Here is a 72,089-nt window from a genome sequence, read left to right as displayed (position 1 = left end):
TAAGTCCTTTGTTGACCTTTTATGTGCACAAGATTTAGATCTGTCACACGTTGAAAATTTTCACACGAGAAAATTTTGAGAAAGGAATAATGCTTCCCTCTAATAATTTTATGGTGCATACATGCCACTGCAGATATTACATACAACAGTATGTGCATCAGTGCATACAATTTCTCACATTTATTTGAACAACTTGCAGCTTTTTATGCAGTGATCATTACTAACTACATTTTAGGTAATATAGTAATCACTGATCTGCATGATTTTTTTAAATTTTCTTTTATTCATATACTTTATATGAAATATAATCAAAATTTTTCATTTCAGGTTGTGTAAGGTGCTACTTTCAGAATGACCATCTATAATATGTACATGTTTGACCGCAATGGAACATTGCTTCATTATGCTGAGTGGCACCGCAATAAAGAAGCTGGAATGTCACGCACGGAGGTCAGTACTATTATTATTCAGTGTTTAGATGACAAGAAAGATTTATTTTCATTGAAGAATGTGTATTGAAGGTATCAATGTGTATATCTTAATTATATTTTACATGCAGCTTCACTTTATGTCTCACATTGTTACTTTGATTTGTTGATTTTTTCATTGATGAGATCATTATTTTATATTGAATTCTAAAGTTTAGTAGGTTTGTTTTAAATTTTTGTCTTGTGGATTTTGAGCTTTGCAGTACATTTTATCTGTAAGTGTTACATTTGAGATTTACTTGTGTGAGTTAGATTGAATTTTGACCAATTTCAAGATTGAAACCCTATGAGTAATTATGATTGCCAAGTGATTTATCAATCTGTATAATTTAGCAAATTGCCAAATTGAAAGAATGGGATGAAAAAGCCCATGTTTTCTAAGACTTGATACTACCTCAACCTTTTAGCAGGCAAGTTACTTGATATGCCATGTGTTTGATGCTATATTATCATTTCTCTGCCTATCTCAAAACATGTGCCCATCCCATCACTCCCTGCCATGCCCAGGAATTAAAAGATGTACATATAAATGAAAGTTTTGATATGGGGAGTGAAATTGACACTCTTTCCACATTTTTTGAAAAGTCAGAAGAGGCAATATCAATTTAATTGATTTAAAGTAGCTTCAGAAAATCAAATTAAATTGCAGCTTGGTAGTTTCCCTTTGAATATGAATTGATAAAAAATGTTAACTTCATTTAGCGTGGTGACCGCTTCTTATAGAACTTCAGCTGCAATTTACTTCAATATCATGCAAAATTTTGAAAAGCCACTATGAGTATATTAATTTATAATTCTCAATACTTTCTTGTAGTGGCTCTAGAAATTCAAATATAGTAGTACTACTGTCATTTTCAAAATCCAATTTCAAGTCTTGTAAAACCATCACCAGCTTGATAATGAAAATTGTATTTTCGAAACGTTGCAATATATTAAAATGTCATTTGGAAACCTGCTTTTTGATCTCCTGGCGCCAGCAAGAAATTTGGTTTGACTCGTTGAAAAAACAAACAAGAAGATTATTAATAAAAAGCATGCTCTGGTCTTCAATCAAACTTGCATAAAAGAAAATATTCAGCTGAACTACACCAAAATTTAAATATCTGCATATTTCTATGCTTCCTTGTGAAAGGGTTTTAACATTGTATTCATCCTAGAATGAGAATTTAATAATGGAATTCATGAGTACTATAATTTTATTTAGGTACATATTTTTTTTTTACAGGAGGCCAAGCTCATGTACGGCATGATTTTTTCCCTCAAGTCATTCGTGTCTAAGGTCAGTATGTTTCTTATATGATTTTTCTGTATTTAGAACATACAAGAGAAGAATAGTCAACATATGCCTGAACTTTTCTTGTTAAATTTAAAAGTCAAATCTGTAATATTAGATATTCACTGGGAGGCAGAATGATAGCCTGCAGTGGGTTTTTGTTAAAAGATTCATTTTCAATATAAATATGAATTTGGATTTCTCCCTCTTGAATATTCACATATCTATAGGTACCAATTTTTGGTTTCTGTATTATGTATCATATAACAGTGAAACTCTGTACAATTTATTTCTATAATTTCCATGTACAGGCAACTCATTCTATCATAGTTTTTACATTTTGCTCAAGTTTACAACATTTCACAGGTTTCTCCCCTTGACATCAAGGATGGTTATCTGCACTACAGCACCAACAAGTACAGATTGCACTTGTATGAGACACCATCCAGGTTACGAATTGTGCTAAACACTGACCTGCTAGTACAGAATGTCAAAGAACTTCTGCACCTCATATTCTCTCAGGTTAGTAGCTCCAGAATATAAAAATATATCTCAGTACTCACTGCAGTGAGTGACAGAGAGCGCATTTTCTCGTCGACGAAAACGTAAAGTCACGGACGGACAGACAGATTTGGGTTTTTCTTTATGCTGATATGTTGAAGCATAACCGCCATAGTACGAGTTCAAACTTTCTCTGTAAAATTTTCAGTCATCTCTTTGTTTATTCCAGTTTTTAAGTGATCTTCTTCACCAGGTGTACGTGGAGTACGTAGTGCACAACCCTGAGTGTGCCCTGGGGCAGCCCATACAAAGTCAGCTGTTTGCAACGCGCCTAGACGAGATCGTGAAGCAACATCCTGGATTTGCAGTGCGCAGTGTGTAAAGTTGCAGTGCGCCGTGTGTAAAGTTGCAGTGTATACTGTATAGTCATCACAGCAATCGGATTCGACAGTTTTGGCAAGTATTCATACTTTTTCATTGTACTCTTTGATGAGCAAATTGTTCAGACATGATCTTTAAAGAATTCCTTGGTAAGTACCTTCATCTGACGTAAATATTTGGAAACTAATATGGTCGAACATTTAATTATGACACTGAAATTGGAATAGTCTGAATATAGTGTTGGAATAGTGAATATAGTGTATAGTGACTGAATAGTGTCTGAATATGACACTATTATTCTTTAATATCTATTGTCAACTTTTCTTCTGTCAAACATCGCATGAGTTCAACATTTTCTGGGATTATTACTTAATTCTTTTAGTTAATCAGTAGATCTATCGTTCCGTTTCTTAGCCTTATTTATTTATTCTTTCTCCCAGCCTTTATTGGTCAGGGTTAATTTCTACACGGCTTTGAATTTACCCGATCATAATCTGCTGTGGAATGCTCCTTTAGTACGGGAATACAAATAATGTCAGCTAGTTTAATGAGTGAATAGCGACAAAACAAAGGCTGTTTTACCTACTTTGTGTTGGTATGCGGACCACTGCGCATGCTCGTGCCGATCTCATTGCTTGATAGGATGTAATGTTATCTTCCATGAGGTCACCACAGCTTAGCTACGTATCATTTCTTCTTATGTTCTGATTGGCCGTTTTTCTTTGATACGAGGTACTATTCCAGAGTTAAACATGCGAACTGGTACTCATATATAAATATGGAATTTATTTATAAGTGATGTGCGTGAATCCTTTATTGTTAGAACATGATGATTACTGACTAGCTAGAGAAGACGTCGGATGTTTTTTGCTTCGAATCGACCAAGTAATAGTTGCCAACCTGTAAAAATTTGTCACCCAATTCAACAACACTTCAACACTCCTTGGATATCACCCATTCCATTTGTTTTATGCTCTATTGAATATATGAAGCTTTTGCATGGTGATTCACTCCTTATTGTATATTCCATAGTATTATCAATAGAACAATAGATACTGTACGTGGTATTTCAAATGACTTGCATGTGCACTCTAAATCTGCCTTAAATTACAGTTCTTTAGTATCATAGGACTGACATTGTAAAGGGTTCTTTTGTTTGTCGTAGTCCTAATTGATATTTCATGTAACGAGTTGTTTGTTTTTGTACAGTTTCTACTGGGAATTGTTTCTTTAACAGTTAAGTTGACATATTGCGAACAAAAACTACATGGAAGGCTACGCTGCTCGTGTTTTAATTGAGAAACCTATTGCCTATTGACAACGTATTGTATTTTATTAACTAGAAAACGTGTTGATAAGTATTTATTATACATTGTTAAGTTTTGTTTACAATTTAATATTTTTGTAATTCATATTTGTTTGATTAACCTATCGTGGGCTGCTAGTTTTCCAATGGTCGTTTTTTTTACTAAATTCAAAATATAATAGAAAACCATATGATTATTGTTCAGTATTCCTCGATGAATGAATTCTCACACGTATTAATGCTAATGAATATATTGCGACTATGCAAAGATTCCGTGTTGGCAGACAGCTATGGTTGAAAAAGATTTGGTTTTGTATATGAATTTGTTATTTGTGTACTGTTACTCAGAAAGCGCTGTACAATTCGGGCAGTTTTTACTAAAAATTTTTTATCCACCCTCAAGGTTTCATTTGATAATGTCGATTTTCTGACGTCATACTGCTCAAGTAACTCGCCCTAAAATTCTGCGTTATGGAAGGAAGATAATGGTTAGCATTATTGCCGAGATTCAAGGGTTATGACAATTAACATGGTTCACCCTAAATATTTTCTGTGATTTGTTTCAGTAGAAAACTTAGCTGAGAAACGCAAATTATATGTCTAGTTTGTTGCGCTGTTGCTTAGGATTGTCGATCCCTACACTACACACAATTTGAGATTCCCGTCATCTCAAATCCTTACATAATACTTACTAAACTGATAGAAAATTGATTGTAGAAAGATCAGTTCAACTCATTCATAATTCTGAACTACCTCAGGGCTCAGTCCCTTTCAGCTTCTGTTTCGAAATTTGACAAAAGATGTTAGCTTGTACAGGGTCCGCCATATTTATGGCAACGCATGTTTTTTTGTTATTTCTCAATGAAACAATCAGGTGTATTGTTTTTTTTTTTATTGGATGAGCTAGTAGCCAATAATCACCTAAACAATTCTCAGACATATTTAATCAATATGACCACCCTTATTTGAAAAAAAATAAATTAATTAATCAATTCTAAATTCTAATTAAAGACATATAATAGTTAATGACGGCCTCCAATCTACGCGGGAAAGCTTCGCAGGAGACACGCAGCATTGCTTGAGGGATCAAGTCCCATTCTCGTGTCAATTTAGACTTCAAACTATCCAAAGAACCATGAGGTGTTCTGCAGACCCTATTCCCTAAAATCGCCCACACAGTAAAGTCGGGAGGATTAAAATCAGGGCTTCTCGAGGGCCATTCATTTTTGCTAGTGAACGCTGGGATGTGACCCTGAATCCAGTTTTGGGTCATGTTTGAGCCATTTTGGATATAACCGCTTCGTATATTCTTTACATTGTTATTCTCTATGTAACACAAGAACTTTTCTGCTGTAAAATATATGCTAGACCCCCACTCTGGCTTCATTAGATTTTCTCCTTGTGAATAAATTTCTTTATTCTAGGGAAGCTCGTTAAGTTTCACTGACTAAGTAGCATCAGTAATGGATTAAAATTAACACTTTTATTAATTTTTTTGGATTAGGTTTTATACAGAAGTGCACATTGGCAATAAATCACTACCTCACGTTGAGTTGATAACAGCCAAAGATGTTTATAAAGTAATTTTTCATATTGAATGTAAAACAGAGATTCATATTAAGAATGAAAAACAGATGTCCGACAGGCAATGAATACGTGTGTGTAACGTCTTTAATTCCTTACATGTGGCATGTATACATCAACACTGATTACTAACATCTCTACATTCCATTGCCAGGTTTTCCGGGCGGAACTATGCACATCTAAACCGATCTTGACCTCATTGAAACGACGTTATTAATTGACATAACCTTCCTGCGAGCGCTTCAGGAATTTTTTCTGTTTAAATTTTATTCATCGAGTTAAAGGCTGATCGATTCGGTGATTTTAGCATCTGTTAACACGCTTAACCTTATCGAATCGAAACCGATCTTCATCTAATTAACAACGAAGATATATATTCTCAATTCATTCTTGCGAACGGATAAAAAATCCAATAACCATCGCAATACCGTATTGTAAATAAATAGCTTCGTTATTAATTACGTGAAGATCGTTTTTTTTACCAAGTTTTGCCTGTAAAACCTGCTATGAGAATTCGCCCCACAGGGATGCGAGCGGTATTAGTGACAAGGATGTTTGGAGTCATAAGTCGAAATCGGCCATTCTTCACCAGACAATACGTAAAATTCGAATTATATTCTTGATGGTAATTGTTAATTCTATGTTGTATGGAAAATGCAATTTTTATTCTGGATGGCAATTGTTAATTCTATGTTGTATGGAAAATGTAAATTTTATTCTGGATGGTAAATGTTCTATGCTGTATGGTAAATGCTGCTGCCACAATGCAGCTTGGCCTATGCAATGGTATATCGCTTTTTATCATGGTTCTTTATTTACAGAGTGAATATCTCAACATCATGCTTTTGCTTCTTTTGAATGGTAATTTGATGATGATTAAATTGGTGATGCATAAAGGATGCAAGATTTTTTGAAGAGTGCATTTGTTACAGTGAATTTTTTTCAACAGGTACGTACGCGGGACCTTGTCAATGATGAATTCATCGGATGAGAATTGTTTCCACGTTACAATCGTAACTTTTCTGACATGTGATGATGACGCATGCTGGTGCCATATAATGTGACGCATGCTGTTTCTATGATGTTCTTGATATCCACTTCTACAATACGTGGTGGCCTAATGAGTAAGATCAGCGATATTCTAGCAGTTAGTTGCGGTATCGAAACCTGCAGCTAGCTGTTAGAATTCTTCGGTGTCTGGAAACTGCGACAGGCAAAGCATAGCTCAATCTTTAATGCTGAGACCACTGTGCTATATTATTTAACGCTGTGGAGCATATGTTAGTGCTAAACTCTAATTTCAAGGCTGTCCTTATGCATAGACAATGCAATAGCCTAGCTGTACCAATTCGCCAATTGCGCCATTGACTTGCTGGCCTAATGACAGCCCACTCTTGTTAAAATATTGTTCTTACAAATTTGTATATTTTTAGTTTTTCTGGTGAAATTTAAGCTAGAAGGTGTTTATTTTGATAAATTTTATTGATCATTCTTTGTTCCAAGTTCAAAATCAATCAGCTGCTTAGTTGCTGTTTGTATTGAAAGATTCTGAAATTGCCCAATGCATTTTGCAATATCGGTAAAAATTGGAAAATTTTTACTTAACTTTTCTCGCAAGTGATGCTTCTTGATTTAATTGGACGATATTAATAAGGCTGCAATGGCTTCCCAGAACATGTCCGGTACGGCTTCGGCTCAAATATGCGCGACTAATTTGCTAACTTGGAAAGGTAATCCATTGACGCAGAACTTCGCCGAAAATCCTACATTTTTCAAGTAACTTCGCCTCGGATTTGATTTAATGGCTATCTCGTAGGAGTCTTCTCATATGAATCCTTTCGCGTTTTCAGGGGAAATTTTCCTGAGTTCCTCACCACAAAGTTCGCGTTTTCTCACTGCAGTCTCTGTTCTGGAGTTGAAATGTCGTGTAGGCAGTATTCTTTGATCTTCTCCTTCTTTCCGACTCGTGCGAGCTACCGACTTACCGACTTAGTTTAGCAACATATAGTATAGGAGTTCAAGTTCTGTTGCAGTTCATCGTCTCCAAAAGATGTTAACGTCAACTCTTTGTCGTCATTTGAGACCTGCCGCCTCTCGATGCTGTTGATTATTTTTTTTTAAACTGGTCGACTGATAAACTAAAACGTACTTTGTGTTATGATAGGGAACTTCAACTTAGTTTGTCGATGAATAATTATAATCATTTTCCTTAGGTTCAAGATAGGTTTATGATTGAATGTTATTTGTTAACGTTGAATCATCACACTTCTACCATTGCCAACTCCCATAGCGCCTACATCGTCATTTAAAAAAATGTTTTGGCTCTCTTGTACAGTTTGATTTCCTCAGCCATAGGTGTCGTGTCAAGATTTATTAAACCAATTTTACACTGTAAAGATGCTGGAACCTTCCGATATGTGCAAATGTTTACATGCTTCTTCAAGAAATATCTAAAATTTCAATTGAGAATCTGAAGAAATACATATACTGTACGCGGCATTTCACTTGCATGTGCACTTTAATCTGTTCTAAATTAAAGTTCTCGAGTACCGGTACGTAGGTGCAAAGGACTGACATTGTAAAGAGTTCTTTTGTTTGTCGTAGTATTAATTGATATTAACTAACATTAATATTGAGAGGTATCGGGAAACGTAATTTGATTGCATGTCTTCGTTTTTATTCGACCAATATTAGCCAACATGTATTCTTTTCTACTATTCTTAGCAATTGGTGATTTATCAGCTATTTAACTTTTAGGCCTCATCCTTATTTTCATCCCACTTCTATTCTATTACATGTTTTGGTCATAATGACATAATGAGAGGCTTACGTTTAATTCATTCTAATGAGATGCCTCAAAGTATTTTTTTTTTCTACAAACGGAGCCTTATGCGAGGTAACATCTGTTAGAGAATTAACCAGTTAGATAGCCAATTAATTAAAATTTGTCTAAGGTCTCGGGTTTGGCCATTTAAAGATACACTTTCATTAGCACTCACTGCGAGCTGGTGACGTTACTTACGTGCAGGTGAAGTCTTCGAACTCAGACTGTTATCAAATGTTATTCAAAATCTGGCCCATTTATTCAATGTGGCTGAACTCAGTCCTCGAGTCAGCACTTCCGACTCATAATTGAAATTTGTAGAAAGTTATAATGGATTTCATGCGATACCAACGAGACGACTAGCGTGGCGCCGCAGCTTTTGTCGGGCGATCTGTGCCAGGGAACGTTGATGTGCGTCAGATTAATTTAATTTAAACCCTAGCTTGTATTTATTTCCAGTGTTCCAGCTATGATAGATGTTCTATTTGTGATGCTGTCACTTTGAAATTGATAATGTAACACTTGCGTGCAAACTCTTGACGCGCACATTCACTCGCAAACGCTGGTCTCATTAATTGATTCGCAAACGCATTTTTCATTCGAATGCACACGCTGGACTCGTTCGGTCGCACATGCAAATTTTTTACGACACAAATACTCATTTATTTAAAAAATATTCTTATGTATTTCTAGAGCATATTCTGTATTATTGATGTTACGCAATTACCAGCTTTATTTGCCACTCTGAAAATAATATTACATTGAATATTTATTTGCGAGTTTATTCCTTATCACCAAACTGGAGATCCCAGAATTTTTTTATACTGGTGAGGTGATTCGTCTTCCATGTCATTAATATCACATAATTTAATATGGTGAAATTTCGAAGGTCTTCGTCCACGGTCCTGATGATGCGCCACCTTCATTAATTAATCGTGGTCCCCAAGCCGTGGTCAGGCAGGTTGTCTCCGTTGCCGTAGGTCAAGGCTAAGTATATCGTGTAGGTATATCAGTTGGGCAAGCTTATACATGATGCTGTTGATGTCTTGCTGCTAAAAGTGCAAAGGAGACTGACGTTTGAGGATTGTACTCAGTAACAAGTATATACGTCTTCCAAAGGTCTTAAGATTACACTTCGCGTCTCAGCTCTATCGGCACGGAATTGAAAATCCTCACTCCCGCTACGGAAAGGTACATCCAGCCGAACCGAACTCTAACTTCAGCTCAGTTGTTTGGTGCAGGTATGCTGCGCCGCCTACTTCTCGTCTCACTATGGTCTGTCACTATTCTCGCCTACTTCTCGTCTCACTATTGTCAGTCACTATTCTGAAGGCCTCGGTTCTTAAGTTATGGCCTAATCCGGCTATCACTTACCACGCGCGCCGGATGACATGCCTCAATCTTAGTCCTTGGTTTTCTTAGTATTTGTTTGGGACATAGCAGTCCCAGGCCACGATGGATCGCCGCCTCTGATTATCGTTCATCCGCCCTCATTTGGGCCACCTGATGCACGATGCTGTTGCTTGCTTCTCGCCGCTGGTTGTGTTGCAGGGGAGGTCGATCAGTGATTGTGCCCAGGATCCTTCGCCTCTCCAAGGAGTCGTCAGTCACAGGTGTCTATTTTAGCCTATACAAAGTAACTTATAACGCATCACGCTGATTCTCAACGTGAACTCTGAAGCTTCAAGCTTATGCTTCAACGTGAACTCTGAAGCTTAATTCATTGCAATTGAAACTGCATGTTTGCTGACAAGTCCCAGATAAATCTATGATATTTGTTATGGATGCTAGGTAAATTTGTAATTGACTACAGCGTTATGATATGATGTTTAGAGTTGACTGAATGGGAGTAATTGCGTATAAAACACATCAAAATTGCTGTTCTAGATTAGGCTCCGCAGTCGGGGAAGTCATCTTATTCATAATAAGATGACCTCAGTTTAACCACTGTTTTTCAATTTGAGCTTGAATTCATTTTTGATGCCCTAGTTCATCGAATCGAAATTTCGGCGGACTTGAACACACAAATGCTTTCGGACTCGTGGCCTACACGGTTGCTGTGAAGTTTCCAAAAGTTTTATATGGTGTGTCCAACTGTCCATATTTCTTCGTCTGGTTGGGCTTACCGTTTGTTCTCAACAGTTTAGGTCGCTGCTCCTGCGATCGATTTGTTTGTTCACGAGTGACTAACTTAGTCGTGGACAAATGGTTGCGGTCTCTATTAGTCAGGAACATGGCTGCGAGCAAGACAATAAATGTTGGCGTTCACCGGCCAAAAGTATCAATTGTAAACTCAGTCTGTGGCTTCGAAAAAGCTCTTCATTCTACGACGTTATGCCAAGTCAAGTTCGGGCATTCAATTTACTGAAAAAGTGAGAACTTCCAATTTAGATTATCCTAAAATGGGTTAAACATATTGAAATTGATAAACGTAGCCCCCATTTAGTACGGGTCTCGTTGCCACTTGCCAGTGCCATTACGGAGAGATAAATATTCGTTTTACTGTTTTTGAATCTACGACTGTCTCAATTTTGTTAGTTTCTAATAATGACTTGTGTTTTCTTGTATTGTTTCCGCACGAAATACTTCCTATCTATGAGCGTCATTCGTTCACGCATAAGTTGAGCGCATGTTAAAACCTAAATTGTTCAAAGAAAAATAAAGCTCTGAATAGAGTTTGTGGTCGAAAATCTCGTAAGAATTTAGTGGGCTTCAGAAAGTCTAGACGCTTTTATAGTACCGGCTTACCGACTTGTTCGTTCCTCCAAGATATCGTTGCTGAAAAATCGCTTATTACCTGGCACTGCCTTCTGCTACTCTGAGAAACATCTTAACTGATGACTCAGGTTTCCGGTGCTAGACAAAAAATCTCCTCTTGCCCCTGAAGTTCTCTCGATCTGGCCAATAGGATTCGCCCGAGTCGCTTATTCGAAACAAAGTTGGATGCCAGGCTCGGCGAGAGTCTCCCAAAGTTGTGCGCACGACTCTCCTCAATCGAAACTTTTTGCATTTGGCAACTTGTGCGCCATCACAAATAAGTGGTCGTCCGAGAAATTTCATTCCCATTGTTCCTATTCTCTATCTTGTTGACGTCTTGTATAATAAGATACCGACGTTAGCAGTTGCTCGGTCGAGTCATTACTAGTAATTTTAGTAATACTCTTCCATTATATGCAATTTAGTTAGTAAGTGATGATATGTATTAACTAATTAGCTACATTTTAAGTACAGTAGAAGTATTTTATTTCTAATTTGTCCTTTGTATTTGTTATACTATATTTCAGGAGACCTAAAATGACTTTTGGAGACGATTTAATTTATATCATAAACCGATTTAGAACGAAAACATTTTTCAATTATAGGACTTGGCACGTTTAGGTCGAAATGCAACTCATAACTGCACTTATAATTCCGTTGTTTTTGTTATTGTATTTTTGCGGTTAATGATGAAGACAATCGACGCACAATAATTTATTTGATATTAATTTGGCGGTACCTAGAGGGGCATATTATACTACACACATGTATCACAGTTTACATACAAAATGTTACAAAAGAGAGTATCATTAATAAACGAAATGGCTGAATAAGAGGACGCGCATTTCATCTCACTTCAAATTAATGCATATTTACAATGGCCATTCTAATATTAACTAAGCATCTTGGTTCCCGATTACGTCACGGAGTTTTATTTAGTTCCTCCTCCTGACCGATCGATTACTACATTCTTCTTCAGTATATAATTCCAGGGAGATATAAAACGTTTTACTAATTGATAGTATTAGATAAATTTTAGTTTTTTTCCATAAACATGCAATTTATAATAGAATTCACACATGCAGCTATTAAATAGTTGTCTCGTCAGTTTTTTGCGGATTTGAATTTTTCACCTGTCAAAAAGTCAACTTTATCCACCACAGAGAAGTAATAAAAATTATGAAGATGCAAGTCATTTCACTGTACCGGCACTTCCATTTATAGATTTACGTTCCTCATTTTGGATTACAAAAGACTATAATTGAAAGTGAGTTTTTGAGAGAATGAAATGTTTTCACGCCTCAAGAAAACTTTTATGGCAAGCGGGAAAGTCCCAATATTGACCTACGATATATCCTTTCAGATTTTAGAAATATTCAGGTTAAGAAAGTTGAGGAACAGAGAGAATTTCAGAGGAAATTTCAGCAGTTTCCAGAACATCAATTAATCGTACAACCAAAAGGGTTTACAGAGCAGATCATGGACGTGTCTCGAAAGTTCTAGAAGATTCCACTACATTCTAGAACGGGTTCGAAAAATTGTTCCAGAACATTCTAGAAGCTTCGATTCGTCCCACGATGACCGAAATGTTGAAAGGACTCCGCGTTTTGGTTATCGAGTTCAAAAAATTACCCATACATTATTGTGGATAATTCCAGAACATTTCCTTGAATTCGCATTTTATTTATCCTGCAAAATTTCGACGACATTGGAGAGAAGACTTCGCAGCAGAACTTAACGCCAATTTTACCTTGTGGCAACGTGTGACCATTCATATCTCATGTGTCGGTAACGAGAGTTCGGAGGAAGGTTAGTCCAGATAGCAAAGGCATGCAATTCTGTTTAATAATCAGCAGCAGTCATCAAAATCGTTGACCTGCTAAAGCATAAAAAAATTTGAAAAATCGTAATTGACAGAAAGAGAAACTTAACAGAAATTGTTAAAGAATTAGCGCTCAGTCGCTAAAATTCATTACCGTCATCGATATTATTGCAGCGCATAAACTAAGCATGATTTATTTACACTACATATACAAACACGTAGATATATATGAATCTCTCTGTACATATTCTATGTACATGAATAAGATGACATAAATGAGTTGGCGCCGTCTCACAATACACATTGTGGCTCGCACGCCTGCGTTGATGAGTTAGGAAAGACGTTTCACGGCTTTCTCAAACAATCGTTTTACATCGAACTACAGATAAACGTCAAGAAAATGCAATATTTTATGCTAAGAAACACGAATAACATCCATAAATGTCAAAAGGACATTAAACACTTGTGAAAACGAAGATAATTCAAAGAGAATAACTAAAATGGATCGAGTGTCATTGTGTCATTTCAAAAACTGGAATCAATCACTTCTACACAATTAGGTTCAAACCCTTGCTTTTGGGGATGTCAGATAGTTACGTAAAATCACGAGAACCAATAATGACAAAAAATTCAAATACAAAGAACGGAAACAATTACAAGGGAAGTACTGAGGAATTTCAAAGCAACACTTAATAAGGCAATAAGTTAATAAACATGTGGTTAAAGAAACAAAAATTTAATTGTGAACAGAGCTTTGGATGCGATCAGACACGAAACGTGGAACCATGGATTAACCGTCAAATAAATCATTTGAAGTTCCAAAATATCGGCTCATTTGAAAAAGCTTTGAATTAATTTTTTGATCACAATAAGCAGAGACAAGTCCTGGTCACAACCACAACTTTCATGACGCCAATTGTTCGTTGCCATAAAACGTGGCTTTACGAGTCGTTTAGTAAAAAATTTGTGAAAACCATATTACACAGAGTATATTGGACATCTTGCGGTATCTTTGAAACACGCGAATGATTAGGCAGTCAAAAAGATATAATGTACATGGACTTAGGCTGGAAGCTTTATATATATAATATATATATATGAGTTAGCTATTCATGATTGAAGTGTAGCAGTCCTCTACATTAATATTCATCGCTAATATATGCGTGACAGTCAATAAAGTTGGGACGAGGTTGGTGTCGAAGATGTGATAAAATATATGATGGCATGCATGCCTCTTACTAAAATTGTAAATGGATTTTCAACAAGTCAATACGTCGAAGAACTTACTGCAGATTATCAAGTATGAACACACGCCTGGACGATCTATAAAAAATAAGTATATTGACAGCTCCATTCTCAAGGCTAAGTTGCTAATTAAGGGAAAAAAGATCGATCATAAAAAATAGGATGCCTTGAAAGGCATCCATGACTAGCAATTATCGATCTGTAATTAATCAAAGTGATTTTGATCCCCTCTATTAGACTAATCATTGCAAAACATATAACGTTCACTTAACACTGTGACTTCTAAAACACAAACGATCTCGAATTGGACGAGTGCCATCAACAGTGAGAATACGTAAGTGATGTTACTGGATGTTTGTGTTGATGATTTGGCTTTTCCTCAGGGCTCGGCTGACAGCCTTGTGAAGTCGGCTGGCGTTCTTCCTCGGAACTTTGTTGGGCCTGCAAGTGGTTTAGTGTTTGGTGAACATTATCGAGGGAAGTTTGAGGCGAAGAACCTTGGTGGGTAGTCTCCTGTATTGGCGCTAACGGCGACTTGAGTTTGCATACGACCTGTTCGCCGTTGAGCACAGCAACAGTCATTTCCCCCAAATGCTGCTGCAACTGAGCCATGTCCCGCCGATGCTGTACAGCCTCCCAGTTACGCAGGTTAGGCTCGCTCAGAGGCTGCACCACCGACGGCATGGGGCTCAAAGTTTCAAGGCACTGATGGGGGCTACGAGGGCTGAGTGCCGCGCTCACGGCGACAGATTCAGCAACATTCAGAATCTCGGGTCTGGTGCGAGTTTCGTAGGCGTTGATTGGATGTGCAGTCGCAATCATTGGCGTCGGATGATGATGGCGGTGATGGTGATGATGATGGTGCTGCTGCTGCTGTTGTTGTAACTGCTGTTGCAGTTGCTGCTCTTGCTGCAATTGTTGTTGAATTTGCTGTTGTTGAAGTTGATGCTGCTGCTGCATATGTATTTGTTGGATATGGTTCTGATGCAGTTGATGTTGGTGCAACTGATGTTGGATGTGGTGGAAATGTTGATGAGGAATATGCTGCAGCGATGCATGTAAATGATCAGGTAGAGTGTAAGGCAATAGAGGTCTGTGGTCTCCATAAGACCGAGATGACTGACGTGACACATCAGAAGACATTCGGCGTCCATCTTCGTCGCTCATGTCGCTCACCTGGAGCTCGGCGACAAGCCGCCCCTCTCTCTCTATTTCCTCGTACACTGGATCCGTGGGCAAGCGGCTGCTGATGCTCTTGCCCCCTTCGGATATCTCGGTGTATGTGTGGTTATAAGGACTCTGATTTCTGATTCCAGGATGTTGGGGTAACCGCAAACCATCGTTAGCCAGACGGTAGTCTGGCAACAATGCTTCAGGACTCGGCATTTCAGTGTGAGGTTGGGTGAAGGAATTTACAAGACGGTCAGCGGGCTGGTGAGGAGCTACGTTGTTGTTCAGTCGCAGGGAGGTCAGTTTGCCGGCAGTGCCAGTGCGGGGAGATTCGTCCTGCTCACTACCTCCGTGGCCAGAATCTCGGCCACATGATTTGAACGAGTATTTCTGTTGAGTTGAGAAACACAGAGTGAGACCCAACGTAAAATCAATAGGGCTTCTAGATGGCATGGAAATGACTCACCAAGAAAATGCACAGTGTTTATATTATAACTATTCTACTGTATTACGTAATTACAGTACTTTTCAATCTTATTATTCAGAGATCAACTTGTAACAATTTTAAATATAATAAAAGTATTCAATATTAGGAAAATCTTAATGGGTATTATTTGATGTGCAAAAAGTTGAGCTCATTGGCGCGTGATATCAGAGAAGATCAACGTTAGGGTTTTAACGAGTTCTTGGAAAATAACTCAGGCAACAAAAAGTCACTAGAAACATTTTTAAAAACTATTTAACAACGTAGTGCACATGAGGGAGGGATTAATAATAAAAGAACATGTGATGTTACTGATGTAATTTGGAAGTGTAATTGAGCGAGTCAATTTGCTGAACTACACTTGTGGTTGGAGGTCGTGTTTTATGTGGTAAAATTTAGATACACTGCGCGTAATTTTTCAAACTGAAGTATAATAACTTGCAAGAAAAGAATGAAAAGATGTAAGTCTTGCTATCATGAATTAATTGAGAATAATATTGGAAAAATTTCATTAGAAGCATCAAGAGAATGAGGATTATTTAGGTCATAGGTAATTACAAAAAGCAGTAATAATTTTGATGGCAACTTATCATCCAGAAACCATAAATAAAACGCTGGCTTCTACCAAGTGAGACATTTGAATATTTATCTTATTCAGATAAATATTCAACAGTGGATAAAAACCCTCATGCACCCATGAATGCCTAAATAAAAGTTCAACGCATGCTTCCATGGAAAGATAAATTGGAAATTCACCAACGGTTTCATGCAGGGTTGTTTATATGAGGATTAGACACATTAATACCATTATCATTCAAGTAAATGCAGAACCAAAGGGTGCGCCCAAAAAGCGTCGCTAATCGCGAAAAATACACTTGAAAAGCTCTCCAATTACCGGTGGGGATAAGCTCTGGATGCTCTCTCAGCGACTGAAGCATCGGGGCCGAAGGGTAGAAATTATGAATGTAATACTTGGTGTACGGGAAAATTTGTAATGAATGAACATTCAAATACTAATACTATTTGTGCCTAAAGTCACGTTTCCTAACACATCAAAACTTCACCGTCGCTAATGGGAGGGATGAATTTAGATGAAGAATTTTGGGATTGATTTAAGTACCTAAGTTTTGGACTATTCCGTTCGGCCACTTGATGGTTTTGAATAACTCTACTCGTGTTGGAATGAGGGATAGCCTGCATGTTCCTAATTTGACGAGGTTGCACCTTTGGATGTGATTTGCTTCGATTAGAGGAATTGGTTTCCTCATCTTGTGGAGATGCTGGCACAGAATGAGATACGTTTGGAGCATTAACATAACTACTGCAAGCCCCTGAAGATGTCGCCGAGCGATGAACGCCGTTAGAATTGAGGGAAGGCAAAGTTTTCATGGCTGCTGCACTATGAGTCTCTTGCAACGACCGTTGATTGTGCGATGGATGTCTCGTAGGATACGGTTGGGTTTGCATGTAAACATGAGGTGACTCCGGCCTTCCGCAAGCTTGGTAAATATTATATCGAGGGTCCATACTAAGGTTAGAAGAATCTACGTCACAATTAATGGGAGCCATACAAGGTCCAGCAGTATCGTATAGTTGGGACATTGGTGTACCCGGGGGACTTGCATAAATCTGAGCCGCATTAAGTTGCTGTGCCCGAAAAGCTAAAAAGTTCTGATAACTCGCCAAGTCCGGCTGAACGCCTCCGAATGATGTGTTCAGTTCGCTTGCAGACGACGAAGTCTGAGAAGATAGAGAGGGGGAGGTCGGAATACTAAAATTATTTGGCCTTTCAATCAAAATCTGTTCCGAATACGAAGAGTTAGAGCTACGAGGAAGCTTCGGGAAAAGGTGGTGGTGGTGTGTGTGTTGATGACCAATGTGGTTCGTGAGATGGTTATGAGCTACATTAGCAACATGTGCGTGATGCAGAGGGGAAGAGTTTGCTGAGGTGACGTGCGTGTCAGTGACTAATGTGGCATTCGTGTGATGTAGGTAGTGCGGTTGTTGACTTGCAGGTGAAGGTCCACTAACGTTGGTTGGTGGGTTGTTCGGGTGCTGTGGGTGAATGTAGGGAGTGTTACCCACAGATGTTGCCCCTTGGGCAGCGGATGAAGATGACGCTAACACAGCAGAGGGTGACAGGGATGGGTGACGCCGTAGGCTGTTGCCCCGAGTGTCGGGTTTGGTCACCACGCTGGACGTGGGTGTGTGAAGGCCGTGAGTGTCACAGAGACAAGCTCGCAGCCACGAGTGACGGCGGCATGCCCCACGCATCTCCTTCTTCACCTAACAAAACAGTCATCCATGTTGCCGGGCTCGCAAATATCAATCACATACAATTGCCCCAAATTCAGTTCCCGTAATTATCTATACTTTTCACCAGCAGATCCGGCCAACAGTGTGAAAGCCAAATTATAAAATATTCTTCAACTTTCAAAAAATTTACACTTGAATACTTTGCGTGTTCAACCAATATTTAATACAGATAAAACAATAAATAGCCACAATACGTCTTGAATAATTATTGAAAATGTCCAGTAAATAATCAACTAAATTAAATGTAGAAATGTGAAACTAAGAATAAACAACTTTATGGTCCCGACACGAGATTCCGAAAGTATTAATTGAGATTTAAATATATTTTTCTTCATGTTACCTTAACCGTAAGTTAGGAAGAGCGATGTGACAAGATACTCACGCTTGCTCTATGATATTAGTCACAAAACTACACCATCCCATTAGTCGAATGCATAAAACAAGTTCAAAGTTACCCCGAACTAACATGCTCACTTAAACTTCCCCTAAGAGAGAAAGTTTGGCCTCAAAAACCACATAGAGAAACATCACCAAGGAGAGACGTAACGTTTCTTTGAATAGTATTAAGAATAAACATTAACGTTATAATTTCATTAATTTTAATCACTTTATCTTCATGCTACTGTAAATATTTAGTTATTTGATGAGAAATCATTGAAACGTAACGAAAACGCATCAACGAATTAGTAATGAACCGCAATGAATACGAACACATCACTCTCTGCCTTGTATTTCCAGATATCCTCCTGGCAGCATTGCAGTCCACGTCAGTTATTCCATTCAATCAAATACTAAGCATTACTAAGTTAAAAGGAAAAAAATAACAGGAGCTATCGTACAGACAGAAAATTAGCACGAAAATTAGCAACGCAGACATACCTTATCATTTTGGACGCAGTGAAAGATGAAAATAAACAGTCCTTGGAGTGCATTGAGTACGGTGAAGACGTAAGCCATGACGACCGTCTGTTGGTTGAGATAAAGCAATCCAAACGTCCAGGTCAGTCCCAGAAGAAAGACCAGAACAAATGCTCCACGAAGCCATGTCCTGCGGCGAACAGGAAATAATTAAAGACTGTTCGGAATAACAAATTTTCTTGTATGAATTGAATGATGTGAGAAAAATAATGGTGTTATTCTTTCGTAAATTGCTGTAGCGGAAAAAATGTAACTTTAAATTACTCAAATCGCAAAAAATTCTTAAAATAATTAAATTTACTTACATCTATAAGAAATAAGCCAGAAAATGCATGAATTTTCTTCTAAGGACAAGAAACCTTTTTGATGGAGCTGGTCTACAAAACGGTTACCATGAATATATGATGAATTTGCTTGGCGTTTTTTTGTCGATGAAGATTTGATGAATTTACTTGCCGCTTTTTTATAGTTAAAGATATGATGAATTTACTTAGCGTTTTTGATCAATGAAAATATGATCAATTTAATTAGTCTTTTTCACTCTTAATTTCTTGGTGAACTTGCGATTTAAGCCAATTAATGATATAAGTAAAGATTAAACATGACGATTTGAATAGAAGAAAATAACAATAAAAATAACTAAACTAAAATAATGTTAGTGAGTTATCAAACCATGTATGATGTAATAACTAATAAATGACTGTCATTGTTACCTGACAGAGGCGAGCTTAGTGTGCTCCTTGTTCTTGAGGGAAGCAGATGCGGACGCGTGTCTGCAGAGCACCACTAGAGACAAGATCAGGAACACAGCATTTGCCTGCAACGTACAGAAAACCTAATTATTCTCATGCGAGTGTTTGATCTTGTAAGATTTTCAGACCAAAGTATTAGTAGAACAAAGGTTAGAATTAACGAAAGTCATGAGATGTCAAAGAAATACAATTAAATCCATGTCATGAGCAAACCTATGATTGTGACTGTTTGGTTGTTTGACAATATCCAATTAGTTAAGAATATCCAATCTCAGATAATAAATAAATTTCAAACGACCCTCGAATCATGAAGAAATCAACCTCGGAGTCTCAAATTTTGCACACATTTGTTTGCACATCCACAATTTTTCCGCAGTATTGTGAAACCGAACTCCGGAAAGTTGGAAAAACCGCTCCCACCTAATGTCGATACAGCAAGATATAAATTTCACCTATTTTGGCAGACGGAATATTGCCACTGCATACAATAGAAGATATTCTGCTTAGTGCAGAAAGTTAAATTTGCAAAAATGTGCACAGAGAATGCATGAACCGTTTATTAATCATTATTCGTTACTTAAATTTTTATTCATCACTTGAATCTTTATTCATCATTTACGAGCAATTAATGCTTCTATCGATTAAAATTTTTATTGTGCCATAAAATGCGATTAAATTAAAAGATGTGTTGTGATAATAGTACATAAAGATCGTTGAAGGAGATTACACTAAAATAAATAAAAACTTTGTCGAAAACACAAGTAATAACCGTCAAAAATAAGTGGAGGGCTTATATATGTAATATATAATAGGTTTATATAAGTTTTTGTGTTATACGTAGTAATTGAACAATAATTAATCGAAGCCAGTAAGGAATATAGGCCCGCATCCTACAGGAGTCGACCGGTAGTCGTCGTAATTGGATGACATTAACATGAGCTGCTCAAGGATCTGAGTCCTATGCTGCACAGGAAGGGAATAGCAGCCTATTACATGCCAATCATCGAAGCCTGTCGGCAGAGAAGCAAAAGACACCATAGCAACGGCCAACAATGGGAGTTCATCAAAGACCTGCAAACCAGGAGTCGGGAATGGGAGGGGGGAGGGGAAATAAGTAGGGGAGATCGCGTTTTTAAAACGCAACACTCAGAAAAATAAGTGACTTTGCCCAAATAAGGACGCACTGTCGATCCTTGTGGGTCTCTATTTGGACAATATGGCCTGTTGATTTTTCTGAGTGCACAAACGAGACAAGAGGCCATGAGAAGACTGAGCCATCATTATGGACAATTAATTGACGTAATTATGGACTTCTTCAGTCAGCAGCGGGACAGAAATACAAAGATAACTGATATAAAATGACTTACGAGCGGAATAAGAAAGAGACTCAGGGTGAATATAATCACATGGACTGATGAATAAGACGTTCTGCCAGAGCGGTCGAGATTTTGACTCGCACTCAAGAATATTGTCGAACGATAATTTGCCGTTATACAAAATTATTAGAATTAAAGAATTACGCAATTTTAGTGTACAAGGGTATTAACATGAATATATGAAGAGAAAATCAAAATATTATTGTTAAAAAATTTGCAAAGAATTTAAAAAGTTAAATAAAATGTTTTCGAAATTACAGCTCTGAACGGCAGCAAAAATCCCTTTTACCAAATACTAATACCTGTAAAAAAAATCTGGCAAAGTTCTAAGCAAATCAACGTCGAGGAAAGGGTCTCGGGGTTAACACGAGGTCTGTCAATTTAATCAGTAATAATCGTTTGATATTGAACGAAATCAATAGTAAAGTATGTACTCTCAGCCAGGTGAAGTTGATAAGAAAGCGTAATGCGTAATCGATGCAAAACGTACTGATGATAAGTTCGCAAGTGCAAGCGATATATTTCAAGGTGAATAATACATACTAATCTGTTAGATATGAGTTCACAACAAATGTTACTCACCAAAAGAACGACTGCGACAGGTCCGATGAAGGCGAAGATGAAGTTGTTATCAGTGCGTAGCCAGCAGACCTGTGGAGTTCCGTAGCTCAGAGGGTCGATGCCGAGGGATACCAACACCACAATTGCCGGGGCGCCGTAGGAAGCCAGGCAATACCACTTGAGTCGTGACCGCTCGGCTTCAAACACCTCGACTAGCATCAGGTACAGTTGTAAACCTGTTCAAAGATATTACGTTTGAGAATAAATGACTTAAAATTACTGACATTAGAGCATAATAATGAAAGGAGGTGAAAAGGTAGACTTCAGGATTTGTTCAAAACAACTTTCAACACGCAAAGGGCCAAAAAATCAAACCACGAACCCGACGGCGACGACATTTTATAGATACTAAAAATTATATGACTTCAAAATATATGTTCTATCATTCGTTTAAGCAATTCATTAACCGCAAAATCAGTATGCGCCCGGAGTATACGATTGCCTCCAGTATATGGACGCTCACCTTCCATGAACATCCAAGCAAAAGCCGACAGGAAAAAGTAGTGCAGTAGCCCCGCGATGACACCACAAGCGATGCGGTTGCCCGTTTGGTTGATGCCGCCCAGAAAGATGATCTCGGCGACCAGCAGGCAACCGCATAGGTTCTTGTGGATGCTGGTGCGATCACTCTGAAATATATAAATTATCGTATGGTAACATTTCAAATCTATTAAAAAATATTTGGTGACAAAATCATATACTAATGAAAAAGTGATGAAATCATTTCAAGAAAATGTTTGAAGAAACAATATTTCCTGCTGATTTCAGCCTCATATTTCAAAACGAATTGATTAATTGATACAATAGCGAGAATAAATATAGTGATCATTCATAGAGAATAGCATGCCAAATTTCAACATCAAAATTTATGCCGACGAAAATTTAGAAAGGACCCGATAACTTGACTGATGGAATTTCAAGATTACCAGTTTTGTTTCAAAGGGAGGCCACTATAGATGGTCAAGACAACAACTCACCTGAAGGCCTTTGAAGACGTGGAACACGACGATGGCCAGAAGAAGACAAACGATAGACACGACGCAACCAACGTATGTGATGACGGCGAGAGCGAAAGTGTGTTCAGACGACAGCGGCGTCGCGTGGAAATCCATAAGCACCGCAAAGTTGGTGAGGTGATCACACTGGCACGTCACGTGGGTTGTGTTGGAACCCATCACGCGGCACCCTTCCTCTGACCATAAGCTGTGAGAGAGAATAGAAATATGGTAAAACTTCATAGATTAGCGAATTTAAAGACTAAATGAGTCATTAACATATGCCAATTAAAGGGCACGTCACGTGTGTCGTGTTGGAACCCACCACGCGGCACCTTTCCTCTGACCATAAGCTGTGATAGAGAATATATGGTAAAGCTTCATAGATTCGCGAATTAAAGACTAAATGAATCATTGACATATGCCAATTAAAGGGCGATGTAATCAAAATTAAATTTGCCAATAAATATGAAAATGCCAACTGAGGCAAACCAGTTACAGCATGTAATCTGAAAGAAAATCGTCTGTGATTGAAGAAGAATGCGTTTACGTACGATAATTTGCTGTTTATAGAGGAAAAGTGTGCTGAAAATAATCAATATTACTTTAAAAGTGCCGAGCGAACATATGTCAATAAAACCGGTCTCATTTGTTGAATAACTTAAGTAGTGTATCAAACAAATTTGAGCATACATGAAAAATTTAGGATGACTGACTACTTAAACGCACGAATTTGAATAATTACTGAACAGATAAGGTAAGCAACAATGAGATGAAAAGAAATTACTTCTAATGTTAAAACACTTCAGCGTGTGGCTTATATTGAATTTTTAGCATATCCTAGGGCCATACTTTCAAAACTCGCTAAGTGAACGTAAGTATTTATGCTCTATTTTCTTGTCTATGATTGGTGGATTTTGCTTGAAAGGCCGCCAATGATTGGCTGATGATTTTACGATCTCTTAACTTTTTTTGAAAGTACAGGCCCAGGCTGATAAAGCAGACATCCTGACCTTGCATATATGTCAGCTTATGTTCAACCGTCAACGCATCACAAATTGCATAGATTAAGAATTACTCGAACGTCAAAAATATAAATTTATAAATATAATGGCTGTCAATTCAATGCTCCTATCGTGAACGCAAAGTAGACATAATTATCAAACAGAAGCAGGAGCATGCACGATGCACGGCTTAGAGAATATTTGTTGAAAATCTACGGGTTGCGCATCGAAGATTTGAATTACTTTAAACGAAAATATATCTAAAAATTCATATAAAAAATACTTCACCCGTTCCTTGCTAGCGGTACCAAATGTACCCACATAATTCACTCGCAAATAAAAATTTCCCAAATGCAAAGGACTGAGTGGAAACTAGTTTACCATCCCTTCAAGCTTTCTATCAAGTCCATGCTCCACTGTTGCCAACTTTCAAGATCAGTACTAACATAGCGATGTTGCAGTGGCCAAAAAAATATAACTCAGTACTCACTGCGGTGAGTGACAGAGAGCGCATTTGCTCGTCGACGAAAACGTGAAGTTACGGACGGTCAGACAGACGGACAAACAGACAGACGGACGGACATGGCGAGCACAGTAGTGTATTTTTTCCATAAATGAGAAAATGAGCAAAAAAGGCTCTGTCCCAATATTGCACGACTTGAGAAGCGAGCTATAATTAGATTCAAATTAAAAATTTCAGATTTTGGGGGACAAAATGTAAAGTAGTGGATTGTAAGTAAAGTTAGATGCAACGAACTGAGATCATTCACAAGAATCTCACACGCTATGTTGAAATTTGAGTTGTGCTATGTACAGTTGTACCGTGTGGTACCGCTTGGGGTATTAGAGTACAAATATCTTCAAGTTTGTTATTGTTAGTAGGCTAATTGCAACATAAAAAATAACACCTCAAAAATACAAAAAAGTTGAAAAAATCAAAAAAATCAAATAAATCAAAAAAAAATCATGAAAAAATCAAAAAAATCATTGATTTTTGATTTTTTTGATTTTTTTAAAAAAATCAAAAAAATCGCCAACCCTGGTACAGTTGTACCGTATGGTAGCGCTTGGGGTATTAGAGTACAAATATCTTCAAGTACATATTTTGCGAGTCTCGCTTTCTGAATGAAATCTTAGGCCATTTAATCGAAATCAACAATAAAAATAACATATTCTCTGAACAACATGATGTTCATAACCTCCGTAGAGATGACTATATAAAAATGAATAATTTGTTTTAACTTCATAAACAATTTAAATACATCTTAAAGGCTAAATATTATCAATTTTAAGTCAATCCAAAAACATAATTTTTCTCAGAGGGAGTTTTCAGAGGGTTACGGTGTTGCAAATTCAACAGAAAAATTAATTAAATTTTTATAATCCACATTTACATCAATTTCTTTAAACCATCAATGTTGCTACGGATTATACTGGTCTCTGGTGCCTTCCTTGTACAAATTCTCTTTTGGTAATGAAAAAGATCAAACGATTTTGACTGGACTAATCAAGTGCATGATTCAATTCAGACTGAAAATAATCTTCCTAATAGAGTTAATTAGGCAGAAAGTAAAAAATATCAAGCTTAGACAGTTGTTTTTATTGCATGAGACATTCATCATCAGTGTCACGGCGAATCGAGTTATTCTGAACCATCGCAGCCAATCAGAGGTTCGGCGACCTCGAAAAAGAGAGGAACTCTGCTAATTGAATAAGAGGAATTTGCTAGCAACGCCAGAGAAATACAAACTCTCGACGCAGGGCAAGGTGCTAATTAGATTGGCCAGAGCAACCCAGTTTACGCTAGGACTTATGTTGCAGGAAATTAAAATAAGAGTAAATGCTTTGAATGTTAGTTTAATCGGCACGAAGCGAAAGGATCAGTTAACGCTAGGCAATGTCCAAGGTTGACAGCGGAAAGATAGAATTCACACTAATTTGTTGCAGTCTTAACTTTGTACATTCAAATTAGCAGCGCAATAAATGTCATCGCGATGAGAAAATCAAGTCAAGAACGATAATTTTTATTTTGATGTGAATCCAAGCATGGTACAAGTATGTACCTTGAGCGAAATTTGTATGATGAACTAAACTTACTAAAACATTAAAAACAGTCAAAAGTTGCCTCTCCGACCCAATAATATCAACAGCCTTTAAACATATGAAAATGATTTTGTAATCATTTTTAAGTCAGAAATAATCTAACCATAATATCCATTTATAAACAACGCCTATAAATTTACAAGACAAGCATAGAAAATTAATATTGTACTAGTCAATCTGAACCGAGAGGTGCGCGCCGACCATAAGATACTTTGCGCCGAGCAACGTTTGATGAGTGGCAGCTTAGCGGTGCTCAAAGAGAGGGGAAGGGAATTAGATCTCAATAAGATCGTGAAGGCGATTAGGTGCAGGTAACTCAATTATCGGAACAAGACGACACCCTCCCACGATGGTCTTAACTAAAGACGTCTTGGCAAGAAACTCACAATTGTTCAAGATTTTCACGTTATTGAACATCGTTGCTCAATTGAAATTCTTTGTCGACGTACAAACTAACTGTAACATCAGACGAGCTTCAGGAATATAAATTATGTGCGAATTGTCGAACAATGACAATAAAAAAAGAACGTTTATCACTTAACCATGACAGAAAATTGATGAATAGTCAATTAAACAGATAAGAACGAGAAGTATCTTGTTCATTTCGATCTGACTGAAACGGCCCCCATCAAATGTTTTATAATCAGATGTTGCGCACAAAAAAAATTTGGGGCAAACTCCAAAACTATGAAATATCAAGCTGATTAAAGCCTAATACCACGAAATGACAACATAATATAATTGAGAGAAGTAATATTCATGGTTGTTATCGAACTGAACTGATTTGCATAAAGAATTTTTATAAAAATTTCAAATAATTGAACATCACAGAAAGACATTGGGTCTAATTCAGTGTGTAGATGATATCAAATATTCATGTTGATTTCGTTGATATACGAAACTCGTCTATGCCTATCAAAAATACGCAAAACAAAGTACAAACATAGGTCAGTGTTTGACTTTAATGACGGCGATAGCATTTAATGAGTTGCTATTTTCGGAGAAATTTAGGGGTAAATTCCGAACAAATATGTGCAAAGGAAAAATATGGAGCATCATTGCAGCTTCAGACCCAAATTTAAATATTGAATTTCAAACAATGTCCCTCGATGAATAAATGAATGCAGAATGGGCAGTGACGCCAGCAAGAACAAAAAACTCTGCTTAAGTATGCTGAAAAGTTTAGGGAACTTGAAGCTAGCCCGCTTCTAATCCATTATGATGGCGAAAATATCTTAACGGCGTTACTTTGGGTAATCAGTGAAACGCGTCTAGCTCTTGGTAGTTAACTGCTTTAGGCGAAAAAAATTCTATGGGCAAGAAAGTTCTTTTCCTTTGTAGCTTTATACCCATAGAAAAAATTCCCCGTAGCTTTATGCCATTACTTATTTTTTCTTCAATTAAGAAACCGTGAGTGGAGCTTAACAAATTCGATATATGGACACGGCACAGAACAATTAGATTAACATGCGACGGCAGGTACATAACTATTCTCATCATCACGTGTGCACTTTTTTGTGTCTCTGGGAAGAATCTCTGAAACGCGATCTTAACTGGCCCAGTTATTGTAGCTACTTATATTAATAAAATTTTAATCTTTCATAACTACGAATTTCCACAAGTACCTCAAAATTGGCTCTTCGACTCGAGTAGACACGGTTCAAGTTATTGTACTTGAACATACAAAAGCGCAACTGCTATTGTTGGTGCTACGAGTAGTTTTTAAATGCGTTTTTAGTTGCCATGGATCGACTTCTGGTAGTTATTCATGGAACCGTATCGTAAAGGCTCGTTACTGCGGGGATTGTGGCAACTATTGTTTCCCTAGTGTTAGTTTTTTAAGTTGACCCAACTGTTGCACTTGGAGCTCAAGCCTCGGAACATTCAACCGGAGCAATGAATTCTGTTTTCAATTTGTAGCTAGCGTGCAGCAAGCGCTCATCAGACTAGAAGAGCTACAGATCAATATGTCTTATGAGAGTAGGTGCATGAACGCCAGAGAACACAGTCTCTATGCCTTGCATCGTTGAGTTGCTAGTCCAGTTAGTAGTTGCACAAACCGAACAAACTAATGGCACAGTGCTTCTGATACTTATCAGAAATTTGTACTATTTCACCTATGAGAAAAATCTGCATTAATGATGAGGCCAAATGAAGATGGCAAGTGGACAAGACGAAGCCAAATGAGAAGAAATGAGGACGGCAAAAGAAAATGAAAAGTGGGCGAAAGAAATACAAATTAAACGGCAAAGGGAAATAGAAGACAAAAGAGCGAGAAAAATTACGAGATAATGAAATAATGGCAAAGAAACGAAAAGAAGTGAGAGATTTAAGGACAAGCTAATGAAAAAGAGAAAAGTGACAGGGAGAGAAAAGTGAAACCCTAGGAACCAAGAAGACCTAAAAGAGAAGCTAGAGAGAAACTAGAACCAAAGAATGATGAAACGATAGAGAGAGAACCAGTGAACGAAGAAGCTAAGGTAGACATCCTCAACAATAGTTCTGTAGGCTGCACACATTGAGGTGAATTAGGATGCATATTGATTAAGAAAAAATGAAAGCTAACGTGAACATAAAAGTTCTGTAAGGTCCAGATCACCTGCAAGCGAACTCGTGTTCGACACGAACCTCCTTCATCTAAAGCTGGTGGCTTACAGGATCCAATCGCTGAATTCTGCATAGGCAGTCGAGTTTTCGCTTCGGCCGTTAACGTGAATTAATAAATGAACATTGTATTTTCGGTCGGACAGACAAACGAAACATGATAGAAGGAGTGAATTATTTATAGAAGTTTGTATTTTCTGACGGATGAATCAATAAATCTTGTGGAAAAAAGGAATTCGTTAATTATTTCGTTCGTACATATGATAGATAGATCTCTGAAGCTGCAAACTACATGACTTTATGTAAAGTACCAGTTATCACAAATAGACGAATTTATAACAGGTATAAGTCTAAGGAGCATGACCTCCTTGCTGAAAAAAATTTAGCACAGCCTGTTAGATGACCACCGAACATAATTCGGATATATGACAACTGTGGACGTTATAAGGAGACGCAATTCTTAGGCTCAAAAGCAGAGCTGTAGGGACTGGCGAGAGACAGCCTCTGTGATCCTGAGTGTATTCTTGCAATTAAATGTCTTGTCACGAAAATGAATAGCAATCATTTTTCGAATTTTCACTGTATTCACGCTGATAAGAATATTGAAGTTTCTTTGTTTAAAATTTAAATTTAAATGACAAAACTAACAACAATAAGCAGGACGTGCATGTCTTGAAAAATTCAACCCTTCAAACCATCAAAAATAAATTTTAAAAGGGAATTTTAAATGTGTAGGTCCATTTTACAGGCAGCAACCTCAGAATACCGAAATACATGAATAATGAAACAATAAATTTGCATCATTAAACAATTTGATGGTATTTTCATTCATCATTTACTGGGAAATTTATTTTAATCATTAATTGCTCGCACAGTTGACTTAGTTGTATAGGTGCTTATTCCGAAAACGAAGAGTTACAAAACAAAGAACTAGCCTCAAATTAGGCGCTCAATGAAGTACGGGGTGTTTCAGAGGTGAAAAATTTATAGCGAAGGCAGCCATGCAACTAACTACATAGCTGCTAGGTAAGTAAGGTAACTAGGCAGCCATCTACCTAGCAGCCATGCAACTAACTGCTAGGTAACTAGGTAGCCATCTCCCTATATTAAATCTGCATCGTCGACGAGTTGTCGGGAAGTTGGGTGAGCGTCGTCGTGGGGTCGATATGTGAAGCGTTTTCTTCGTTAATTGTCGATGTATGAAAAATTGTGTACTCATAACGAAAAAAGTGATAAATAAAGCGTTTTTCACAAAAATTGTCGATGTAGGAAATATTCTATACGCATCGTTGAAGGTTCAACACATGGAACGTTCTTCATCAGATGTTGAACCTCCGTCTCATTGACGACAATTAATGCGTATTGCGGCTTGAGTTCAACGTTGCCTCATTGAGGAAGCTTCAACGCCGCCTAGTTGAGGAGGTTCAACGCTGCTTCGTTGAGGAGGGTTCAACGATGCCTCGTTGAGGAGTGTTCAACGCCTCCTGTTCAACGCCGCCTATTTGAGGAGTTCTTGGCTGCCTCGTTGACGAGATTCATTGCTGCCTCGCTAAAGTGAGTTTCCAGACGTTGACAAGCACTACGGGAAGAAGGTTTCAATATATTCGCTGCGTCTCTGGTGCTGCTAGTGCGACACGCTCAGCAACACGGCTTAGGACGACCGAGTGTGCCAGCAGCCTAAATGACTGTGTGAGAATAAAAGGCTATTTGCTACGGAAAAATTCCCATATGTGCGTTCTTCCACATTAATAGTATACTAATAAAATCCTCTAGCTATCAAACATCACCCTGTAGGCATTTATGGCAAAGGAAAAAAACTGTGTGTAAGAAAATTGCATATTAAAAAATAGAGTTTTACAGTCGGTATGTTTGATAAAATGCTACTTCTCCAACGCAAGAGTGTGAAAGAAATTATTTAATAAAAATCGCTAAACGAAAATCGAAAAGAAACGCAGCGTAGACCATGATGAGAGAAGCACAATTCTGACACACTTTCATCTCGAATAAATTTTGATCGACATGTTGAGTTAAACGTCAGATATAATTCACAACTTTCTAATATCTTAGCGATAATCTTAAATTTAAGAACTAAATTTTCCATTCATAATTCTGATTTTAAACATGAAATGTACCAGATAATATTAAAAAAGTTGAATCATTTCCAGCTGATGCCTCATTTCTAAAAAAGCGCCGTAGGTAATCTCTGGCTCCCCACGTGCGTCCCTGTCCCATACGCTTGGGCCACTCCCTGGAGTAGCTAGGTCATCCCTCCTTCTCCAAGAACTACAAGAACTACGTACGCTCCCTCCATCAATTATACACAGCAATTACGTACACGGAGCGACGGTGATGAGACACTTCTACCAATAAGCGACTGTGGCATACATGACGTGGCGAAAATTGTCAATAATATGTGTCATAGTGTTATGAATGATGCATCATAGTGTCATGAATGATGATATATTAATGCTATCATGAATGATGTATTATAGCTATCTTGAATGATAAATAACAGCTGTCATGAATGATGACTCATAGTGTAATGAATGATGCATCATAGTATCTGAATGATATGTCAATGCTATCATGAATGATGAATCATAGTTTACCTAATCTTGCATCATAGTGTACTGAATGATGCATCATAGTTCATAGTTATCATATGGTTAAACAAGTTCTGCAAACTGTAGGCACTATGTTACCGAGAAATATTCCTAAACATTATAAAATCTATCACTCATTACAATGTATAAAACGGATGCTAATACATTCCAGGAAAAACTAATATTTACGATGGTAATGATTGCCTCACTATTCAACGACCTGAAATAGCTCACCGCTGAAAAACACAGGCTCGTTGCAATTTGAAACAACAAATGTATAATAACCCGCAAAATGAATATTAAAATATTAAGAATATCGAAACCCGCTAAATGAATATTAAGAATCTCAAGAACCGTTGGAAAATAGTCATGAGAAAAAGTTAACAGAAAATTTTAATAGGTCTGTGAGTGGCTCTTTACTGTGGAGGGGGTACGACGAGAAGGGAAGAGGAGTCGAGGGGACTGAAGAGGAGTCGGGGGGACTGAAGAGGAATATTCATAAGGCCCAGGGCACAACTGGAATTGTTTTCAGTTCCAATCCAGCGGAAGATCCAAATGGCATTTCCAGAGCAGTGAATTCATTAAAGGGCAACCCTTTTGCGGATCTCATGCATGAAAGAGCAGGATTCATCAACGATGCTAACTCACATTAATGGATCGCGCAAGTTGCCAGAGCGATCGCTCATCCGGTATGGAAGGTAAGAATGTTTGAACGGGCAATGTGGTCTTCATTGGCTTATTAAAGCTAGACGGCTGTGGTCATTTGCATGTACTAAGCATAAACCGCAAATATCTCTTTCAAAGAAGTAAGCGATGATCTGCGACAAAGCATTGAGCAGGTGAAGCAACCGAATAGGTTCATACTTATTTATAAAGAGGATATTCAAGCCTCATGCCTACAACGAATTAACGTAACAAAGAGCGTATTAATTAAATTGTCCAAGAAACATTTTAGGTGAACAGAACGACTATCAAGAGATCAAGCATTCAGCGGAAAGTTTATTTATGATATTGAAGAACATATTTAACCATAAAATCTTTAATCATGCTTGGTACGGAACAAGGTTAACGTTATCAATAAGCATTCTTAATTAATATAATTGTTCAGTGGAAAAATCCTAAACCGCGCTCAATTAAATAGCGGCTGTTTCCATCGTTATTAGATATGACGAAAAATAAAATAAAAAACAAAATTGAAAAAAATTCTTTTGTTGCAGCAATAATCTGTTAAATAGAAATCAAAATCGCGCAAGATAGTCGAAGAATACAATCGTATCAATTTATACCGCTTCTCATTTGGAATGAACTGGAAAACGGGATATCGAGAATCTTTCTCTTGTCAGTTTGGACGGATGAAGCAGGCTCAAGTTCAGAGGTCGGCGCCTGATGAACCGACTTTGCAACTTCAACGACACGTTTGCGACCAGGAAACAAGCGAATGTAGGATCATTAAGAGACGTTTTAACTGATACGAGTCTATATCGAGTTGAATCATCAAAGAAAGATCTGTTTCTTTCAATATTGCTAATGAATGGCAATTTTTCTACATCATTAGCAAAAAAAAGGTTGCACAGACTCGCTCATGGGACTTGATTATTGCATACTATACTAGAGAAATATTAGATGAAAAAAGTAACCAAATATCAATTATTATGTGGCTGATAATAAAATGTCATTGATGTTCATTAGTTGAACACTTGACTTTATTTTCTGCTGCAGGCTGTTGTACGCCAGATTGTTACGGCTATATTTTCATGACTTGCCGTTTCGTGTTATTTGGCGAATTAACACACATTATCAGTCGTTTGCGGATTGATCGCCTGAAATTACAGCGATCTAAGACGAAGCCAACTTGGCATTAATGAGACATAGAACGACTTGAACCCGATGCGGACTAATAAACAATGCCCCGTATACATCAATGAAATTCTCGATGGGACATACGTCGGCTGCTGAATGTTCTGCGGTCTCTAATAAAGCCTTCATTAAATCGGCTCAACCAAGTACACTTTAGCAAGCAAATTGCAGGGGACGAAGAGGTCCGATTGATGCATAGCACGAGACTGACAGCCAACGCGACGCCCGATATTCTTTGCAGTAATAAATCTCGACGGAATAATCTAATGCAATACGCCAATCTGGCGGGAGGAAAAGAAGACAGCTCTGATAGTCTCGGCAAGATGCGAAACTTAGTCTTTTTGATCGCCGAAAAATTATAACTTTCAAAAAGGAAATCAAGTAATATGTAACATCGAATGAGTATTAATCAAAATATACTCAAACTCTCGCAAAGTTTACGCTTAACGTAACTAGAGCTGAGAAAGATTAAGGAAGAAAATAAATACCAAAAATTAGCGGACTTGTATATGTATTTCATGAACGTATTTTTAATATGATTTGAAAGAGTCATACGCATGGAAGAATAGTTTATTAATAACTCAAGTAATAATTGTATCGGTGTTGAAATTACAAAAGAAAGTTATATCTGCATGCTTAACTTAATGGTCATTTAACAGTAAAAAAATTGTCATCAAGAAGATCAGGTTATATAGCAAAGAACGACATGAACTCATGAAATTTTTAATCAGGTTTTGCGAAAGTTTCCCTCAGGATATGTTAATATCAGATTTCAACAGAATAAAAGCCTCCTCATGACCAATTTATTTCGAGCAACTTTCTTCGGCAGATTAAACAAACGCAAGGAGCATACGCTTGAGGCCAGAAACTCCAAAAGTTATTCAACAAATCTGAAAAAAGCGAGAAATCCAGACAATAGTTTTCAAAAGAGATCAGGTGAGACGGCGCTGATATAGTAGCAGTGGCAGCCTTACGAAAATCTGGAGCGAGTTTCAGGTGGCCGACGATATATCAACTTTCAGCCTGCGGTAATTCGACTTCAAATTTCATGAGGAGCGACTGATCGAGCGAAGCGAGGCAGTCCGTACGTGTTATTCCACTGCATAAAACCAAAGGTTTTGTCTGACCGGGAGAAGATCCCGAGATTTCTTGGGGCATTATCCGTAAAGTTTGAAGGTTTTTACGCGGGTAAGACAACAGGTTCTTGTTAAGATTGATTTGCCTTTGTTAGCGAGCGTCATTGAAGAAGAGAGCGGCTGGAGCTCTCACGGCCACTAAAACGGAATGCACAAGAAGTTCTTCATACAATAGGCCTGCATTTGAATAAGGTTTTGAGAACGAGATGTAAAGTGAGGAGGTATCAAGTTATGAACAAAACGAACGGAGTAGGAATCGGGAAAATAATCGAGTATGTAGGGCTTGGAAGCAAAACTAGAATAATAAACGGCAATAAACGAAAGATTGAAACTAAAAAAAAAACGAGACACATAGAACAGATGATCATTCAGGTCAGTATGTTGAAAAATAAATGAAATTTCATTAAGACGACACATGTAAACTGACATTTCAACTAACATTGAAGTTAGTGCCAAAACGCCAAAATCGAAATTACAAAGGGGGTTACGGGTACAAGCTATTGATTCATGAGAAAGTTTGGTTTGCTCTCACGATGGATAATAAAAAAAATATAACTGAGTACTCACTACAGTGAGTGAGAGCGCATTTTCTCGTCGACGAAAACGTGAAGTCACGGACGGACAGACAGACAGACGGACGGATAGACGGACATGGCGAGCACATGCAATAGCGCCTTTTTTCCATAAATGGGAAAATGCGCTAAAAAGGCAAGAATACTGGAATAATTATAATAATAGTTCATGTCAAGTGAATAAGTGCCGAGATTATTATAGGGAAAGATTTAACGACGAAACAGCAGAATGTTCGTATACTGTAGGCTCCACGTACCCGCACGTACGTCAAGCAATTGATAATAACACTCCGCCTTTAATATGGCTGAATGAGCTAACTTATGCAAAGCTAAATTTCTAATACTGATAGTTAAGGAACATTAAGGGCCGTTAGGAAAATATCCCGCGTCGGTGCCGCCCCTACGCCTTTTTTTAAATCTTGCCTTAAGGCGTATTCAAATGCTGCGAAAAAGTTGGATTTATTTTTTCATGGGTAAATAGGGTTGAAATTATCTAGGTACTTATTCAGGTACTTTGTTTTAAATTGTTATAGATTTCATTTTACACTGTGCTTCATTTATAAATATTTCAAAGCGGGTTAATGTGGTTGAATTTAAAAGAAGAATTGTTATTCAAGAATTGATTTTTTCATTCTTATGTATCAGTAAAAAGCGCATGTACAAACGCGTCGTTTACATTTACGCTTGTATTTAACGGACGGAAGATGACAGAAAATTCCAAAAATACTGTTTGGAAACATTGATTACGTTACATTTGTAGTACTTCAATATCTAACATTGCATCATTTATCATACATGATATTGTTTTTCAACCATGAAAAATACATTTTCTTTAACTGATGTCAGTATTTTTTAGACACGAACTTCTGGAGGTTCTCAACATGAAATATTGAATAAAATCTCGGCAGACTTATGGTTGACCAGTAAACATACAACAAGCGGCTATATTTTCTCATGAAATAAGTGTTCAAACCTAAAAGATTTCCTCACATTCTTCAAAATCTTTTCAGGTTCACATGTGCCTATTTTTGACCGAGCGTCTCCAGACTATTCTGACCATTCCCGGTGTTCCGAAAACAATTAAAGTTTGCCGAGACTTATTTCGTGCTGTTGGTTCAATTCCCGACTTCTTCGTCAACTGCCATCGTAAAACCGACGGTCGGCCAACGATAGCCCGCCCAAGATTTAAACAGAGGTAAGCGTCTGCACGATCGCGTGTGAGTCCCGACGTCGAAGGTGCGCATTACGAACGCACCGGCGAGCTAAAAAGACGCAACCATCCGCCCTCCAAAACAAAGTCAACTTAAAGGTGAATTCAACAACCCTGTGTTACGTTCATTGATTTCACGTAAGATCAGTCACACCAGTTAAATCTCACACGTACATGACATGTGCCACATTACTATGTCACTCAACATTAAAAAATTAGAATTACTCCCACAAAGACGCAGCTAATATCCGCCCTCCAAAGACAAAGTCAACTTAAGTATGACTTCAACAACCTTGTGTTACGTTTGTTGATTTCGCGTAAGATTATACGAGATGTAAAGTGAGGAGGTATCAAGTTATGAACAAAACGAACGGAGTAGGAATCGGGAAAATAATCGAGTATGTAGGGCTTGGAAGCAAAACCAGAATAATAAATGGAAGTAAACGTACATTTGCCACTAATTAAAAATATAACTCAGTACTCACTACAATGAGTGACAGAGAGCGCATTTTCTCGTCGACGAAAACGTGAAGTCACGGACGGACAGACAGACAGACGGACATGGCGAGCACAATAGCGTCTTTTTTCCATAAATGAGAAAATGCGATAAAAAGAAAGGATACTGGAATAATTATAATACTAGTTCATGTTAAGTGAACAAGTGCCGAGATTATAATAGGGAAATCTTTAACGACGCAACAGCAGAATGTTCGTGTACTGTTGGCTCCACGTACCCGCACGTCAAGCAATTGATAATAACACTTCGCCTTTAATATGGCTGAATGAGCTAACTTATGCAAAGCTAAATTTCTAATACTGATAGTTAAGGAACATTAAGGGCCGTTAGGAAAATATCCCGCGTCGGTGCCGCCCCTACGCCTTTTTTTAAATCTTGCCTTAAGGCGTATTCAAATGCTGCGAAAAAGTTGGATTTATTTTTTCATGGGTAAATAGGGTTGAAATTATCTAGGTACTTATTCAGGTACTTTGTTTTAAATTGTTATAGCTTTCATTTTACACTGTGCTTCATTTATAAATATTCCAAAGCGGGTTAATGTGGTTAAATTTGGGAGAAGAATTGTTATTCAAGAATTGTTATTTTCATTCTTATGTATCAGTAAGTATTTAAAAGACGCTTGTATTTAAAAGTTGGAATATGACAGAAAATTCCAAAATTACTGTTTGGGAACATTGATCACGTTACATTTGTAGTACTGCAATATCTAACATTACATCATTTATCATACATGATATTGTTTTTCAACCATGAAAAATACATTTTCTTTAACTGATGTCAGTATTTTTTAGACACGAACTTCTGGAGGTTCTCAACATGAAATATTGAATAAAATCTCGGCAGACTTATGGTTGACCAGTAAACATACAACAAGCGGCTATATTTTCTCATGAAATAAGTGTTCAAACCTAAAAGATTTCCTCACATTCTTCAAAATCTTTTCAGGTTCACATGTGCCTATTTTTGACCGATCGAGCGTCTCCAGACTATTCTGACCATTCCCGGTGTTCCGAAAACAATTAAAGTTTGCCGAGACTTATTTCGTGCTGTTGGTTCAATTCCCGACTTCTTCGTCAACTGCCATCGTAAAACCGACGGTCGGCCAACGATAGCCCGCCCAAGATTTAAACAGAGGTAAGCGTCTGCACGATCGCGTGTGAGTCCCGACGTCGAAGGTGCGCATTACGAACGCACCGGCGAGCTAAAAAGACGCAACCATCCGCCCTCCAAAAATAAAGTAAACTTAAAGGTGAATTCAACAACCCTGTGTTACGTTCATTGATTTCACGTAAGATCAGTCAAGCCAGTTAAATCTCACACGTACATGACATGTGCCACATTACTATGTCACTCAACATTAAAAAATTAGAATTACTCCCACAAAGACGCAGCTAATATCCGCCCTCCAAAGACAAAGTCAACTTAAGTATGACTTCAACAACCTTGTGTTACGTTTGTTGATTTCGCGTAAGATTATTCACACAGTAAAATCTAACACAAACAAATGAACTTATGACTAATAATAATAAATATTATAATTACTCCCACATTCCCACGTTCATGATATTTTGTCATGGTCTTTGATGCGAAATATTAAAATAACTTACACAGCAGGTGATCATTCAGGTCACTAAATAGGTTTTTAGTCATACCATGCTATGCAAATGCGAGCAAAGGAAGAGCGTAAAACAACCGTCAACACACGCACGGGAAGCTCGAAGAATTTCTAGCTCATAATTAATATTCCGAGAAAACCAATGTTGCGATCGCTCATTTTAGTGACCGATGCTGCCAAAGATAAAGGCAGCGCCCTGTAATTTTCTTGACGTAACCGGAAACACAACAAAAAATGTAATTCAGGGTTACGACTGATGCTTGAGCGGGGCAACAATTTGCTGTAATTTGAAGGAACTTGTAAGGTGTAACATGCAATGCTTGACGAATGCCCAACGTGAGACAATTTTTCGCATGTTTAGGCAGTGACATCCAAATAGAATAAATTGCTAGACTTCCAGCCACAGTGACCGTGACGAAACGTTAATTAACCTATGATTTACTACCATAGACAAAAATAGTATAACAGAACACTATTAATTAAGAAATTTCATACAAAACAATTGTGTATTCGATGAAGTGTTTATATAATTAGCAAAAAATATATATATAACCGATATCAGCGGTTTGAATACAACAATTGAATATGACTAAAAAATTCGCTAAGAAGAAGAAAATAAGCTGACGGATTTCCAGGTATTTGCCACACTCAAGCCGAGATAACCACACTTAAAACATTCCTCGAAAGATAAACGCGTCAGGAACATCAAGTTTCTAGTTCAGCAGCGATACAATATTCAATCAACATAGACGAGTTTCCCGGGACTTGAGAGCAGCCGGCCATCAGTTTATTAGAGACAACCGCAAAAAAATCAATCTTTGAAGTTGTGGGCAAAAAAGAGCGATGCTATCGAGTCATCCTAGCGATCACTAGAGAAGTGGCAGGAAGCTGCTCATTTGGAGAGGTAAAACGTCAGACAAAGGCGACGAACACTCGTGTGCAGAGGCTTCTTCGTCTGGTGTTGAGGCAAACATTATAGTATTCTGAAAAATATTGCATGTTGAATAGAATTCTTCGACTTACAGATGTTTGGTTCCTCTCATACGGGCTGGATATTTTTAGACATAAAACTATCAAACATAAATAATTACCTTTATTAAGATTTTTGTCTTCGTTCGAAGTTTTGGGACAAGGTGATGGCACTAAGATTATCCACGAACATTGCCGGTTAGATGTAATCTATAAAGAAGCTTCTCCGTTTCCTGGATTCAATTTTTCGCATCATGAGACTAATAAAAAAAATCAGACGGAAATGGCACCTGGCTTATTAAAGGAATCTTTCTCAACAGTCCATCGTGCAAACGGTAAGGAAATTTTTAATACCGAATTTCAAAGCGCCTCTGACTATAACTGCGCGACGAAGAACAAATTTTGAAAGTCATGCGCGGATGAACGTCCGCAACTAAAAACCATTGATAGTTTCCCGTTTCAGACTTTCTTTTGAAATGTGATTGGGAAATTCCAGCGAAAACCTCTAGTCTTCTAGCAGCGCGCAGCAGTTAGCGCGATATCGTGCATAACGAGAACAAGAAACTAGCTTTATAAGTAAGAGCCTGCGGCGTCATTAACGAACGATTTCACGAAGAGTGATGATGTGATACCGAGAAACGAGCATCTCTGGATGATTTATGGCCTTGTTATGCAATAAATTACGTACCCGGCTAAGCCGCTACACTGACTGCTGCGTGAGTCTGAGATCTGCACGCCGAGAACACCAAATCTTCACGATCGTGCATCGATTTTTCCTACCTTGAAATTAAGCCGAACTTATTGGTAATGAGAAGACTCGTCGCAATTTATCGTTACAGAGAGTGAAATTTTTATTCGTGATTGCATTCGCCACCCTGACGTCTATGTAAATAAATTTCACAATAAAAAAATTAGCGGTAAATTAATTTTTTTTTCGGCCAAAAAACTATACATGTTGAAGACCTTTGAACGTTCAGTTATATTTTGAAATTCTGGTTATTTTAAAAGTGAATTACGTAGTTTTTTAATTGCATCGGTCTTTCGTTTTGACATTACTTTATTTGTGGATGAGGAACATTGTAGAGTGCAAAAACCGTGAATAAGTCTTCCAGTCCTTGGAATTCAAGCGCAGTCATCGGTTTGATAAGTTTTCTTAAGCAATATAAAAGCAAAGGTATAATTTGTTTTTTTTTCTTGCCGATTTTTTCTTGAAATAGACTAATAATTGTCAAAAAAGTATAACAATGGCAGTGTTATTCTTAAACATAAGTTTAAGAACTAGTTTATTATTTTAAATTCACTTTAGGATAGTTTTCGTCACCAAAATTCATCAAAAGAGCAGAAGTGACATGTTTTTTTCCAAAATATTACGAGCCGGTTTTAGTAGGCCATTAGACGGCCACCCAAATGGAGGCGAGGTTTTTGTGGACAAGTTTACCTATGTGACCGCTTCTGGAAAAACGTGCAAGTCACGTACGTAAACAGCTCTCGAAAGCAACATCAGCTCAACTGCCATCGATCCTCCGGACCGTCTGCTGCAAACTCCCTGAGTAAAGAATCCTGGCAGTGGCTTTAGATTTTTTGTTATGTTAACAGAAATTACAAATTGACGGAGTTCGATAACAAATGACGTAGCATTAGAGTGTTAAGTTTCAGTGCCACACGCACGAACATGCAGTGTTGAATGGTCTCGACAAAATTGAAATAAATTATGAACATCCCGAATCAAGATACACGGACATCGTGGGAACCGTGTGACATCGTGACGGAACATGTTTGTCGGGAGAGGTCACAAAAAGTTTATTTAGCGGAAATTTCAGCGCATTATTTGGCCAAAACCAAACGAAATCTAGTATTTATTATCTAGTTCCACCAATTATGTTTGGTCTCAAAGCGTTCATAACTTTTTAGTCCATAGTAATAAAATTGTATATTAATAACAGTAAAATTGTTGCTATACATCATTTTACTGTAAATCAGACACTCCCATCAACTGTCAGGGCAGTCAGTACACGAGCAGGATGTCGCCGACAGCTCAGTCAACCCACTTAGCCACAACTCTGCACGGCTGAACACCTTCGTTTAACGAGCGTACGGTGAGCAGCACTAAGGTAATGCGGCGCCTGCGAGCAGGAATGTGACACTAATGGTGCACGAGCACGGAATATTCCCATTCCAAAGGCTGAAATGCTACCGCAAAATGCTGGTAAAATTAATGCGTCCCATAAAAGACATGCAGCTCACGCACCATGAGGTATATCATTGAGTGCAGTGTACCATTAATTAAAATGCATTTAACGTAGCTTTGAGAAAACATTCTTAAAATATCAGATAAAATTCCAAACATGTGTCGCAATCCAAACAAACAAGAAAGTTCCCATTTTAAATAAGAGCATAAAAAGAGATAATTTTTGGACATAGCACATGAGAGCAGAACTCAGCCAAGTCACTCAGCAGCGCTCTGCAGCTTGCCAAAGAAAATCAGGGGTGATTGTGCCGGACGTTAGTTTTAGGAGTTCAATAATTCTTCGCAGAAATCAAATTGTTTCCGCCCTCAAGACAGGATTTCAGGCCATAAATTTCAAATTATGGAGGCGGGTGGCGGCGAAGAGGGATTTGGTAAGATCGAGCTCGGCTGCAGTCGCTCTCACTAATGAACGAATCTTCGTTCGAGCCAACAAAAAGAGGGCGATTTCTAACTTAAATTTAACTTCATGGAAGCTGCGATCCGAGCGTGAACATCTTGGGTGAGGAAAACCGACACCATTCCCGCCGTCAACCAATTTTGATGTGAAATTAAATTTTTATTTGAATGAGGTCGGTCTCTTGCCATTTCTCTTGCATTAGTTACTTATTTATTGTAACGCAAAAATAAATTATAAAACATAGACAATAACGGGAAATTTGTTTTCAAAAATCATCGAGATTAGCGAGACATGTCCGCAGCGAAATTAGTTCCGCGCAAGAGAATTTGTTGTTCAACACCGGAATATTTTTATAATCCAAGGACACGTTTTCAACTTTCATCACACAAAGAAAGCAAATTAAGGAAACAAAACTAAAGGCCACCAAGGTACCAAGATTCCATTTAGCACAAGGCCACCACGGGAGAAATGCCAGAGAAGCTGCCAGCACGACTCTCAAAATTCTGGGAAAATACAAGATTATCCGGAAATAAAAAATTGTCGACTTACAGACCAAGATGACCGAGGCTGCATGAGGATTGCTCTGCAATAGCCAACCATATCTCGCGAGACCACAGAGATATCGTCGCTATTTTGGCATCAAATTGAGCAGGTAAAGAGACCGAGCAAATTTCCCAGCGGGCACAAACATTGGTGATTCGAATGCAGCATAATTTGTTCGACTGTGCCTGCCAAACCTTGCAAGACCGCGCGCCGTATGTCGCCAATATTAGCGGGATTAGTCGAGTAGGTTGTTTATGGTTCACGCATTAATATTCCAGCACGTTATCTACTGATCTTTACGGAATTTAGAAAACATTGTCGTTCTAGGAAACACATTAGTTAAAATATTGATCAATAGGATGTAATGTTGACATTAACACTGTAAATATACCTAGTAAACCTGACAATAGCGCTTTATTCGATACATTCGTACAAAAATACACATCATTCGAGTTCTCTCAAAAAAAAAAATTAAATAAACACCTAGCTATATCTACGAGCATGCTTATCACACATTTTTTTACATTGAAAAACACTGAAAATTAAAAATGTGTTAAAATGAAAGAAAAAACCTTCTGCTACAACACACGAATCTTTCACTTACGTAATACTCGAATCACGCATGGCTCGATGCCAGCAAAGCGTATAAATAATTCACAGACGCCAGCGATGCCGTTTGTAAATGTACTTGAGGGAAGTTTCCTCCCAAATAATACCGACAAATATTGCTCGTTCATTGGCGCGATCCCTAATAAAGGCTATAAACATGGGATGCGTGTCGGTGAACTCGACATTAACCGAGTGCAATGCCAGGATAACCCAGCGTTCCAGGCGCTGAAGAGTTAGCATCAGTCGCGCGGTGCGGCGAGATGCCCTAGATACTTTATTGAAACCTTATTGAAGATACCTAGATACCTTATTGAAGATACCGTGACTGGATCACAGACAGCCGGCCACCGGCCACACGAAGGACCCTTCCACCCATAGCCCGTCAATGACTCCCATGAGAGGAGGGACGGAGCATTGGTCACATACAGTGACGCTCAATACGCGCACTTACATACAATAGCTTCTTGTGATGCAAGAGATTCCGTAAGCGGCAGGAGGAATGCGGGCTAAGTTGCTCTCGAGAATTTTCATCACATTGAATTACGAAAACTTCCAAGTATATGTTTTCTTCTGCCTAAAAATCGAGACGGGCTAAGTTACTCTCGAGAATTTTCATCCCGATTCAAGTTCTATTGCCGCCAATCCAGTACTTAGTACTGCGCGACTAGCAATGTGGGTTCAATCCAGTACTTTTTCAACTTTACGAATGCAATTTTGAGAATTTTATGTTTCAAATCAAAGGCAAAATTGTGAATGATTACTCATTTTTTGATATGACCCACAGAAGTCATGTAATATTTTCTTAAACTAATAATATCTTCTTAAAATATCACATGATGTTTTATCATTTTTTCTTTTTACATTTGGCACATTGATTTACGAAAAGTTCAAAATATATTTACTTTTGCGACGAAATAATTTCACTAAAATAAGGGGAAGAAATAAGGTAAAGGTAGCCCATTTTTAAGTGAAACTTTACATTGCGCAAAAATTTTCATTGAGACAAGCAGAACTTCAAGATCAAAGATGTCAGTTTTTCATAGTTATTTCTGCGAGAGAAACGGAAAAATGACAAGACAAACGTAGTTTCAAATGTGCCTGTAATTACCGAAAAACACTGGATTTTAAGATTTTTATTCTTTTTCAACGCTTATAATTGCAGAATTGTAAAATAAGAGTTGGAAAAAATGTAATTGTAAACTAAGAGTTAAAAAACCAAACTGAAATACAAACTCTTACAATACAATCCAAATAAATGATGTGTTGTCTTTAATAACTTATTACCAATGATGACATCAATCCCAAATATAATGAGGAGGTACTCACTTAGTGGTGTAGTCCCAGAAGACGCAGGACGCGTTGGTGACGTTCTCGGTGGAGAGTAACGCGAACGTCACCACCACGGGCTCCGTGAGTTCAATGTGACGTCCGGAGCCCAACGAGGCCGCGAGAACGCGAGAGTTGAGCAGTCGCGTTCGATTGGGAAGCTAAACGCGGAATGAGAAAATGCTTGGTTTAATAGCGAGAAACTTAGCAAAGATGGCACTTTGGTCAATTTGCATACGGAAGCTGAGAGGACTAAGGAGCAAATAAAACGAACAGAAATACGCGTTGTTATTAAAAAAAATTTACATTGGGAATTTCAACTGGAAGTGAAAGTAGACCGAAAGTGATGATTTATAGAATTGCAGGTATAAATGATAATCACGATTTTAATATCTACCAGCATTGTATTACCATCAAACTATATGTCAAGCATCCAATAAAAAAACTACATAATGATTGATTTTGAAATTTTTGATAATTTAACTAACTAATACAATAAAAGACCAAATTCAACATCATAATAAACAAATATGGAGAATGGAATGAATGAAAATTATATTCAGCGGCTTAGGCATAGGTTTTATCATACAGAAATACGAGATATTTCATCATCGTTTCTTTTCAGCGCATTTTCTCAATTGCTGGAAGAAAAGGCGCTATTGTGCTCGTCATGTCTTTCTGTCCGTGACTTCACAGACGGACGAGAAAATGCGCTCTCTATCACTCACTGCAGTGAGTACTGATATAATTTTTTACACTTTAACGGACGCCCTACCTTGAATGCAGGATCATGTGAGTAAGAATAGGTGGGCTGCAGCAGCTTCTCGAGGCCTCGATAGCTGAAGAAAACCATCTTGATGAGCCGATTTTCAGAATTTTCGAGCAGCGCTTCAGGTGGTAGAAACGGAAAAATGACAAGACAAACGCAGTTTAAAATGTGCCTGTAATTACCGAAAAACACTGGATTTTAAGATTTTTATTCTTTTTCAACGCTTATAATTGCAGAATTGTAAAATAAGAGTTGGAAAAAATGTAATTGTAAACTAAGAGTTAAAAAACCAAACTGAAATACAAACTCTTACAATACAATCCAAATAAATGATGTGTTGTCTTTAATAACTTATTACCAATGATGACATCAATCCCAAATATAATGAGGAGGTACTCACTTAGTGGTGTAGTCCCAGAAGACGCAGGACGCGTTGGTGACGTTCTCGGTGGAGAGTAACGCGAACGTCACCACCACGGGCTCCGTGAGTTCAATGTGGCGTCCGGAGCCCAACGAGGCCGCGAGAACGCGGGAGTTGAGCAGTCGCGTTCGATTGGGAAGCTAAACGCGGAATGAGAAAATGCTTGGTTTAATAGCGAGAAACTTAGCAAAGATGGCACTTTGGTCAATTTGCATACGGAAGCTGAGAGGACTAAGGAGCAAATAAAACGAACAGAAATACGCGTTGTTATTAAAAAAAATTTACATTGGGAATTTCAACTGGAAGTGAAAGTAGACCGAAAGTGATTATTTATAGAATTGCATGTATAAATGATAATCACGATTTTATTTTAATATCTACCAGCATTGTATTACCATCAAACTATATGTCAAGCATCCAATAAAAAAACTACATAATGATTGATTTTGAAATTTTTGATAATTTAACTAACTAATACAATAAAAGACCAAATTCAACATCATAATAAACAAATATGGAGAATGGAATGAATAAAAATGACATTCAGTGGCTTAGGCATAGGTTTTATCATACAGAAATACGAGATATTTCATCATCGTTTCTTTTCAGCGCATTTTCTCAATTGCTGGAAGAAAAGGCGCTATTGTGCTCGTCATGTCTTTCTGTCCGTGACTTCACAGACGGACGAGAAAATGCGCTCTCTATCACTCACTGCAGTGAGTACTGATATAATTTTTTACACTTTAACGGACGTCGCACCTTGAATGCAGGATCGTGGGAGTAGGAGTAGGTGGGCTGCAGCAGCTTCTCGAGGCCTCGATAGCTGAAGAAAACCATCTTGATGAGCCGATTTTCAGAATTTTCGAGCAGCGCTTCAGGTGGCAAAGTTATTGAGTCGTAGGAAGGAGGACCTATGGCACGATCTCCGAGGTTAGGGGATGAAGATCCTTCGTAAGGAGCAGAGGATGAGGGGTTAAGAATGACGGAAGAGACAGCGGGTTCCCCTAGTGGAGGTATGGAAGGGTTTGATGGGGATGGGGGACCGGGTTGGGGAGTGGGGACCTGCCATACTTCATCCATGGATGGGAATGTCACAGGGTAGGCCACGTTTCGAGTCTCCAGCACTTGAAGTCTCATCACTGCACAAATATAAAGTAAATGTGATAATTAAATGTGCTTAATAATACCATGACATAACACTAATGGCTAATTTACGCAGAGTTCCCAAAGTAACCATCTTGTTAGTGCAATAGAGTAAATACTCAAAATAAACATAATTCGGTTTAAATTTTAACTATTTACGAACAGAAAAACATTAACATTAAGCAAATTACAATTTTTAAGAACAATAAAATTAAAAAAAAAAAACATTAAAATCATCACGGCATTCACGTTGTAACCAACACACAGGAAAAGCACTCGCCCAAAATGAGTGTTGTGTGTGGATAACTGTGTGCTAATATCCAATCACATTGGCTAATGAGATGTGAGCGCAGAGAAGCACGTTAGTGCTTGACTTAGTCATGTTCCATGCTGTCCTTCATCATGAACAACAACACTCCAATCAGGCAGGCTTCAAAACGACCAAATTGTTCATCAGCGAACGCAAATTTACTGTCAGGAGAACTGTCCGTCATTACGGAATTGTAATTAGGCTACGCTCGAGTAAAATTTGAAACGCAGACCAAAGCAGTACACTGGAGCTCTGGACAGTCGGTTGGGAATTTTCTCTTTCTGAGTGACAACTAAACTGACGGCATTGGGCTGCTGAACAACATTCGTGCTGCTGCGTTTTGGAGAAGGGATAACATGCGCGCATCATGCGTGGTTATAGTTATTTTGATATTTTGTTTGATATTTAATATAGACGAGTGTTTGCCATAGTGCGCAGGCATTTCTTCAGTATATACATGGTCGCTCGGAAATTTGCTGGAAAACTAATAGAATGTTTTATGTGTGAACATTATAAATATACACGTATGCAGTAATAGGCATGAACCAATCGAACATAAAATATCACGTGGAATTTATCCACGTTTAAAAACTCGAGCGTGAGTAAAATAAATATTTGATTGCCTCTGAAAAATGAATTATTGAAAATAGACCAAGTGTTTTCAGCATCAGGAGAAATCACAGAAACTGAAGAAAACTTCCAAAGTGAGAAAGAGCCATCATTGTCTTCCTGAGTTCTCCTTGAGAGCAGCAGCGCGTCTGAGCACGGAGTCGTTAGCACGGGAATGTGCGACAAGAAGGTACAAGCGGCCACACAATATACTCCAAGGAATTAATACAGGGCATTTAAAGACAAGCGCCGGCGCTTTGTTGAGCTTTGTCAAGCTCCTCACTGAGGCTGCTGTCGGACAGGAGTTGTACTATTGCTTTCCGTACATCTCGTTCAAGGCTGGTCTCATAGAGTGACTTATGGTCTAATAGTATTTTCCACAATTGAGAAGCCATTTAGAGTTTTATTCTTTGCGTTATCTTTGACAGCGATGGGCAGTTCGGTTGCATTTGTAGCCTCGAAAAGAGCGCCAGAATATCACAGTACATAATTTTAAGGTAACCTTAATATGTACCAAAAAATACCACTTTATATACATGTTAAAATTAATGATAGTTAATAGTTAGACGATATTCATTTAATAGTGAAAATACTACTCGTAAAAAACACAGTTCGAAAAAATCTAGTTGTTGATTCTTTCAAGAAATGCTTTACCGATTATTAATCCCAGCGGCTAAAATATAATTGTGTATTCAAAATATTCAAAAAAACTCTGTATTAAACAAGATACTCACGTATATTGGGATAGGAGTCAACCACGACCTTCTGCTGGCGGAGATTGTCGGCGAGCAGAAAGGCCGCTTGTTCAAGTCCTAGGAGCAGAGCGGTGACAGCGGCTCTATGTTCGTCTGGCTGTAGATCGCCCCAAGCGTCTTCCTGAGAACCGATAAGATGAGATGCCGAGGCCAGCGTCGCCGACAGAAGCTCAGACAATAACGCCTCCCTTTGCGACGTGTCGGGGAAGTGGGACAAGCTTGTGGCCATGCGCTTAGCAAGAGACGACAGGAGTCGAGCGGCAGCAGTAACGTCTCCTCCGTATAGCGCGCGCACCGCGGTCACCGCCGACAAGTCATGCACCACAGCCAAAACTGAGTCCGTGCCCTGGGCACGAGCAGTGAGGGTACTCAGCCACACGCTGCGGCATTCGCCCAGATCCGCACGTGAGGCCCAGCCGCCAGGGTAGCAGTCTCGCCTGGCCCATCCAGAGGCACCGCCTGGACACGCCTGGATCGCCTTCTCGCCTGCTCGAGTCCAGTTCCAGAGCAAGCCTCGTCCAGACGACGGCCCGCACCAGGACTCCCGGGGCCGCCAACCTGTGCGAATGGGAAAAAGTGAAAGGTAATAATAGGGAATTAAGATAGCTTTGAAACTCAAGGAATACCGGAGAAATTGTAATAAATCAGAATGATACAAGTGTTAAAACTCCGAAATCATTTATATAAGTGAGCCATCTTCTCATGAAATTTTTCTCTTGACATTTGTATGTGTGCTGGTAGAGATAAATTCTAACTCGGAAATAGAGCTTGATTATTTTGAAATGTGAATTTTTTCCTCTAACTCAGTAACTGAAATGCTTGTCGTTAGTGAAATTAACAATAGCATTACATGATAGTAGGTTCAATCTCCACCGGTGGTTCAATGTGGGAGTAACTTATTGATTGAATATAATTTCCGGTATATTTGTTCACGAATCGTTGAACATTTTAGAATCACGATATCGTCAGAGAGCGAAAAGTAAAAATAACCGCTTATACTTGATAAAAAGTTTAAGACGAGCACAAAATGAAAACAATTGATTTTAGGAAGGAGCAGCCAAAAGTTAGTGCTTAATGAAGGAGCAGCCAACACAAGAAATAACGCAGTAGAGCCCTCGGAAGGCAAGAGTTATCTCCTATGTCTCATAAAGCTCAAAATCCAAAGCTAGAAATGAGCTGCCGATTACAATTTGATCTTAGATAATGCGTGCTAACGGATAATGAAATAGCGTCAGAACTACAGTGATCTGTGATTGACGTTAAAAATAAGCAAAACCATCACTATCAGAAGTAGAAGTTATAACAGAGGAGCAATGGCAGTTGCAGCAAAACAGCCGATCTCACTGGCAATGGCCACGATATAACAGCTAAAACAGCGGAATGAATATCACAAGCTGACTCAGAACGAGTAACCACTAAAACTGAGGTATATTATTACCTATCGAAAAAGTTGTAAGATAAGTACTAGCATTGAAAGCTACCACAAGGGTTGAAATTATAGTTGTAGCTATAACAGCTGGAGTATCACATAGCGCTCGGTCTGAAGTGAGACAGGGGAATTTCATGGGAGGTGTGAGCAGGCGTTAAGGGTATGCTGAGCTATGCAGGAATTGCAAGCTCGTCGCCTACAATAGAGAGCGAGGTTTATTAAGCGTCGGCGTCATGGCAACTGCCCTGGAATCTCACAATTGAATGCTCCAAATGAACTGTTGTGACAACCGGATCACAAGGGGAAACGGAAATATAAGTCCCCGATGATTTTTTAGTTCTGTTATGAACGTTCTTACACCACATTTATGGAAGACACTTGAGAATATTCTTCAAGATGTTTCAAAATACCAACATGAGATGGCTCTACTGACTAAAATAATTGAAATCTTGTCAAATCTGTAAATAAACAGCGAACTTCGCTAAAACATTTGTTCGCTCAAAGGTTCGTTCACAACCACAAAAAGGGACTTTTTGACAGAGGAAAAGAGCGAATATAAATGGCGGGGTACAAATTCAAAATATATACCTATAGTTCGGCGATTGAAAGATATTAAAATAATATAAGTGAGAGTTCTTCAAAGCTGTACATATAAAATCAGACTACAATTCGTTGAAATTTATAACTCACCGGGCGAGAGCAGATTTTCATCGACGTGGTCTTGGCCGTACGGAGAATGAGGATAATGTTGCGGGAAGATGTGCCCCATCTCCTTCTCCAAGAGTCGATCCTGCTCTTCGAATAGGTCCTCTCGTTCACGAACTTCATCCTCTCCCAGATTTTGGTCGCCCTCGACATCTTCTTGAGGATCAGGGAGACTGACGGGGATTTTAGCCGGAGCGCCGCTGTCGTCACGACCGCGTGAAGGCGAACCGCCTCGATCGTCCGCCGGTGAGTCCACCGACGATGAATCTGTGTCGTTGGGGGCAGGCGGTCGAGGTGAACTTGTAGTCGTCGTGGTAGAGGTGGTTGACGAAGTGGTGGTAGTAGTAGAGGTGGTTGTCGAGTTTTTGGTAATATTCGTTTTTAACCAAGGAGGTGGTTTCAATGTTGTTGTGGTCGATGTAGAGGACGAACTTCCTCCGCCATCAGGAGCCAAAAGTTCCGAGTCCAAAATGCCATCAGCATCAGCAGTATCGGGCAGTCCTCCGAAACCGTCAGCATCAGACGATGGCCCGAAACCACCGACGTCGTTGCCGCGGTCCCGGGCCTGGGGAGGCCGCTGTAATGGCTGGTCCCCAGTGATGGAGGACACGGTGCTCTGGGCCTCCATAAGCCAACTGGGACGTGGGCGACCATGAGGTAAATTCACTGTAGGGGGAAAAATAATTTTGATGTCAAGTTGCCATTTATTCATGCAAATTGCAGAGCTTTTAAATAGTTCTGACCAACGTCAGAATCTCTTGCACACTCTGAAGTTACACTAAAATTGTCGTGTTCGTCTATGGCTGATAATTAAAATCAGTCATATAAAATAAGAGATCAGACACAAATTTTTTCAATAGTTCAGTTTGAAAATGCAAGTTATATATGAAAATAATATACCTCGGTGATACTGATAAACGCATAAAATTTCCGTATCCATTGCTCACAGTAACTTAAGTTGTGTGATTATTTGTAATAACATCGCGTAGGCTTGCGATATCGAACAAACGTGATCGAATCGAGTCGTGGTCTTCCATGAAGGATCATGAAACAAAGCTGTGGTATCCAACAAGCGAGGTATTGATGTCATTGGAAACAAAAGAACAGCTCTCGCGGTATGATATTTGTAGACACAAAGGCGAGCGCTCAGTCCTTTCATAATTGGTAACTCGAGAGACGAACAGGGAAGGCAGTGCGAGAGTGCAGTTAGGCATGCCAGTTGTTTCATGCTATGCTAAGTATTCCACTTCCCAACCATGTACATGTAAACCTTAGAATGATGAGAATTCGTGACTAAAGAAAACAGTAGTCATTCCAACCTATAAATTATAGAATTCAATCTAAAGAAGTGAGGCATTGCTATCATCTGCGTAATGTTAATTAATTAGTTTTGTTTTGCAATCAATAGTCAACATTTTCTGTATATGATTCATCCCGGAATTGCTACATTAATCACTATTTTTCAGTACAACAAAAAAAGTGGCAATCTGGTATTAATTTACACATTTACACAGATGAATAATGCGGTTGAATAGTTTACCTAAACATTTATATCCAGCCGAATATGTATGAAATCAAGCAAAATTACGACAATAATGATTCCCGTTGTATGAATTGAAGAAAACTTCTCAAAAAATACGGAATTATTGTTATAAAGCGCTTTGTATAAGTGCGCATAAATACTCGACGGGAATAAATAGTAATCTTAGCCGTCGGATATTGTTTTCTGGTGAAATTAATCCTCGTATTTTGACAAGACCGCGCAAGAATGAACGCTTCATTAGCGTCAGCGACCCCCAGGCAATCCCGTGGTAAAATAAAAAGCAATATTATACCGTTAATGTTCAGGCCAAGCTTTTATAGGCAATAATATCTCACAGAAGATCCTTTTGTTCCAGCCATGAAAGGATCACTATAAACGCGTGTGTGTTAAGTCGGCCACACATGGATGATAATGTGGAAAGTTGTGTGAGGACTGAACAGAAATTAATGAGCGCTAGAGGATGAAAAGAAAAACATTTCTTACAGACAATTGCATAATTTTAGATTTTAGATGCAAGAAAGCGTCAATCGAAATTACTTCAAAACAAAATACAATTTTTTTCAAAAAGATGACAGGCGTGCATAGACGAACTTTGAAATTCAACGATAAAACTGAGTCCGCATTATAGATAAGTACAACTTTTTCATCCGAAAAACTGAAGGTCAAAAAAATTTCAGGCATGACTTAATGACCCAACACAAGACAGGCTTTATCGTCTCTTCCGACTTGAGATTCTTGACAAATTTATTCAGCATTATTCATGTCAAACAAGGTCATGCATAAAAAATTTGATTTGTTAAGCCTCAAATATGAATGTCAGTGGCTGCGTTTGGACTATTTTTATCAAAATACTCACCAGGCACACATTGGAACTGAGCTTCCAGGTATTTCAGAGTTCCGGGGCAAGGGTCTCCGAAGCCACGAGTCGAAGCCGCGACGCTGCAGTTCTGACGCTGACTGCATCTGTAACGGAGAAGTAGGAGGGAGTGAGCTGCAGTCGAGGAAAAAGTAGTTAATGTAGAGTAAAACCTAGTTTATGCAAAAAACCATAAGGATTTGAGATAATAAATACCGAGTGTCTGCCGATCTGTACTTTTTATTAAATAGAAGAATAGAGTCCGTGAAAATGTACTCGATACTCCATAAAGTTACTCGGCAACAAAAATTGCTGGCATTAATTTCCTAGAATTAATAACTGGGCGTCATTTGAGACGCGTATAGATAATAAGTATCACGCTGAACTAGGTTTTGTAGTTAGGTCAATTATGGATTAAATACTTCAAAACCAATTAATATGGCAATGCATCTGAAGTGAAATAAAATTAACCGGAATATAGTAGCAGAATTCGGCCATCTTCCTTCCGCCGATAAAACTGCCATGGAAGGCAGATATACAATGCGGTTCAGACGAACAATATAAAAGATATTCGAGTGCTTTTTCTGTTCGAAATTCTCGGCCTTCCTGGAGCGGTAAACTAAAATATTCAAACGGGACTCTTAGACAGACATGTCTGCATTCTTTTTTCATGTCCAGCCGATGAGATAGAAGTGAAAAAAAAAACTCGAGCAGGAACATTTTAATGCCGGCGAGTTTAGCGTTTGTGTTCAAATAATATGTTTTTCGTAACTGAATTTGTCGATAAAATAAATTTGTACGTAACATTTGTTCCACGTAGGTAAAATTATTAACAGAGAATAGTGGAAAACTAGTTTCAAGATAGCAGTGAAAGTGAAATATGAGTATTCAAACGTAAGTTTGAATACTTAAACTTACTTTAAACTCAAACATGCTAAAAAATTGTGAACTGGCAAAAAAAATTACTTAAAGATCGTACATTTATAGAAGAATGAGATTAAATATGTTGCACTAGACGTTTTTCAAATACCTGGTGAATTTAATATAATAAAAAAATAATGTTTTAACGAAAGCAGTTCAAAAAGATGAGCTATGATAGTTACATCGAAGGTATAGAATCTTCATCCCGCGTTAATTATTTGAAGATACACATAATAACATCACAAAACACAAAATGTAGTGATGTTACGTGTAGTGAATTGCAAGACAACAAGATTCAATAAAATTTTAAATTATCACTTAATGAGCCAATATTTTCATTGATAGAGGATTTAAGCGGCTAGAAAACCAAATTTTTAAATCAGATCCAAATTAATCCCCCACGTGTCAACAAAATCAGAACCTTCAAAAATTATTCGTGTTAGCAATCATGGCCGAAAATTATAAGACTCAAGCAAGTTCATTTAGAAACACAACGAAGAAAATTATACCAGAAGAAAATTAAAGTTTATATTAGGCTCTCATTTCCAACGTGAGCTCTTTGAGTGAGAAAAAAAACAAGACCCGAACACCAAATCTTTATTCAGAGAAGAAAAAATGCAACAAGACTCGCGTCCAAATGTATGTATACGGCGCCAAGCGGAGAACATGAAAGTCAAACGGCAGAGCACATCGCAAGAAAAGCAAAAGAGTTGCAGCGTTTAAATGAAATTTGCGTTAAGAACGCGCAGGAATCAGCCGCAGGGGCCAATTTGACTTTACAAGAGGCATTTTTTCAGACGCCGCCACCATATTAGAGGCTTTCCGTAGCGACAATCAGACTAAGAATTGCCCACCGAGGGACTAGAACAAAGCCAGACACTCGTTGAGCGCCGTCAAATGATACAGACGAGGACCGGCGGAAACCTTGCTGTGGTAGAAATCAGATTTAGATAAGAGAGTTCCAACTTAGAAAACAATTAACTGGGTGGGTAAACTAGGATCAATAACAGCAGACAACATGGTGAATGAATTTTTAATATTAAAAATTGTAATTAAAAAGATAAAGAAATACGAGGGTTCCGTGATAATAAATTATTAGAAATTACCCATAAAAATAATTGATACAGCATAACAAATAGTTTAAAAACAATTATGTCGAAAATAGAAAATTTGTATGAATCGAAAAAGTTCCACATATTAAATCCATTTCATGATGAATTACTGCACACACAGACAGATTTACACTCATGTACTTTTTTTAAATTTTTGAAAGTTCTTCCTCATACGCCCCACAGATCGGCAGGCGAGAAGGCAAACAGTACCCAAATATCTGGAAAATGCTGACCTAGCGGAACATGATACGAATAAGAGAAAGCCCGCTAGACTAGAAGAAATAAAATAAGGTCGACACGGGGAACGGTTTTACAAAGAGTCTCAAATAAATATGGAGGAATTTGGAATCGCCCTACTAAGCGACGTTCAGATAATCAGAGCAGACTAAGCCTACAGCGTGTCAACGCGGTTTAGGTGAACTAAAACTGAGAATGAAATAATAGTGTAATTATTTTATAATCGTCATAGAAAATAACGCTGAAATTATCACTGAAATTATAATAATCTCAAAATGACTACACATTTCAAGTAATCCAACCCAAAACTCCAGGAAAAGAGCTTAAAACTCTATTCAATCGTGACAATTTTTCAACCGCAGATTCATAATGAAATCTTATCATTTGGTCAGAATTCGACATAGACACGGAATTTTATTTTCTACAACAACAGCAATACGAACGATATACAATTTTTTAGCAAGTCGATAACCAACAAAATTAAAATTTCATGCGAAGAGTGAACAAAAGAAAGAACGTATTTGTTAAGTAAGCTCAAAGAGGAATTACTAATTCGGCCCGCAGCATTAGCAATTCGAGCAAACCTAAACCGGTTAGTCGCTCGAACAATTTAATGGACTATGTTGACCAAAAAGTGACACTTTCTGCTCGTAGCACTGATACGCCCTTTTGATTACTCTAGGCCAAGCCGGGAAAATTTGGCACATACACGAGCTAAAAGTGCATCGCTACATGGACAAAGTCTCACTCATACATGGACAAAGTCTCACTCATACATGGACAAAGTCTGCCTCATTCTTCTGAGAGTAGGTCAGGGATTTGTCCTCGAATGCTTTGACAAGCGCGAAACCTGCGAGCAAGGATTTTGGTGCGTACCCGGGAAGTCCATCAACCGAGTGAGGATTAGTATGGCCAAGCCGGCTAGCTGGGACTGGTTTTCTAAACTGTAGCCACCCACAGAGGAAAAATTATCGCTGCTCGATCTTATTTCATAACACGTTGACTGAGCACGGAACTTCTACCCATTTTTCACGGAGCTCATGCTACTTATGACTTCGGTTCGTGGAGCCAATGATGTATATTACACAGAAATATAAGAGGGGATGCAAAATATTGGCAAAAATAATACACGAGATTGTGAAACATTATCAGAGAGTACAGTAATTATGAAAAAATTACTCATTAGAAATGAATGAAATGAATAAATCTAAGCCGTACACATACAGAACCGAGAACTCCAAAGTGAGCATTTTACTAACGATGATGTGTCGGAAAATTCTACGTACGCGTTCACGTATGGATGTTCAGCGAATTGTGGATACAGCGTGGGTATATAGAGGCCGTTCGCTTAGTGCACGGATCAACGTCAGCAAGTGGATCAAATAATCGTTTTGAATTGCAATAAAATTCAAGTTAAAATACTAGCATCCATGACCAGCACCGTGAAAATTCATTCGAAGCAATTCTGGATTTATTGGAGAGTGTGGCAAATATAAAGATCTTTACCAGACAAATTAAGTGAATTTAAGAAATCCGAGAAGATTCAATTCACAGAAAGCTTAAAAGCAGGTGATATGGTATATCTAATGTAGGTAATCACAACTATATCTTTCTTTAGCTGCACAAATGCTACAATAAAAAAAATGATTTTAACAAGCTCTCTGTTTCTCGATCGCACAAATTAACCACAAACCTGTCAAGTATTATTCCCAAATGTCCTTTCAAACACCGCCGAGACCTATTTTTTCAACGATCAAGGGCGACAATTAAAATGTAGTGATTTATCGGACCCGGCACGTACGTAGAAAAAAGCCATTGTGACTTTAGGCGGTGGGCGGAAGGCAGCGTTGGTCTTTTAATGACGAGAAAGTCAACGACTGCAGGGTTTTACTTCACGGCTTTGTGATGCTTCAAGTCCAAATGCTTCTTTCATTTCAACAATAAAAGCGAACAATGTTCGAATTGCAATCCTGTAACATTAACTGTTCCATTGACAAAGCTCGAAAAGTGAAGTTCAGTAATAAATGATGGGGTCAACGATACCGGATCTGTTACTAGTTATGTGAAAACATTGTTTATTTTCACTACAGTTAGGCTGAGCGAGCACATGTAATTAGGCAAACTCTGAATTAATGAAAAAACGCTCAACGTGTGCTGGTTATCGAAATAGAAAATTCGACGTGGCTAATGACATGGCATGTTACAAAGGGACTAAATGCAGTTAAAGCCATACTAATAAAAGCACAGTATATATGTGGCATTAACAACCTGTCTTCCTTAATGTTAATGTTGTACATATCTACGTAAGAAAGTTGACGGAAAATCGAAATTATATCATACATAAAATAAACTCCAGGGCATGGAATTTACTTATTCTCGTGTACTAAACGTGTTATTCCCTTAAAAAAAGGTTTAATAGCTATGTTGCGCGCTTCAGGGAGCAACTTATTTTCGCATTGTGCACGATCAATGCAAGAAGTCTAGCGCCAACCAAGTCCTTCTGTATCATGATCCTTATACATAAAAACTCGCCAAACGACCGAAGTATTTCTTTATTGAAGGCAATGACTCGAAGAATACTAGTGAAATGACTCCAGAAATCGCTACGATTCCATTAACTACATATAACCCTTCACATATAACCCTTTGATCTGACGCTACCTCACGACTACCCTTTTGCTGTATCAAACCATTACTCAATATACATTCGATATTTCCAGTGCCTCAATACTTCACTCACACTATCTCAAGACTTCACTCACGATATCCCAACTCATAAATTAAGTAACCCTGCTGCGAACATGTACAGATTTACGCTGGCGCGCTGCAATTTAGCGCGCGGGATGCAGACGCCTGCACACATAAAGGCAAGAAAGTCTGGTGTCAGGCAGCGCTGAAATATTAATGAAGGAAGCAGGTTATTCATCTTAGGGCTGGTAAGACGGATGATGCGCGTCTGTGAGATGATGTGCATGAACGCAAATTCGAGCCTTGCAAAACAAAGCCATGGGCTGCGGCGCTAATGGATTCCAGCAGCCGCGGCTTAGAGAAAACCTGAACTGAAACACATTGATATATATTTTCGATAGTGCTTCATAGGGTAATTTAAGTAGAGTACAGTCACCATGAAATATTCAAATTAGTTTGAACCGCGAATAAATAAAAGATACAAATTGTTGAATATAATCATTAAATATATTTACAAGGGATATTTATTTTATGAATATATTTTATTCATTCATTTTTTATTTCTCCATGAATATTTAGAGTCGCAACTTTCGAGAACAAAAGGAAATTTTTTATCCTTTCGAGATAGAAGATATTCATTTCAGTGGTGATCAAATATTATGTTCCTCGCGCCTTTTGTTGCGACGAATCGATTCGCACAAGTTTTATTTGCACCTGAGGTGCTAAGTGTGCGGACTTCAGGCATTGCAAATTCAGAACTGCTAAGAACGAGATCGAGCGAACGAAAACACACAGCAGTTCAAAAGAATGGCGTACCGCGATCGATGGACGTTTTTATAAATAACTTCAACTACATGCACAGGACTATAGGTGCAACTGCACTAAATAATACACCGTATTACTAAGTGCATGTCTTTGGCTGATGGATACTTGTGAACTAAAAATTCATGCCATTCTGAAGACTCGTGCAGTGAAAAGTAATACCGAAAACTCGAAATATTTTTAAAATTTAAACTGAGTCGCAAAGTTCAGGTTTTATACGTATGAAGAACGGGACTATGAAGAATTCACAATGCCAGAAGTATAGGCTCGATTTGCACCGAATAATTCACTGAAGGTAATAGATTCGAACAAAGATCTCGACGTATATTAAAGTTAGTCGATGATAAAATAATTCAGCGTTTTCAGCTAACTGGTAAAAAGTCCTTTCCGTTGTAGCTTTAGTTAAGTAATAATTTACCGAATAATTTCTGCAGAAAATGCGCTTATATACTGGGACTTAAAATATTCCTGAACAGGAAAAGCCCATTCTGACATTCGAATTCGAGACGTCCGAGAGAATCTTTGTAGAATAATGCGAGAAAACGCCACTTATATTATCAAAATCAATAGCTTTCGATCACCTTTGATGATTTGATTCGATCACCTTTGTCATGCAATATATAGAGATCTATAGCAAAGCGTAATGTCTATAGGCAGTAACTGATGTAAAATTTATGGAGTGAGACCAAAAATTGGTCTTTAATTTAACGGTGCGACCACAATTGCACAAACTACCTACACCATCATAATTATACATTAAGAAGCATATAAACGGTTGAATCCCCATCAGCTTGTCAAGCACTGAGCGAGATCTGCAAGCATGCAGAGGAACTAGTGTCGTGTCACTTAGCATCTATATAATGAACGCACTGACAGCCATTAGGATCAATTTGTTTTTTCGTTATGTCATTTCTATAAATTATTTTTGAAATTATCATTAACCCTCTACCGCCTGACATGAGTAACTTGAGCAATATTGTCGCGAGCCTACTCCCCCAAAAAGGATACGTTCTAGTGAGCACAAAATGACTTGCACTGATGGTTGCCGCCACGTACAACTTTAAAATGTTCTCTGTTGCGTACAAACGTGCTCAGTTTGCTACGTAGACTAAATAGTTTACGTATAATTTAAGCCGAAAGATATGTTCCCGGAGAGTGACATAAAGCGGTATAAGGGTTAAAGGTTATACACACAGCCTTCCCACATGGAATTACCAACTGATTTATACCCCATTAGGAGGCAAAAAACCCATAGGAAAGCAAAACATGCTACCCGGGCAAACACATGCTACCCGCCGAAGTCAATCGCCGAAATAATGACGATAAGTCACTAAAATAATTCAGTGGCTTAGCTGATACGGCTTCAGTGGCTCAGCTGATACGCAAGTTAATGGTTTCATCGCTAAATTATGTAGTATGACAATAAAAAATGAAGAAAACAAGTTGGAAGGACATCAATTAATAATTCAAGAATCACTTTAATAATTTCTCTGTGGCTAAGAATTAGAGTTCGGTTGCGTGCTTCATTGGCTTTGAGGACGTGCTTAAAAGACGAAGAACAGCGGCATGTGCTCAGTACAACACTTCGGAATCGTGTATATGCATTAAAAAACCGGGAACTTGAACGAGTAATATGCTAACCAAATATATCTTCTTTGCAACGCAGTTAGAAAAACCATCAAAAATCAAAGAATGCTTCGAACATGCATTGTGCATGTCAACCCCGCGTTCGAACAATATTTATAGAGCCAATCCAATCCGACTGCCCACATTTTTGGACAATACGTGAACGAATTATTTAATTATACAAATTATACTTGGATATATTTAACGTAGAAGAATATTATAGAAGGCTTACTTGTCATGCAGAACGCGGTGTGAGCGGCGACTCATGCAGTTGACAGACCACTCGGTATTGCCGTGCTCGTTGCAGATGGTGATGGAGAAGCGACCGTAGTTTGCACGGATCAGGTTGATGACGTGGCCAGCTTCACAGTCCATGTTCAGGGTTGAGCCCTCGCATGCGTACGTGGTGCGGTACCGTGGACGCTCTGCACGAGAGTAATAAGATAACGTTAGTTGAAAAGTTTAGAATATAATCTAATAATGCTTTATCAGCTACCTAAGAAATTAGGATTGTATATACGTAGCATACTACTAATTATACGAGTCTAAATCATTAGGCAAGCGAGAAAATTATTTGTTAATCCTTAATGTTCCTCTAGTAATGATAATATTGTGATGAGCAGTGGAACCTGAATTAAGCCGTATCAAACACACACAGGCTCACAGCACTGCGTAAGTTCATCACAATTATTCAGCCTAGGCCTGATAATAATTCGACTCATTACCTAACTATTTAATTTGTTTGGATGGAAAGGAATGGACGTTGTCGTGGTATATATTTTTTGGCAAGATCGACACGTAAATCTTAGTTACAATCATTCCTAATTCTCAATTGATTCCATTTTTCTTACTTATTTTCTGATGTAAATATCCCTTTAACTGATCTATGGGGTAGAAAATTTACAACAGTTCTGTCGAAATCACTTCTCTCGATTTCTTTTGTTAAAGCAACTTCGAAAACTCCTGAGCCAACTGCGCGCCGATTGTAAAGTCTTGTCTTCCAGCGTCAATTGAACACCTCAAAACTCTTCACTGGCAAGACTTGTCTTCTCAAAATGTGACAAAGGAGCAGCGTCAAAATCAGGCAAGACAATAAGATTCCTGGTCCGGATTTACTTTAGAGTTTCGTATTTGTTTCGACTCCTTGATTGGGTCCTTCAAGCCACTCCAAACTCGCCGAGCACCGCCTAATTAAACTCCAATGAGACCCGAAAAGACGTAATGAAATCTAATGAAAGGAGATATCGATCTCGGCGGCGACGTTATCCTTAACCTCTAAAACACGAATGTGAAGACTCACCACATTAAATATGTAATAGAAAGATTACGATGAAAAAGAATTATGAAATTCCTGTGTTACATTGATTGAAAATGCCGATTCATACAAAATATATTTTGGTTTGAACAATGAGTAGCCTAAAGTAATATTTTTTTATTGTGATCATATAATAAATTGGCAAAAAAGTGTTGAATTTCATAGATCGAAATGCAGATTCGTTTTAAATACAGTATCAAAGGTTTGGGCACAGGCAAGATAAGAAATAATATGCCTAGTTTCTCCTTCAACCACAACAGGACAGATAAACTAAGTGGGTCGACGCGACGACTGATGTCAAGAAAGACAGACAAAAGACATACTCAGAGGCCAAGACCTGTAAGTGACCTCGTCCTCTACCAAGAACCAAGAGAAAAATCTAATATTTCCAGCTGCAAAGGGCAAGTTGCAGCAATGATTTCTTAAGAGAAGAGGTAAAAATTCAAGTAATCGAAAACAAAAAACGCGGCGTGTCATCGTGAAGTGGAAAAAGCGTTGGACAAATCGGCAAGCAGCCGCGACAAACGTCCAAACTTGTTGTCGTTTCACACAAAGAATGGAGATTGCAGCGACGACATCGAACGATCAAAGAATAGACCGAGCAACAAAATACGACGGCTAGATATGCGTGACATTTATACAGTAATATATGAGCGTGACAAACTATTTCCTTTGTGTGTTGCCAGACGATGACTTCAGCAAGGATAGAGATTATTTTCGATGCGTCGTTTGATGGACCAATTCGCTCAAAAGATTGTTTGAACTAAATCAAACATGGAATGCTAAATCAATATGGAATTAGTCAAACACTGACAACCACAGTAAATACGACGATTATAAATGGAATGGAATAATCAACATGAAATTAGTCAAACAAAGAAAACAATAGTTAATAAGACTAGTTAATAAATGGAATAAAATAATAATAGTAATATAGTATTATTATTATAATATAATATAATAATAATAATAGTTAATAAATGGAATAAAACCGTGCGGGAAGGGACCTACAGTTCACAGGACTCCTAGAGGAACACGCATGTTCATGAGACTTTCCCTCTCGCGAGCATCCCTGCCCTATGACGACACAGCCTTGAACCCTGCGCCATCAACCCGCCCAGGCACACATATTTATACTTCACTTGTACATGACTGCTATGCGGGCGAGGAATTTTTCCGTACTGAGCATTTACATACACAGCTGGTCTGTCCACGAGAATATATTTGATAAGAAATATTATATATCATAGGTAACAAAGGCCGGCGACACTTCTGAAGTGAAGGCAGTAATTGATAAATAATCTGATATACCATCACACTAAAAATGAACGTTCATATACAATAAGCTACATTTCAATTCAATAAGTCGCATTTTCAATAATAAATTGCATTTCAGCAATTTCCGTTGTTTCTAAAATCTTTGTAATTGAGAATCAGGTACAGGGAAATATTTACCGTCATGTAACAAATAACAAACAACATCACCAGCTGCGGGTTGACACGTGTGCGAAATACGACTCGAAGCTCCATAATTTTACAAGTCTATTATTGGCAGGATTTTTTCTCGTTCTCGGGCCCTGGAGGCAGAGAACGCCGTGCTGATGCCTTTGAAAGACTTTCTGCCTTATTAATTTCGAGGCTCACGTGGGAAATAGCTGTTATGAATTAAAAAGTAATAATATGGCCGAATTAACTCTAGAAAATAGGTAGTCACTTGCAGTGACAGGAATAATTTTTACCGATAAATTGGCATATCACAAACAAAACATTTTCGGTAGATGTTTACAAAAATGTAGTTGAAATATTCAACAATAAATTGTCATGTTGGATGAAATTTAAAGCAAATTCATAATTTTTTCATTAGAAAGATGTCAGATTACAAATTCGCGAAAACATGTGACAATAATAGGACCTAATCTTACTTGTATATCTCGGTCAGGATAGTAGAAAGCTTGTTCGTCAAAAGAAATGAATATCGTCAAATAAAGAATCAAGACATACACAACCAAATACCGAGCAATTTAAAAAGACTCTCACAAAGTTAATCATTATATACCGGTACGTCTTAGAATAGTATATGAAGCGAGTTAGTTTGTAATATTTAATGACGTTCATTTTGCATCAAAGTGAATTTATGATATGAATAATTTAAGACTAAACGTTTCTTGGTACACAAAATAACGACATTAGAGTCAGCTCATTCAGCTGACATGCAATTGCCATCAACAACAATGCAAGAAGGAGCTTGATAATGAAATTTTTCACAAATACAAATTCCATCAAAGTACCGAAATCGCAAACAAAAATATAGTTAAGCCTAGAAACAGGCCACAAGCTAACGAAATATAGTAAGATAGAATAACTGATAATACACTAGTGAACCTGTTCCCAGATATCATATTAATCGAATGGCATAGTATTAATTGAATGTTTTCTTGTTATTATTGAAAAACACAATTAAATGCTGCGCTACTCGAAGTTTATTAAAAAATGATCAAAATTTTCTCGCAGAAGAACATCTGTTATAGGTAACGCCTTACAAACCAAGAAAGTGGTTTATGTATAAAAATGATGATTTTACTTTTCACCTCAATTGGTATAAGACCTAACAAGGTGCCTTCTCGAACGATTCAAGAATTATTCATACGCAATCGCAAATAACACACCCCAGTATCGTGGATGCAATCCACTGCAAATGTTCTCTGATTTTGACTAAGTCCTTGAAGTAGAATCTTATCTGCAGGCGTCTAACCGTGAGTGCAGGGAATAAGCGTATCTCGATGATCATAAAAAAAAATGAAGGGTAAAATACAAATTAAACACGGGTACAAACAAATGAAAAAAAAGTATTTTGCAGGTAAGAGATGCGGATGTGCCAAACTTGTTCATGACATGATATCAGCTTGCAACAAACAGTTGATAATTCACTCGGATTGCTAGTTTAAAAAAAAAATAAACCCCATCTTATGTAAAGTCTCCCTCGCTGGACAAGCTGACACTAATCGTGCAAACAATCCACGCCCGCATCACAATTCGTCAGGAATGTGCGCAGGAAAGTAAGAAAATAAATTTATTTAAAATACCCCGACGCCGCAAGATTTCCCATCACCTTGAGACGTTATTCTAACCAATTTCCCAAAAGTTAAATATCGTGACCAGCACTCAGAAGTTCAATTAGCGTAGTCACCCCGGCTGTTGTGACACAGCATAAAATGGCTTCAGGCATCCAAACGAACCTTCTACTTGAGCGTCATTGTCATGCATGGAGTGAGCTGGAACAACAATCATATGAGAGATGCCAGACCAGATCTCATCCCTGGGTCAATTTATCTCTTTTCACAATTTACCAGGCGACTGTAGACGATGCTATCGGCATCCCAAAAGAGGGCAGTTCCCTCTTTTTACAGCACCTCATCCAGAGTCTCGTAAATAGCCAACAGCCCTCGTGAGACGAGGCGGCAAGGGAGCGGCAGAACGAGACACGCACGAACCATACGGTCCAGCACAAGGGCTCACTTCGCTGTCTAAATACTAATAAAATAAAGTCGCTACAAAATGAAACTAACATACTTCAACTACACAAACTAAACAAACACAATGAAAAACAGAAATCATCATAGTGATCTTTGAAACTGAAAAATGGGATCTTCGAAACGAGGGATCTTCGAAAATAGGGATCTTCGAAACTGAGCTTAAACAACAATCGAAATTTTGTATTTAAATGTTCCACATAGCTGAATGAATTGGGTACAAAAAAATTATCGTATAAAAATATATACAAACAAATAAAATAAAACATGCAATAAACTCGAAACTATTTAAGACGATACTCTTAAAAAAAGTTTAAGTCCATACAATTTTTCATTTAAATGGTATATGTCAGTCATGACTGACGATATGTTGACAGCACAAGTCCCAACATGGCCATATCTTCATTAAAATAGCATAGAAATATAACACATTTTGAGATCAATCGGTAAAATCCATAAATAAAGATATCTTTTGACACGAAAATAATCAGAAGTTCAACCCCGAACAAAAAAAATCTAAATTAAACCCTATGAAGTCCCTAAGACGCCGACTACGGAATGCTTATCATCAATGAAGGCAATAAATGTCAAGGAGTTTATGCACGCAAGATTTAATCAAGGAATAGTAGGGCCTGGAGAGAATTTGTCACCATGGGCATGATAACATCGCTGAAGCAAAGGTCAGGCATTGGCTATCAGAAGCTCCATCTCGCCAGCTTATTAATCACATCAGCAAGGCCTGAAATGAATTATACACTATAAGAGATGGCGCCCCGGAAAAACTCGTAATTTTCGCGCATTCACAGGGAAGAAAATGCATCCACACATCCACCTTTGCGTTTATGCCGTACAACGACGGGAAAAAATCCTGCTCATGGTATGAATAATTGATTATTTTTGATTATTTATTGACATGTGAAGTCATGGAACTTAGAAGAACAGATGATCTATTTCCTGCCTAAGGTCATAGGCGACGAAGAGGCTTTTACAGAAATCATTTACCTGGCTGATATATCAACACTTAGTTTCCATTGATTATTGACAACATTTTTCATTTGCACTTCATATGAAATAGGCAAAATATAATATTTGAGGAAAACATAGTGGAAACGACTTGCACATAATGTCCTCGGAGACATAAAATATTGAGTTATTACTTTGAAAATATCCGTTTGCTCAGTTATTTTTCTCCATTACACTGCAATAATATGGAGGCAAAAAGAACACGACTGAGTAAATTAACACAAGCGTTTCTCAAACATTATTAATTCTACCAAGACTAGCACAACGGAGTTTAACGATCCTTCCCTTCATTTGTTTTCATTCCAAACAAAGGGTGAAGTCCCTTATGAATTTCTAGGGTCGTTACTGTTAAATGTCAAACACTTCAAGATTTTGATCAGTTTAGTGTCTTCGACTGTCGATAAATCATCTTTGTCACGGAAATAAATATTATTGCCACTATAAAATTTAAAATCAGTACAAATTATGAATAGTTACAAAAAGTGTCAGGAACAGCGGCATGATTTTTCGAAAGAACAGAGAAGGAAGAATAGGTCAAATGCGCTCTGCCAATCTTTCGAAATGTTATACTACGAAAACGTGCATGAACATAATTCCTGCATTTCTAATAAGAAAAAAATGCAGATAAATTTAAATGTGTGGCATGAAAACAAGAAGCCACTGGGTTAATTGGCAGAGCCAACATATTGTCATGACTCGCATACGTTTTTTTATGACGCTCAACAGAAGTGGAGAGGCAATTCATTATGTAGGCGTGAGTGATGGAAATGTTGCAAAAGCCAACCATGCGCCTTAGCTCTCTAATCTCAAGCCAAGGTTCCTCTTCCCCTCGCTCATGTGCGGTGAAAAAAATCATTTAGTGAAGTACGGGCCATTGGTCCTCTCACTTCCTTGACTTATTTCAAAGTGGACTTTTTGCGTAACTTATCTTGAGTCCGAATCATGGAAGCTCAACTCCCATGACGTTGATGATGCCAAAAAATGAAGACTTTTTGATCAGATTGACTTTCATGCCAAAAAACTGAACGTTAAGAACTGATGAGGTTTTGATTTCCTCAACTAAGATTGAGCATAGTCGCCTTTTATTCTAGGTTTTTAGTCGCCTCAATTGATTAGAAAAAATTTATATTATTATATAGCATATTTTATTCCATAGAACTTGAAAAGGAAATAGCATAACAACTCCTTGATAGATAAAAATAAAAATAATTTGCTAATCTTTCAACAATTCGTTAATTACAAACCGGCTCGTTGACATGGGTTGCTCAATAGATGATCACACTTTACACATCAGACACCTGACGTTGAAAAAAAGTTATTCAATGTTTTACCAACAAAAGCAACTCGTAATCAACGTTATTTCAAAGTCATTTGCCTCGAGATCAGTGCCTCACATGCTCCAGATCCAGGTGACGAGTTTATGAAAAAAGTTTTATCGTGAAGGTCACAGCGAAGTGTTGTTTGGCATAGATTTTATAAATTATTTATAATAAAAAAAAATATCGCCCATTGGTGAACGATAGCAAAATTTGACATAAAACAACTGTCAATATTGAGGGGAATGAAAGTCCAAAATAGATTATATTTCACTAATACTAATCTAGTGCAATTAGAAGTGTAGACAAGCGATTCACCTGATTTGTGACGTACGAAGAACGATTTTAAACTTATATGTTCTGGTGAATAATTGGGTGAAAATAGAAACAGAATATTTCGTTAAAAAAGATAAAATTCCCGAGGCTAAAATGAATAAACATAAAATTGAACCAAGTAAAATCGTCATAAAAATAACACAGAAATTTATACGTTAAAATTAAGCACGCAAACGCAAGCTCTTCACACAGCAAAGCAAGGCCACGAGCAACACACGTAAGTTCTCTGAATGGACACGCGTACAAAAAATTATAAGAGTGGGAATAGCTCTTAGGTACACACATAAAATCAACATCGAATGTTAGGGGGATTGAAATTTCATCGCAAGACGACGAAGATATTGCAGCGCATAAATAAATAAACTTCGCTCTCGATTGAATCTAGGGACTGATTTTATCGACGCAATAAGAGCACACAAACAAGGCAGTGACAAACATATTCCAGCGACATGCATTGCTCTCTGCAGTGTAAAGCAAGCATCGCCGTCAAATTCATCACAGTGACAAAGCATACACACAATAGTTTTTACCTAAAATATTCATTCTCACAAAGGCCCAGCATCTAACACTAGATCAAGATTAAAACTAGTAACTCAATTTATGACCGACTCGCTGGAACCTATCAAAGTCAGACGAGGATTAGAACTCATACCGATCCTATTCAATGAATGATGAAACCAGCTAAATTCGTGAAGCGTGCATGAAAGTGAAGAGCGCGCACTAAAGAGTTTAGAATGAAATTATGAACAAATATTTGTGTGCACAAATAAACAGGAAGTGAATGTAACCCGAGAGCAAACAAGTAGTTTATTAAGATATATGAAGATACTTGCTGTAAACTATGCAAGCCGCTCGCACCATTGGAAAGCACCATAAAAATGCGCACCAGCCTTTATTGAGAATAAAATAGTAAAAATATGTATAAATATGAGCAAATTTTTCTTCTAGAATTACGTAAAACTCGGAATTAATGGCCCGATTTCATCACAAGTGATGAATTAGAACGATAAAGCCTATCACTTGTGATGTTCCTAAATAAACATCACATAAAAATAGGCGAGTGAACCAGCAGTTATACTTTCTTAGGTTATTAGCTTTAATTCCCAAAAGTTTTCATAGCCTGTAGCCCAGTAAAGTAACCAACTGCATATCATGATGAAAATTTTTCGCAAAATGTTTTCGCTTTGAGCAAAATTTTTTTTCGCTTTCAGCGCAAAGCTTTTATGCTTCTCATTATATTTTGTTCAGTAAAGCTCACCTCTGCCCACACTTTTACGTGGAATTTTGTACCAGAAAATTGCAGCGCAAATGCTTCGATGAAACATCAAAGAAAAACATCACGAAGTCTTTGTGAAGTCAGCCTTGGGAAAATAATAGTAACTTCCTGAGGCTAACGAGAGGACGTTGAGGCCTAAAAGCAATCGATTGACATCGTTCATGCGAACNCTTGCTACCTTACACATATAAACGCCTATGATGCAAATACTGATGAACATTGCACGTCCGCAAAAAGAAAATCCAAAATAATTCCAGTTTAAGTCATGTACGGTACCTATTCAAGATAATCGTTACATATATTTCGAATCGACCCCATAATTTTAATTATGTCAAAATAATTACTTTAATTAATCATCATATTCTTACAAATGTAAATGAAATTTAAGCATGTTATTGATGATTTAAATCATCGTGCAGAGAAGTAGAACCTGTCTCTTATACACATCTAGATGTGTATAAGAGACAGCAGTGGGGTCGCCCTCAGTGGGGTCCGCCCTCAGTGGGGTCGCCCTCAGTGGGGTCGCCCTCAGTGGGGTCCGCCCTCAGTGGGGTCGCCCTCAGTGGGGTCGCCCTCAGTGGGGTCGTCCTCAGTGGGGTCGCCCTCAGTGGGGTCGCCTTCAGTGGGGTCCGCCCTCAGTGGAGTCGCCCTCAATGAGATCCGCATTTAGCGAGGCTCGCTGTCAGTCACGTTTCTTATTGGCGCTTTTTCATAAGAAGAATTAATCTTACATTATTTCACTTAAAATGACGTAAAATTTCGATACGAAGATAACTATATCGAATAACAATCAAACATCGACACTATTTATTTTACATAATTCTACAGGACATTGAGCTTTCCTTATATAATTTATTACGAATCAAAATTTTTCCCGACCGATATTGCACTTGGAAAACGATTCCCAAACTCATTATTTGGAAAACTTTTCGACTTCAGGCAAATAACAGACATGAAAAACGCATTTATAATAAAAGAATTTTTACTTCATTCAAATGGTGAGTCCATTTTTGAGTCTTTCATAAATTCATTAAAATAATTACAATTCAATAACTACAGCAAGCACTTTTGTAGGCATATAACTATTTATATGCGTTATACGACAGAGAAATAGAAATGTAGAACTGTATTTAACCGACAGCACAATATCACAAGTCTGAATATAGCCCCTCCTCAAAAAAAATGTTGCCGCGATTTAGTGAACTGGAACTGCAGCGGAAGCCGCGGTACTTGATTTATGACCCGTATAATTTATACGCACAAAGAAAAACTGAGAATGAATGATTTGTATTTCCTTCTATCAGCAACTGGAAGAATAACAAGTGCATTCACACATCAACTTTTTTGTGTGCCTACTTGGGTTTCACTTGAGTTACCTGATGTTTAGGCACACATCAGGTAACTCAAGTGAATTTTTACGGCATCATAGACGTACTTCGACTTGCGTGTTTCGCGTCAAAATAATTTTTATAAATTCATTGGAACCATTCGAAAAGGTTGTGAAGAGGTACTCATCTACTCTTGCTGATGACCAGCGCATTACATTAAGGTAGCCTGGATGATAAAATCAACCAAAGTATTTTATGGCACTCATTTTTTAACTTAATAAGCAAAAAAAGAGAGATTACATCAAGAAATTTACATCCATAGTACACGAAGTCTGCTTCATTTTTTACAACCATGGAAGACTTTGCTTCTCGAATCCTTACTATTCGATTTCCTGAACGACAAATCTGCTTTCGATATGCTCTGGGATCGCAGTGATAACGTTTTTTGTTTTGTTTTGTTTTAACGCAGTGTTTTTTTAAGAACAAACTTTCGTTATTACATTACAATATAGCTGTTTTTATGGATAAATAAATGGTTTTATTATCTGATAGATGAAGGACACTTTACTGTAGAGGTCTAAGCTTCAAGAGCCCTAGCTGCCGGAGCCGTGAGTGACAACTGCAAGGGTCCGATTAGAGGGTCGGCATCGAAAAGATCAAAGCAGAAAAGCAATTTCGGCCACTTCGAGTTGAAGTTTGCGGTATTGTGCGACTTTTTAACCCAAAGCGGAAGGGAAACGGCAATAAAAATGAGCAGCAGGGACGTTTATAGTGAGTAGAAGGGGTTTCGCAAACAAGAAAGTTTGGTGGGTATACGATCTAACACGTCAAAAACAGGCAATGATAAAGCACTACAAAAAAATCTCTTTTATTGCAAGAAAATCCACAGAAAAGGTTTTACGTAACTTTAGCGAACGTTCACAGGTTGAAGTAAACAGAATTGATTAAATCTCCGCCAGTTAAGGTTATAGAAAAACACTGACGTTAGTGGATAACTCATATTGGCATAAACATTTGATAAAAACAAATAGAAGTTAAATTGAGAGAGAATGAGAGAGGCATACTATGCAATATGAAAAAATTTATTCGCATGGGCAGTTTAAAAAGACAGAGACCTGAGTGAAAGCGAAAGCTCAAACTCCGGCTGAGAAGCGAGTCAAGGGTAGCATAGCCTGTGATGAATGCGTGGTTGCATCTAGGGAATACAAAATGAACGCAGTCGTCGTAGAGAAGCTTGATACGGGACAGCTGGACGAGTGACTGAGACGAGCATTAGTCAAGCCATGCGATGTGACCGCTAGTGCCGTTGTGTCTCCAACAGATACCGCGAGTTCAATGCTAAAGGCCACTTCTCTGTACAATGCAAAGACGAAGATGAAATCTTGCAGCGCATATTATTATTACACGAAGAAAAGGATTTAAAGGTTAGGGTTCTATACGGTAATCTATTTGCAAGATTTATTCTTTGTTCGAGTAATGCAATTCAAAAGACGGGTAGCGACAGAAAAGGGTCTGACTTATTTTTTGTGCAATCAGACACCTTTGCATTGAATCAATGTTAAGCCTTTCCTTCCGTGCAACCCAAGGACAAGACGACCAAGAGCTGGTAGCTCTGCGACCAATTAATATTATGACCCTCTGCATTAGTGAACAATAAATTAGAGACTGAATTAACGATTTTAATTTCCCACAGGAGCATTATGAGCTGGAATAATACGATTTAAAAGCCCAGGTTAGCGGTTAAATAAACAGCATATACATGCACAATATTCTATAATTGAAGAAAAGTAATACGAGATTCAGTCGCCATTTACCACAAGGGAGATCCAAAACCATGGAATTAATGCAGAGTTTCATTCAAACGACGTTTGCTAATTCCAAGCAGTAGAGGCT

General features: G+C 38.0%; 2 protein-coding genes across 4 annotated transcripts in view; one reads left to right on the top strand and one right to left on the bottom strand.

The window, feature by feature from the left end:
* The window catches only part of LOC108681779 (trafficking protein particle complex subunit 1), a 7,523-nt gene extending 3,525 nt beyond the window's left edge, over positions 1–3,998 (top strand). For all 3 annotated transcript variants that reach the window (XM_018170856.2, XM_047884644.1, XM_018170857.2), the window contains exons 2-5: positions 328–450; positions 1,714–1,767; positions 2,128–2,283; positions 2,516–3,998. In XM_018170856.2, the coding sequence (XP_018026345.1) occupies positions 352–450; positions 1,714–1,767; positions 2,128–2,283; positions 2,516–2,644 (438 nt within the window). In that variant the 5' untranslated portion in view covers positions 328–351 and the 3' untranslated portion in view covers positions 2,645–3,998. The remainder of the gene's footprint in view (positions 1–327; positions 451–1,713; positions 1,768–2,127; positions 2,284–2,515) is intronic.
* Positions 3,999–14,525: 10,527 nt separating this feature from the next.
* LOC108681764 (latrophilin Cirl) lies at positions 14,526–69,534 on the bottom strand. The gene is made up of 17 exons (XM_047884645.1): positions 69,411–69,534; positions 60,305–60,497; positions 52,667–52,801; positions 50,253–50,902; positions 48,113–48,691; positions 46,076–46,455; positions 45,296–45,456; positions 44,902–44,965; positions 44,127–44,287; positions 22,796–23,021; positions 22,282–22,447; positions 21,780–21,994; positions 19,783–19,886; positions 19,031–19,199; positions 17,867–18,121; positions 14,711–15,741; positions 14,526–14,622 (listed from the first exon to the last, which is right to left on the bottom strand). Exons 1-17 carry the CDS (start codon positions 69,532–69,534, stop codon positions 14,526–14,528), a joined length of 4,710 nt encoding a protein of 1,569 aa, XP_047740601.1.
* Positions 69,535–72,089: the final 2,555 nt, after the last annotated feature.

This window comes from Hyalella azteca, unplaced genomic scaffold, assembly GCF_000764305.2.
Source record: "Hyalella azteca isolate HAZT.00-mixed unplaced genomic scaffold, Hazt_2.0.2 contig15776, whole genome shotgun sequence".
In the NCBI taxonomy this organism is placed as follows: domain Eukaryota; kingdom Metazoa; phylum Arthropoda; class Malacostraca; order Amphipoda; family Hyalellidae; genus Hyalella; species Hyalella azteca.
Note: the sequence above shows the minus strand (reverse complement) of the source record. Positions and strands in the feature narration are given on the sequence as shown.

What these genes read in the sequence shown, in the direction of transcription:
- LOC108681764 (XM_047884645.1), bottom strand. Translation starts at nt 69,534, where the DNA reads ATGCGGATCTCATTGAGGGCGACTCCACTGAGGGCGGACCCCACTGAA. An exon ending in CACATGATCCTGCATTCAAG is followed by an intron (nt 44,288 to 44,901) that starts GTAGGGCGTCCG and finishes TTCCGCGTTTAG; the next exon opens with CTTCCCAATCGAACGCGACT. An exon ending in ACTGCGTCCAAAATGATAAG is followed by an intron (nt 18,122 to 19,030) that starts GTATGTCTGCGT and finishes CTGTTTTGTTAG; the next exon opens with GTGAAGAAGGAGATGCGTGG.